General features: G+C 40.5%; 6 protein-coding genes and 4 non-coding genes across 10 annotated transcripts; 1 reads left to right on the top strand and 9 right to left on the bottom strand.

Annotated features, from left to right (window-relative positions):
* Positions 1-4146: 4146 nt before the first annotated feature.
* Positions 4147-4217, bottom strand: Trnag-gcc. Its single transcript has one exon. It is a non-coding gene; the product is annotated as a tRNA-Gly (tRNA).
* A 1336-nt stretch (positions 4218-5553) lies between these two features.
* Trnag-gcc lies at positions 5554-5624 on the bottom strand. The gene has a single exon. It is a non-coding gene; the product is annotated as a tRNA-Gly (tRNA).
* A 1947-nt stretch (positions 5625-7571) lies between these two features.
* On the bottom strand, positions 7572-7642 carry Trnag-gcc. Its single transcript has one exon. It is a non-coding gene; the product is annotated as a tRNA-Gly (tRNA).
* Positions 7643-10996: 3354 nt separating this feature from the next.
* Positions 10997-12947, bottom strand: LOC119728813 (lectin-like). The gene is made up of 2 exons (XM_038201212.1): positions 12067-12947; positions 10997-11387 (listed from the first exon to the last, which is right to left on the bottom strand). Exons 1-2 carry the CDS (start codon positions 12733-12735, stop codon positions 11265-11267), a joined length of 792 nt encoding a protein of 263 aa, XP_038057140.1. The 5' UTR covers positions 12736-12947; the 3' UTR covers positions 10997-11264.
* A 2894-nt stretch (positions 12948-15841) lies between these two features.
* Positions 15842-17176, bottom strand: LOC119729141 (C-type lectin mannose-binding isoform-like). The gene has a single exon (XM_038201665.1). It carries the CDS (start codon positions 17030-17032, stop codon positions 16241-16243), a length of 792 nt encoding a protein of 263 aa, XP_038057593.1. The 5' UTR covers positions 17033-17176; the 3' UTR covers positions 15842-16240.
* Positions 17177-21033: 3857 nt separating this feature from the next.
* Positions 21034-22368, bottom strand: LOC119727099 (C-type lectin mannose-binding isoform-like). Its single transcript, XM_038198965.1, has one exon. The coding sequence runs from the start codon at positions 22225-22227 to the stop codon at positions 21436-21438; it is 792 nt and encodes a 263-aa protein (XP_038054893.1). The 5' UTR covers positions 22228-22368; the 3' UTR covers positions 21034-21435.
* A 2329-nt stretch (positions 22369-24697) lies between these two features.
* On the top strand, positions 24698-25911 carry LOC119727990 (hepatic lectin-like). The gene is made up of 2 exons (XM_038200071.1): positions 24698-24992; positions 25727-25911. The coding sequence occupies exons 1-2, from the start codon at positions 24698-24700 to the stop codon at positions 25909-25911; spliced, it is 480 nt and encodes a 159-aa protein (XP_038055999.1).
* Positions 25912-35782: 9871 nt separating this feature from the next.
* Trnag-gcc lies at positions 35783-35853 on the bottom strand. The gene has a single exon. It is a non-coding gene; the product is annotated as a tRNA-Gly (tRNA).
* A 4282-nt stretch (positions 35854-40135) lies between these two features.
* LOC119727098 (C-type lectin 9a-like) lies at positions 40136-41097 on the bottom strand. The gene has a single exon (XM_038198964.1). It carries the CDS (start codon positions 40970-40972, stop codon positions 40178-40180), a length of 795 nt encoding a protein of 264 aa, XP_038054892.1. The 5' UTR covers positions 40973-41097; the 3' UTR covers positions 40136-40177.
* A 9022-nt stretch (positions 41098-50119) lies between these two features.
* Positions 50120-51151, bottom strand: LOC119727093 (snaclec stejaggregin-A subunit alpha-like). The gene has a single exon (XM_038198958.1). The coding sequence runs from the start codon at positions 51024-51026 to the stop codon at positions 50229-50231; it is 798 nt and encodes a 265-aa protein (XP_038054886.1). The 5' UTR covers positions 51027-51151; the 3' UTR covers positions 50120-50228.
* Between the last annotated feature and the right edge of the window lie 904 nt (positions 51152-52055).

Here is a 52055-nt window from a genome sequence, read left to right as displayed (position 1 = left end):
TATACTGCTAGGGGCGACAATAATGGTCGCCCCCAGCGGTATACCGCTAGTGGCGACAATAACGTCGGTCGCCCCCAGCGGTACGCGCGTTAATATATACCGCTAGGGGCGACAAAGGGCGCCCCCAGCGGTACAAGCGTTATACCGCTAGGGGCGGCAATAATGGTCGCCCCCAGCGGTACGCGCGTTAATATATACCGCTAGGGGCGACAATAAAGGTCGCCCCTAGCGGAAGTTCCTCTGGGGGCGATCAATATCAGTCGCCCCCAGCGCTACGCGCCTTAATATATACCGCTAGGGGCGACAAGAGGCGCCCCCAGCGGAACAAGCGTTATACCGCTAGGGGCGACAATAATGGTCGCCCCCAGCGGTACGCGCGTTAATATATACCGCTAGGGGCGACAATAACGGTCGCCCCCAGCGGTACGCGCGTTTCTATATACTGGTAGGGGCGACATAACGGTCGCCCCCAGCGGTACGCGCGTTAATGTATCCCGCTAGGGGCAACAATAATGGTCGCCCCCAGCGGTACGAGCGTTAATATATACCGCTGGGGGCGACACAACGGTCGCCCCTAGCGGTACAAGCGTTAATATATACCGCTAGGGGCGACATAACGGTCGCCCCCAGTGGTACGAGCGTTAATATATACCGCTAACGGCGACAACAGCGGTCGCCCCCAGCGGTACGCGCGTTTCTATTTACCGCTAGGGGCGACAATAACGGTCGCCCCAGCCGTACGCGCGTTTCTATATTTTTCCCCAAAATATCAACAAATTTTGCCTAATCTTCAAATTTTGGGGTGTTTGAATATTGATTGATTCTCCTCTTGCCTCTAAAGGACTTTCTGCGCTGTTTGGAGAAAAATCAATTTTTTGCAACATTTTGATAAAATTGTAAGGCTCACCCCTTGCAATTTTACAATTTTGGCCAAAAATAAATTTCCGTAGAAGTTATTGGGAAGATGCTTAATGTACACTAGCAATATATATTCCAACACGATTTGATGACAGACGTACTTTTTAAAAGAAAATTTTGCCTACAATTTGGGGCAAAATCGGTCGAAAATGTGAATTTTTTTGCTCAAAAATATCAACAAATTTTGCCTAAATCTTCCAAATTTAGGGTGTTTTAATAACGTTGATGCTCCTCTTGCCTCTTAAGGACTTTCTGTGTTGTTTGGAGAGAAGTCAATTTTCGGCCAAATTTTGATAAAATATAAGGCTAACCCCTTGCAATTGATTCAATTTTGGCCAAAAATTAATTTCCGTAAAACCTGTAGGGAAGATGCCTAATGGACGCCAGAAGACATTCCAATTCGATTTGATGACGACGTACTTTTGAAAAGAGAATTTCGCCTACAATTTGGGGCAAAATCGGTCGAAAATGTGAACATTCTTCCTCAAAAATATCAACAGATTTTGCCTAAATCTTCAAAATGTAGGGTGTTTTACTATTGATTGATGCTCCTCTTGCCCCTGAAGGACTTTCTGCGTTGTTTGGAGAAGTCAATTTGTGGCCAAGTTTTGATAAAAATGTAAGGCTAACCCCTTGCAATTTTTTCAAGTTTGGCCAAAAATTAATTTCCATAAAACTTGTAGAGATGATGCCCAATTGACACTGGAAGACATTCCAATTCGATTTAATGATAGACGTACTTCTGAAAAGAAAATTTCTCCTAAAATTTGGGGCAAAATCAGTCGAAAATGTGAACTTTTAAAAAAATCATCAACGAATTTCGCCTAAATCTTCAAACTTTGGAGTGTGTGAAGAGTGATTGATGCTCCTCTAGTCTCTGAAGGAATTTCTGCGCTCTGTGGAGAAAAGGCAATTTTCGGCCAAATATTTTGATAAAAATGTAAGGCTAACTTGCAATTTTTGCAATTTTGGCCAAAAATTAATTTCCGTAAAACTTGTAGGGAAGATGCCTAATGGACCCTAGAAGACATTCCAATTCGGTTTGATGACAGACATGCTTCTGAAAAGAAAATTTCGCCTTAAAATAATTTGGGACAAAATCAGTCCAAAATTTGCATTTTTTTCCTCAAAAATATCAATTAATTTATCCTAACCTATCTTCAAACTTTGGGGTGTTTGAAAAAGCGATTGATGCTCCTTTTGCCTCTTAAGGACTTTCTGCGTTTTTGGAGAAAAGTCAATTTTTTAGCCATATTTTGATAAAAATGTAAGGCTAACCCCTTGCATTTTTTGTTCAATTTTTGCCGAAAATAATTTCCGTAAAAAATTGAAAATGAATCACCAGTTGTTATACAACTGGTGATTTGACATGATTAAAATAACACAAATCTGTTGAATGTCAAGAGAAATTGTCAAACAATTGAAATAATATAGCCCGAACAACCCAGTGTGTTTAGTGCGAAAAATAAAAATAGCCTCGAACGAAAACTTTCATGGAACAAAAACAACATACTCGTTTTCAAGGCGATAACTCTAGAAATACCTCATGTACCGAACTGAAATAACATCTGGTGATTTGACATGATATAATAACACAAATCTGTCGAGTGACATGATATAATAACGCAAATCTGTCGAATATCAAGAGAAATTATCAACCAAATGAAATAATGTAGCCCGAACAATCCAGTGCATTCAGTGCGAAAAATACACTCTTTCGCACGAAAGTCAACTTTTGTATAACAAACACAACATTCTCGTTTTCCAGACGATAACTCTAGAAAAAACTTCATGTATCGTTGACATAATATAATAACACAAATCTGTTGAAAGTCAAGAGAAATTGTCAATCAAATGAAAAAAATATCGAACAACCCAGTGTGTTCAATGCGATAAATACACTATTCCGAACGGAAGACACTTTCATGTAACAAAAACCGTGCACACTTGTTTTCTAGACGATTACTCTAGAACTACTTGATGTATCGAACTGAAATAACATTTGGTGATTTGACATAATATAATAAGACAAATCTGTTAAATGTGAAGAGAAATTATCAATCAAATGAAATAATGTAGCCCGAACAACCCAGTGCGTTCAGTGCGAAAAATACACTATTTCGCACGAAAGTCAACTTTCATGTAACAAAAACAACATACTTGTTTTGCAGACGATAACTCTAGAAATACTTCATGTATCGAACTGAAATAACAACTGGTGATTTGACATGATATAATAAAACACATGTGTTGAATGTCAAGAGAAATTGTCAAAAAAATTGAAATAATATAGCCCGAAACAACCCAGTGTGTTCAGTGCGAAAAATAAAAAATATTCCGAACGAAAACTTTCACGGCACAAAAACAACAAACTCTTTTCATATTCCTACTACCTGCAGCATGCTATGTAGGCCTCCATCAGATTCGAACCTGCCAACCAATTCCGTAAGCTCGGTGGTCGACAATCCAAGAAATTCCAAAGAAGTCCCTTTGACCACTTTTTACAAGGGCATTTTCCCCAAATACTTTTTCCAATTTCAATTTTCTTTATGTTTTTTTTTCTCGCACGGAGACAATGTACCATGCGTTTCAATAGAGTGCGCATCACAATGCACATGTAAAAAAAGACACTCATTGTTAGGGTAATTTCTCAAGAAATACTGAATGTATTAACTCAATTTTTACTCCGGGTATTGTTTATGATATGTCACGATCGCCAATTTAATTTCAGGAGAATTTGTCAAACAACAAAAATAATATAACAGAAAGAACTTAGTGTTTAACCGTGAACAACAATCCGAATGAGTCAACGTTCATGGAAGCAAATCACTTGTTGTTTAGAGCAATAACTTGTGAAATGCCAAGGTATAATACAGAAACTTAGTCCATTAATATATTACGATGTGACATTCAGAAATTTAATATGATAAGAATTTACAAAACAGTACAAATAACGCGAGCAACTCAACTGAATGTACATTCAACCTGACAAATACATTCCGAATGAATGTCATCGTACATGTACATCACAATAACACTCATGGCTCTGGCAATACCTCAAGAAATACTGAATTATTACAAAATTCATTACAAAACATATTACAAAAGTAGGCCTACCTATTGTAAAAAGAACTGTTCTAATAGGAGATTGCATGTTGGATGTTGCAAACGTAAAATACCGAGAAGACGTTGAAATAAAATAGCTTTCATAAAAATTATTTTAAAAAATGCATCGACGGGGAATCGAACCCCGGTCTCCCGCGTGGCAGGCGAGAATTCTACCACTGAACCACCGATGCTTCATGTCTTGTAAATTATTACCAAGGCAACATATTAAGGCATAGTGAGTTGCGCAATGAACCACTCAGGCGTGTCCGTGCGGTGCGGACACTCAGGCGTGTCCGTGCGGTGCTCAGTGGACCGTAGGCCCCACTGGCTCCATAGGAAAGTGCACATGTAAACAAAGTGTGACGTCTCAAAATGTTTTCTCTCCAACTTTTACTCGGGAGGTAACACACTGAGTATACAGTGTTTATACGTCGGTAAAGGGCAAAACCTAAATTTGATATACACCACCCCGACGCAAAAATCCCATCTTATGAATAGTCTCAAATCTAATCAAGTGTGACGTCATTAGTCAAAAACAATGGAAGTGCAATAACAAATAACGAATAAGTGGAAAAGGATATGTTGTGTTTGATTGACTACCTTTTTTCTGCTACTCATTCCGTAATGATGCACGATGTTATCAATTTTATTCACAATGTAATTACAAAGGAAATAGAGCAACAACACACTAGTGGCAATAACAATAAAACAGAATTCACTGTTTGCATCGGCCGGGAATCGAACCGGGCCTCCCTGCGTGGCAAGCGAGAATTCTACCACCGAATGCGTTTTTAAATTTTATAATCAAATTCTTGTCAATAAAAAGTTAACGAGGAAGGTTTGTCTCATAAGAAATCTAGCTAATTTATAAGAACATAACTAGGGCTGTTGACCCTAAACCCCTAGGCCCTTTTTGCTAAGAGCCATGCTCAATCCTCCAAAATTGTGCAACAAAGCCTAAATCCTTCAAAATCGTCAGACAGTCCTGCCTCAAAATGCATTCGTCGTCATTCCTCCAAAATCCTCCTCATCCCAAAATTTTTCACTCATGTTCAAATGAAGGATAACCAACGCCTCAATCCTTCGTAATCATCAGACAGTCCTGCCTCCAAATGCATTCATCCTCAATTCTCCAAAATCATCCTCATCTTCAAACACCATTCATCCTCAAGTCTTTTTCAATTCATTTTTACCACCGATGGCGTCTTTGTCAAGCGGCATATGCTCATCAGACGTTAATTAATTATAAATGTCATCTTTTGTATTGGAGAAAATCTTACAAATTCAAGCTCGCGATCAAAGAGTGTGACCAGCAGTTTGATTGATGATAATCGACTGAGCCAGATAAAGGCTTACCTGCTGGGCGAGGGTATGACAAATTCAAAACATTTATAGTTATGAATGGCTATGATATATAGCATCATAACCCCAAGACAAAGACACTGATGTTCTTGTCACTAACATTAATGTCGTAAAATATCGAGAAGACGTTGCAATGAAATAGCTTTCATAAAAATAAAAAAAAATTGCATCGACGGGGAATCGAACCCCGGTCTCCCGCGTGGCAGGCGAGAATTCTACCACTGAACCACCGATGCTTCATGTCTTGTAAATTATTACCAAAGTAACCTATTAATTGCATATTATAGTGAGTTGCGCAATGAGCCACTCAGGCGTATCCGTGCGGTGCGGTTCTCTGACCATCGTTGGAAATAAGCCTCAGTCATAATGACGTAACACTCCGTTTACGTGTGTGCTTTCCTATGGTGCTCAGTGGACCGTAGGCCCCACTGGCTCCATAGGAATGTGCACATGTAAACAAAGTGTGACGTCTCAAATTTTTTTCTCTCCAACTTTCACTCGGGAGGTAACACACTGAGTATACAGTGTTTATACGTCGGTGAAGAGCAAAACCTAAATTTAATATACATCACCCCGACGCAAAAATCCCATCTTATGAATAGTCTCAAATCTAATCAAGTGTGACGTCATTAGTACAGAGGCTTATTGATACACACAATTTGATGTGCCTCGAATTCTCAGGATGCTTGGGACCATTATTCAATTGCAGTCAAGTAGGATATTTCGTTATTATTTTTAAATTTTGTTTCCTTATGTTTGCAAAAATTGTATATTGCCTTTAACGGTTTCCACAGGCAAAGCGATATAATTGCCATTATAAATAGTTGATGCCTTTGTACAATTATTTTAGCTTCTTTTCAAGCGGCAGACGCTCATTTCAAATAAATAATATATTTGTGTATAATAATGAGAGAAATAACGAAAGCCAGCTGTCAAGCGAGACCAGCGGTTGTGTGTTTCTGATAACGGCCTATAGGGTGAACGTGAATTAAAACGAAACATTGAATACGTGTATATATATATTTCATTCGTTAAAATGCTCACAAAATAAGGCAACAATAACTACACAGAAAATTCGAATTTGCACAAGTTTGTTTCTAGCGTTCGACCGCATTGAAATGCCCTAAGATACACAATAGTGTGCACACCTATTCACAAAGCTTGTATCATTTCGCCAAAAACAATGGAAGTGCAATAACAAATAACGAATAAGTGGAAAAGGATATGTTGCGTTTGATTGTCTACCTTTTTTCTGCTACTCATTCCGTAATGATGCACGATGTTATCAATTTTATTCACAATGTAATTACAAAGGAAATAGAGCAACAACACACTAGTGGCAATAACAATAAAACAGAATTCACTGTTTGCACTTTGCATCGGCCGGGAATCGAACCGGGCCTCCCTGCGTGGCAAGCGAGAATTCTACCACCGAATGCGTTTTTAAATTTTTTAATCAAATTCTTGTCACTAAAAAGTTAACGAGGAAGACTTGTCTCACAAGAAATCTGGCTAATTTATAATAAGAACATAACTAGGGCTGTTGACCCTAAACCCCTAGGCCCTTTTTGCTAAGAGCCATGCTCAATCCTCCAAAATTTTGCAACAAAGCCTAAATTCTTCCAAAATTGTCAGACAGTCCTGCCTCAAAATGCATTCATCGTCATTCCTCCAAAATCCTCCACATCCCAAAATTTTGCACTCATGTTCAAATGAAGGATAACCAACGCCTCAATCCTTCGAAATCATCAGACAGTCCTGCCTCAAAATGCATTCATCCTCAATTCTCCAAAATCATCCTCATCTTCAAACACCATTCATCCTCAAGTCTTTTTCAATTCATTGTAACCACCAATGGCGTCTTTGTCAAGCGGCATATGCTCATCAGACGTTAATTAATTATAAATGTCATCTTTTGTATTGGAGAAAACCTTACAAATTCAAGCTCGCGATCAAAGAGTGTGACCGGCAGTTTGATTGATGATAATCGACTGAGCCAGATAAAGGCTTACCTGCTGGGCGAGGGTATGACAAATTCAAAAAATGTATAGTTATGAATGGCTATGATATATAGCATCATAACCCCAAGACAAAGACACTGATGTTCTTGTCACTAAAATTAATGTCGTAAAATATCGAGAAGACGTTGCAATGAAATAGCTTTCATAAAAATAAAAAAAAATTGCATCGACGGGGAATCGAACCCCGGTCTCCCGCGTGGCAGGCGAGAATTCTACCACTGAACCACCGATGCTTCATGTCTTGTAAATTATTACCAAAGCAACCAATTAATTGCATATTATAGTGAGTTGCGCAATGAACCACTCAGGCGTGTCCGTGCGGTGCGCTTCTCTGACCATCGTTGGAAATAAGCCTCCGTCATAATGACGTAACACTCCGTTTACGTGTGTGCTTTCCTGTGGTGCTCAGTGGACCGTAGGCCCCACTGGCTCCATAGGAAAGTGCACATGTAAACAAAGTGTGACGTCTCAAACAAATTTCTCTCCAACTTTCACGCGGGAGGTAACACACTGAGTATACATTGTTTATACGTCGGTAAAGGGCAAAACCTAAATTTGATATACACCACCCCGACGCGAAAATCCCATCTTATGAATAGTCTCAAATCTAATCAAGTGTGACGTCATTAGTACAGAAGCTTATTGATACACAAAATTTGATGTGGCTCAATGTCTCTGGATGCTTGAGACTATTATTCAATTGCAGTCAAGTAGGATATTTCGTTATTATTTTCAAATTTTGTTTTCTTATGTTTGCAAATATTGTATATTGCCTTTAACGGTTTCCACAGGCAAAGCGATATAATTGCCATTATAAAAAGTTGATGCCTTTTTCAAATTAATTTTAGCTTCTTTTCAAGCGGCAGATGCTCATTTCAAATAAATAATATATTTGTGTATAATAATGAGAGAAATAACGAAAGCCAGCTATCAAGCGAGACCAGCGGTTGTGTGTCTCTGATAACGGCCTATAGGGTGAACGTGAATTAAAACGAAACATTGAATACGTGTAAATATATTTCATTCGTTAAAATGCTCACAAAATAAGGCAACAATAACTACACAGAAAATTCGAATTTGCACAAGTTTGTTTCTAGCGTTCGACCGCATTGAAATGCCCTAAGATACACAATAGTGTGCACACCTATTCACAAAGCTTGTATCATTTCGCCAAAAACAATGGAAGTGCAATAACAAATAACGAATACGTGGAAAAGGATATGTTGCGTTTGATTGTCTACCTTTTTTCTGCTACTCATTCCGTAATGATGCACGATGTTATCAATTGTATTCACAATGTAATTGCAAAGGAAATAGAGCAACAACACACTAGTAGCAAAAACAATAAAACAGAATTCACTGTTTGCATCGGCCGGGAATCGAACCGGGCCTCCCTGCGTGGCAAGCGAGAATTCTACCACCGAATGCCTTTTTAAATTTTATAATCAAATTCTTGTCAATAAAAAGTTAACGAGGAAGGTTTGTCTCATAAGAAATCTAGCTAATTTATAAGAACATAACTAGGGCTGTTGACCCTAAAACCCCTAGGCCCTTTTTGATAAGAGCCATGCTCAATCCTCCAAAATTGTGCAACAAAGCCTAAATCCTTCAAAATCGTCAGACAGTCCTGACTCAAAATGCATTCGTCGTCATTCCTCCAAAATCCTCCTCATCCCAAAATTTTGCACTCATGTTCAAATGAAGGATAACCAACGCCTCAATCCTTCGTAATCATCAGACAATCCTGCCTCCAAATGCATTCATCCTCAATTCTCCAAAATCTTCCTCATCTTCAAACACCATTCATCCTCAATTCACTTTCAATTCATTTTTACCACCGATGGCGTCTTTGTCAAGCGGCATATGCTCATCAGACGTTAATTATATATAAATGTCATCTTTTGTATTGGAGAAAACCTTACAAATGCAAGCTCGCGATCAAAGAGTGTGACCGGCAGTTTGATTTATGATAATCGACTGAGCCAGATAATGGCTTACCTGCGGGGTGAGGGTATGAAAAATTCAAAACATATTTATAGTTTAATATGAATAGCTATGATATATAGCATCATAAGCCCAAGACAAAGACACGGATGTTCTGATAAATCTTTCAACAACCTAAGTTGGATCCGGCGAGGGGTGGGGATGTGGGGGTGGGGGGGGGGGGGGTGGGGATGGGGGACAACTGGGGCCATGCACCCTCCAAGAAAGTGCCCATTTCTATTTAGTAATTAAACCAGAAAAGGAGTGAAGACCCCTGTTTCAAATCGATGCTGCCCTTTTTACAGATTTTTGAAATATGAGTAAAAGAAGAGGTCAAAGGTGGTCAAGCCACACCCGAACCCCTGCCCACCCCACCCCACCCCACCCACACTCAACCCATGATTCCCGCTTATCTAAGTTGAAACATCAGTTTCATGTCGGTGCATGTCGGTTCATTCCATCACAGTCATGTGCAGGTCACCTGACCACGCATAATTATGTAGCAAGATATGTGACAGAGGGATCCCCCCCTCTTTTGTGTTGGTTATTGTGTTATTGGGGGGGGGGGGGGTCACAGCAATAGTCTAGGGTGTGTATATTATACGGACATGGGGGTACCCCACTGTCACATATTGTGACAGGTGTATGCCCACCCCTCCCCGGTTCCTGTTATGAAGTTAGATTGCTTAAAGTTGTTATAAAATCCCAATCAATATATCACAAAGAACAATATCGTGAGAGTTATTTTTCCTTTACCTACACCACCAATAATTAATTTATTCGAAAAATGAAATTTTACAGAGCAACTAGGGTACAGATTCATCGTTGCGCAAACAAATGTGAATTCAAATGAATGGACTGTAGTCATGTTTTCATGCCAACGATTTGAAATTTTCAAAAAAATGTGATTTGAACACATTGGGCAACTTGAGAAATTCTAATTCGCTTCCAAACTGATACAATTCAGTTTTCAAAACCATTGGGGCAGCCATAATTGAAAGGACTGTTAATGATACACGTGAGTGATTTAAAATTCCTTCAGTTTGTGTAAATAAAGAAAAGGACGATGGTAATAATTTAAGAAATATTAAATCACCGATATAAGGCCAAACAAAAAAATATTCGGTCTCTGGTCAGACCAAAGTTCCGGAATTGACGCGGGGACGCGGCTTTTTTTTTTTCTTCTTCAAGCTTGGATTGAACAGACAAGGTGGGGTATTTTTTTGCTTTTTTGGTGTCCTCATGTACATTGGTGTCCTCCATAATTTGCCTTGGTGCTCTCGATCATTTGCCTTGGTGCAATTTCCCATTCCTTGGTGCTCTTTGGTATAAAAAAAAATGAGGAGGTGCGGCAATAGAGGGCGCTGTTGGAGCTACCGCGGAACATTTTGGGAAAAAAAAAGATCGACGCGCATGATTAAAATCGACGCGCGCGCTGACCAGAGACCGACTTATTTTTTTTTTGGCCTAATCGATCTTATATTTTTGTTGCTGAAAAAATGCAAACATTGCAAAAACTAGAACTACCTGCGAATGTACAATGCGTTAACGCTTCAAAGTTGTTATGTAATTTGCGGGGGGGGAAACTTCCAACGATTTTCATCAGTTCAAAACGCTTTCAATCCAATCCTTGTCGTGTTCGCAAAAAGAACAAAATATTCATCTTCTTTACTTCAAAGTATATCCCAAGCTTTTTTTCCTCTTCGGAACAAAAAAAGAAAGAAAGAAAGAAATGCCACTTGATCTTAATATTAAGAACAAGTGTCTTGCGAATATTTTGTCATCCGGTTTTCAAGAACCAAATTCGACTTGTTTTTAGTCAGTTTACAAGTTTAAGTTTGTAGAGTGCATCTTCTCGGTTCCAGTCACTGATTAACCAACGCACACCTCAGAGTACATACAGAAGTAATCGGTCTCCTGAAACTTGTCCTTATCTTCGGAGCTTGTGCTGATGTTCAGCTGGCATACTTTCTTCCCTCCTTCGGTTTTCTTGATGTTGAAGGATCGACATCCGGACTCCTTGGCGCAGGCTGAGCCACAGGCGACCACGCCCTCGGTGATAAACTCTCGGATGATACACGTGCATGAGTAATTTAAAAATTCCTTTTTTTAGTGTAAATAAAGAAAATGGCGATGGTAATAATTAAAGAAATATGAAATAAACGATAAAATTGATCTACAATATTTGTTGTCGGTTTTGACAAATACAAACATTGCAAAAACAAGAACTACTTGCGAATGTACAATGCATTAGCGATTCAAAATTGTTACGTAATCTGTGAAAATGTTTTTAACGATTTTCATCTGTTCAAAACGCTTTCAATCTAATCCTTTTCTTGTTCACAAAAGAGCAAAATATTAATCTTCTTTATTCCAAAGTGCATCCAAAGCTTTTGTTTCTCTTCAGAACGAAAGAAAATGAAATAGTTGCCACGTGATCTAAATATTAAGGACAAGTGTCTCGCGAATGTTTCATCATCTAAGACCAAATCCGAATTCACAGGTTCGTAGAGTGCATCTCTGAAATTGTTTATTATTGTAATGACTAGTCAGAGCACATTTCTTCTCCGTACATAGTACAGAAATAATCAGTCTTCTGAAACTTGTCCTTATCTTCGGAGCTTGTGCTGTTGTTCAGCTGGCATATTTTCTTCCCGTCTTCGGTTTTCTTGATGTTGAAAGAGCGGCATCCGGGTTCCTGGGCGCAGGCTGAGCCACAGGCGACCACGCCCTTGGTGATAAACTCACGGATGCTGTGATCGAGGAGGCAGGTTGAGTTGAGAATGCGGCCGTGAGTGTCGGTAGAGACGCAGTATCGATGGGGCTGGGTTGAGAGATGAGCACAAGCTGCATGACGAACACAAACAACCCTTAACAGCTCCCAACAGTGTGCATCATCCATCCTGTCATTATTATATGCGGATATTTGAGCACAATCTTGATCGCCTCCGACATTATCTGGTTGCCAATCATCCCATACCAAGAAGGGCTCACCTCCTTCCTGACCGTCACACTCCCAAGTTCCTTCAACATCTCTGTCATTGCAAGCAATCCAGGCCCTGTATTGACTGTCCACCTTTCGTGCCAGTTCTGCCATGAAGTTCAGTTCCTCGAGCGAACGAGGAGCGGCCATCTTGCCTCCCATGCCTTGGCAAGCTGTCTTGGCGTCTTCCCAATTATACTTTGAGGAAGTGAGGCGATAGCACGCGCTCCCCCACAATTGCCACTCTGGCGGGCACGAGGATTTGACAGGGGACCGAGAGGGGCAGAAATCTGACTCAGAGAGAGCCCTCATCGATAAAACGGCAACCACAATGGCAAAGAACTCGGACATAAACGCCATGATGAGCGGACAATTCGAAACGTTCGCTTTTCAGTCACTCAAGTTTACAAAGTGTCAATATTTCTGCGACCGGACTTGGCTGTGAAACGGCGAGAATCACTGGCTGGCTCGAAATGACAACTCCGCGCTGTGGAACAGCAATATGAGCAACGTGTTGCACTCGTCAACAGTGTTTCAGTCCGTTACCATGGCTACAGTAATCACCGTTGCCATAGTCACACCAAATACAAACGACGACTGAATTCAATAATACATTTTGCTGGATAGAACATTTAAGGTTGGTTTCCTTTCAACCAGATGTTTGTAATGAAATAGGATAAGTAAACAAGCCCCCCAGCTCTGTCAAATTTTTTTTTATTATACACATTCCAAAAAAATAAGTCGAAACACCCTCCCCCCGATACCCCCCCCCCCCCAAAAATATACTGGTATAACGTCCGCCTGTTCAAAATACGGTACACCATTCTGTAATCTAGTGTAAATAATCGTCGAATTTGAACAGCGCCCCCTATTGAAATATGGTACCGAATGAAAGTCAACGTTCATTGAAAAATAAAACACTCGGGCATTAAAACACTTGGGAAAAAAAATTCTCTTGCAATAACCCGAGAAAAACCAAGTGATTTCTCATGATATTTTATATTATCATCAACTAATATAAAAAAATGACCGAAACAATCAAGTCTTTCACACACGACAAATACAACCCGAATAAAAGTCGGAATAAGTGTTCCTGGAATAAAAGCAACACATTCCTTTTGCATAGGAAAAAAAAAACCCGTTTTAATGAATTTAAAGTTCGTCTGTTTTACTATTTTGTTTGGGCATCTTACCCGCACACTTTTGCCAACTAGAAATCTAGAAATCCACCCGTTTTTCGAATCATAATTCCGCAAGCTAGTGCCAATTTGTCCCCAAAATCGCGGGCAAAATTATAAAAACTCATTTTTGAACTAATTCAAAACTCCGCCAGCTATTGCTAATTTGAACCCCAAATCGCGGGCAAATCAATAAGTCCACATGCTCCAACTCAAAACTCCGCCACCTAGTGCCAATTTGCCCACCAAATCTCGGACACAATTCTAAAAATTCATGTTCAAAAAAATTCACAAAATAACACATAGAGAAACAACCGACTTCGTTCCGGAAAACATGCTCACTGCCCTAAAAAAAAAAAAAAAAAAAAAAAAAAAAAAAAAACACGATAAATAGAATCTGTTTTGTGAAGCTGCATACTCTATTCATAGAAGCCACAGGACTGCAGTCAATTACAGAATTTGCCAATAAATCATCTACCTCCTGGTTTAAAATGTTTTTTTGGCAACTGTACACAGATCGTTGTCATGGTAACTACGGTAAATACAAATTTGATTAAAAAAAATGTAAAGCTACGCATATGGATGGCGCTTTTGAATGCCAGAAATAATAGGCAACTCGGAAAAAGCTATTAAGAAATGAGCTACATTATACTCGCCGAGTACGAAATTCTTTTGTGTGATGCAGCGTTTAATAAATACCACGAGGCCATGACCATAGCGGTGAAGACAATTGAGATATTGGCATCTTAGGGGCAATTGAGGGTGTGGGAGGATGGGTCTACACTCGGAACCAGTCTGGTAACAGTTTAAATGATGTTGCCTAAACGTGACACCTGTGGCTTGATAAGCCTTTGTCTTATGATCAGATGCACTGATGGTATTGAGAGGTGTGGGGCCTCCATTAGAGGGGCGTGTCCTTCTGCTTGGAGCCAGTGGGGTGACAAATGCTACAAGCAACTCAGCGAGAATCTACCATGGGCTGAGGCAAAACAGAAGTGCTAATGTAACGCATATCCAGGCACCAGACTGTTCCTCATTTGCATACGTGTTCAAAAATCTTGCACATGCAAATGATCCAATACCAGGGTGAGAGAGCAGGTAGTGATGGGCGCGTACTGTTCGACACCCTGGGGACGAGGTTGTGAAGACCCCTGTTTTAAATCGATGCTACCCTTAACCCTCACTCGACCCATGATTCCCGCTTATCCAAGTTGAAACATTAGTTTCAGGTCGGTGCATGTCGGTTCATTCCATCACAGTCACGTGCAGGTCACCTGACCACGCACAATTATGTAGCAAGATATGTGACAGAGGGACCCCCTCCCCCCGTCTTTTGTGTTGGTCATTGTGTTACCAGAATCTCAGGAATTCTTTGGAGATATCGGGGGGGGGGTCACAGCAATAGTCTAGGGTGTGTATATTATACGGACATGGGGGTACCCCACTGTCACATATTGTGACAGGTGTATGCCCACCCCTCCCCGGTTCCTGTTATGAAGTTAGATTGCTTAAAGTTGTTATAAAATTCCAATCAATATATCACAAAGAAAAATATTGTGAGAGTTATTTTTCCTTTACCTACAACACCAATAATTAATTTATTCGAAAAATGAAATTTTACAAAGCAACTAGGGTACAGATTCATCGTTGCGCAAACAAATGTGAATTCAAATGAATGGACTGTAGACATGTTTTCATGCCATCGTTTTGAAATTTTCAAATAAATGTGATTTGAACACATTTGGCAACTTGAGAAATTCTAATTCGCTTCCAAACTGATACAATTCAGTTTTCAAAACCATTGGGGCAGCCATAATTGAAAGGACTGTTAATGATACACGTGAGTGATTTAAAATTCCTTCAGTTTGTGTAAATAAAGAAAAGGACGATGGTAATAATTTAAGAAATATTAAATCACCGATATAAGGCCAAAAAAAAGCCATTCGGTCTCTAGTCAGACCAAAGTTCCGGAATTGACGCGGGGACGCCGCTTTTTTTTTTCAAGCTTGGATTGAACAGACAAGGTGGGGTATTTTTTTGCTTTGTTGGTGTCCTCATGTACATTGGTTTCCTCCATAATTTGCCTTGGTGCTCTCGATCATTTGCCTTGGTGCAATTTCCCATTCCTTGGTGCTCTTTGGTAAAAAAAAAAAATGAGGAGGTGCGGCAATAGAGGGCGCTGTTGGAGCTACCGCGGAACATTTTGGGGGAAAAAAAGATCGACGCACATGATTAAAATCGACGCGCGCGCTGACCAGAGACCGACTTATTTTTTTTTTGCCTAATCGATCTTATATTTTTGTTGCTGAAAAAATGCAAACATTGCAAAAACTAGAACTACCTGCGAATGTACAATGCATTAACGCTTCAAAGTTGTTATGTAATTTGCGGGGGAAAAACCTTCCAACGATTTTCATCAGTTCAAAACGCTTTCAATCCAATCCTTGTCGTGTTCGCAAAAAGAACAAAATATTCATCTTCTTTACCTCAAAGTATATCCCAAGCTTTTTTTCCTCTTCAGAACAAAAAAAGGAAAGAAAGAAAGAAATGCCACGTGATCTTAATATTAAGAACAAATGTCTTGCGAATATTTTGTAATCCGGTTTTCAAGAACCAAATTCGAATTGTTTTTAGTCAGTTTGCAAGTTTAAGTTTGTAGAGTGCATCTTTTCGGTTCCAGTCACTGATTAACCAACGCACACCTCAGAGTACATACAGAAGTAATCGGTCTTCTGAAACTTGTCCTTAACTTCGGAGCTTGTGCTGTTGTTCAGCTGGCATACTTTCTTCCCTTCTTTTGTTTTCTTGATGTTGAAGGAGCGACATCCTGACTCATTGGCGCAGGCCGAGCCACAGGCAACCAAACCCTCAGTGATAAACTCCCGGATGTTGTGGTCGAGGAGGCAGGTTGAGTTGAGAATGCGGCCGTGAGTGTCGGTAGAGAGGCAGTATCGACGGGGTTGGGTTGGGAGATGAGTGCAAGCTGCATGACGAACACAAAAAGCCCTCCATGGACTCTCACATCGTGCATCATCCATCGTGTCATTAAAACGTGCGGCTAACTTAGCACAATCTTGATTGCCGCCCCAACTATTTGGTTGCCCATCAGCCCATACCAAGAAGGGCTCGCCTCCTTCCTGACCGTCACACTCCCAAGCTCCTTCAACCTCTTTGTCATTGCAAGCAATCCAGGCCCTGTATTGACTGTCCACCTTTCGTGCCAGTTCTGCCATGAAGTTCAGTTCCTCGAGCGAGCGAGGAGCGGCCATCTTGCCTCCCACGTCTTGACAAGCTGTCTTGGCGTCATCCCAATTGTACGTTGAGGAAGTGAGGCGATAGCACGCGCTCCCCCACAGTTGCCACTCTGGCGGGCAAGAGCATTTGACAGGGGACCGAGAGGGGCAGAAATTTGACTCAGAGAGGGCCCTCATCGATAAAACGGCAACCACAATGGCAAAGAATTCGGACATGAACGCCATGATGAGCGAACAATTCGAAACCTTCGCTTTTCAGTCACTCAAGTTTACAAAGTGTCAATATTTCTGCGACCGGACTTGGCTGTGAAACGGCGAGAATCACTGGCTGGCTCGAAATGACAACTCCGCGCTATGGAACAGCAATATGAGCAACGTGTCGCACTCGTCAACAGTGTTTCAGTGCGTTACCATGGCTACAGTAATCATCGTTGCCATAGCCACACCAAATACAAACGACGACTGAATGCAATAATACATTTTGCAGGATAGAACATTTTAGGTTGGTTTCCTTTCAACCAGATGTTTGCAATGAAATAGGATAAGTAAACAATTCATAACAAGAAATTGTCGGGGATTTCAGGACTTAGCGGCCCTTTAATACGTCTTTATTGTTTAACATCGTACTGAGTGGCAGCGCATACCGATTAGCAACACCAGCACATCATTTACACTGAAATATTCACGAGAAACCGTCGAACAAAATACAAACAAAATTTGGAATTAAAGCCGTCTGCCAGCCTGATTGGATCTCACCGCAAAAGCGCACTGCATACACATTACGCTGCTTGCGCAACAGTGCGAGAACGCAATCGTCAAGTCGTTAGATTTGTCGCAACCGGCGGCCGATTATGTTCGACTGAAGTTCGCGGACAAAATACCACTATCAAACGACTTGTCATCAAGTCTACACTAATGCAAGGTTAAACAGTTTCCCATCGAAAGGAATTAGCCACCATTTTATTATAAATGATAAACGCCTCGCCGAGCACGTACCAAATTACTTGACAAAGAGTGAAACCTTTGAGTAATTGCATACTTTGCTCATAATTGCTACTTTATTATCCCACCAATCATTAACTAATTGGATTCCTGTCTATGGCCTTCTGTGTCTTTTTGGTAATCATTAGCACAAACCCTCGGTTTTATTGGTGACAAAATTCCTACACATACATGTATAACGTGTGACATTATCGGCTGTTGATACGTTATCCGTTGGTTATTACATTATCAGTTTTAACAGACGGGCGTCCCGAAGGCCCGTATCGTTTTTTCACGTAAACGAGTCGGGGTACAGTGCACCACCGCCGAGAAATGTCTGCATGGAGGAGCCTTTTTTCATGTTCGTATCGGGCTCCAATTCCTCTTTTATTTATGGGAAAAGACAGGTCCGGTGCATGCGAATGGCAATTCACGGATAGCGTTATAATGTAATAATTCCTCCCAAATAGATGCAAATTCAGCTCAGAAAACGCCACGGATGGAAAAGTGAAAATAGAAAGTCTGACATTGATTGCGATGCTGGGGCGTCTAGTGAGTACTGCATGGAAAAACTTTAGTTCGGCAACTGTTTTAAAATCCTTCATTGAAATGCAATGCAACATGACCTACTTGGAATACACATTGATAGTTTGGGGGAATTTGAGCTATTTATCCATTTATAGATTGTCAATCTGCTGTAACTTTGGGAGATACGAAGTTACGCCGAAAAATACAATCCGAATGAAAGTCAACGTTCATTGAAAAATAAAACACTCGGGCATTAAAACACTTGGGAATCAACTAATATAAAAAAAATTGACCGAAACAATAAAGTCTTTTACACGCGATAAATACAATCCGAATGAAAGTCAATGTTCCTGGAATAAAAGCAACACATTCCTTTTGCATAGAAAGAAATACCCGTTTTAATGAATTTGAAGCTCGTCTGTTTTACTTTTTGTTTGGGCATCTTACCCGCACACTTTTGCCAACTAGAAATCTAGAAATCCACCCGTTTTTCGAATCATAACTCGGCCAGCTAGTGCCAATTTGTGCCCCAAAATCGCGGACAAAATTATAAAAACTCATTTTTGAACTAATTCAAAACTCCGCCAGCTACAGCCAATTTGAACCCCAAATCGCGGGCAAATCAATAAGTCCACATGCTCCAACTCACAACTCCGCCAGCTAGTGCCAATTTGCCCACCAAATCGCAGACAAAATTCTTAAATTCATGTTCAACAAAATTCACAAAATAACACATAGAGAAACAACCGACTTCGTTCCGGAAAACATGCTCACTGCCCTAAAAAAAAAAAAAAAAAAAAAAAAAAAAAAACACACACGATAAACAGAATCTGTTTTGTGAAGCTGCGTACTCTATTCATAGAAGCCACAGGACTGCAGTCAATTACAGAATTTGCCAATAAATCATCTACCTCCTGGTTTAAAATGTTTTTTTTTGGCAACTGTACACAGATCGTTGTCATGGTAACTACGGTAAATACAAATTTGATGAAAATGTAAAGCTTCGGATGGATGGCGCTTGTGAAGGCCAGAAATAATAGGCAACTCAGGAAAAGCTATTAAGAAATGAGCTACATTATACTCGCTGAGTACGAAATTCTTTTGTGTGATGCAACGTTTAATAAGTACCACGAGGCCATGACCATAGCGGTGAAGACAATTGGGATATTGGCATCTTAGGGGCAATTGAGGGAGTGGGAGGATGGGTCTACACTCGGAACCAGTCTGGTAACTGTTTAAATGATGTTGCCTAAACGTCTCATCGTTGGCTTGATAAGCCTTTGTCTTATAATCAGATGCACTGGTGGTAATGAGAGGTGTGGGGCCTCCATTAGAGGGGCGTGTCCTCCTGCTTGGAGCCAGTGGGGTGACAAATGCTACAAGAAACTCAGCGGAAAACTGCCATGGGCTGAGGCAAAACAGGAGTGCTTATGTAACGCATATCCAGGCACCAGACTGTTCCTCATTTGCATACGTGTTCAAAAATCTTGCACATGCAAATGATCCAATACCAGGGTGAGAGAGCAGGTAGTGATGGGCGCGTTCTGTTCGACACCCTGGGGACGAGGTTGTGAAGACCCCTGTTTTAAATCGATGCTACCCTTAACCCTCACTCGACCCATGATTCCCGCTTATCCAAGTTGAAACATTAGTTTCAGGTCGGTGCATGTCGGTTCATTCCATCACAGTCACGTGCAGGTCACCTGACCACGCACAATTATGTAGCAAGATATGTGACAGAGGGACCCCCTCCCCCCGTCTTTTGTGTTGGTCATTGTGTTACCAGAATCTCAGGAATTCTTTGGAGATATCGGGGGGGGGGGGTCACAGCAATAGTCTAGGGTGTGTATATTATACGGACATGGGGGTACCCCACTGTCACATATTGTGACAGGTGTATGCCCACCCCTCCCCGGTTCCTGTTATGAAGTTAGATTGCTTAAAGTTGTTATAAAATCCCAATCAATATATCACAAAGAAAAATATTGTGAGAGTTATTTTTCCTTTACCTACAACACCAATAATTAATTTATTCGAAAAATGAAATTTTACAAAGCAACTAGGGTACAGATTCATCGTTGCGCAAACAAATGTGAATTCAAATGAATGGACTGTAGACATGTTTTCATGCCATCGTTTTGAAATTTTCAAATAAATGTGATTTGAACACATTGGGCAACTTGAGAAATTCTAATTCGCTTCCAAACTGATACAATTCAGTTTTCAAAACCATTGGGGCAGCCATAATTGAAAGGACTGTTAATGATACACGTGAGTGATTTAAAATTCCTTCAGTTTGTGTAAATAAAGAAAAGGACGATGGTAATAATTTAAGAAATATTAAATCACCGATATAAGGCCAAAAAAAAAGCCATTCGGTCTCTAGTCAGACCAAAGTTCCGGAATTGACGCGGGGACGCCGCTTTTTTTTTTCAAGCTTGGATTGAACAGACAAGGTGGGGTATTTTTTTGCTTTTTTGGTGTCCTCATGTACATTGGTTTCCTCCATAATTTGCCTTGGTGCTCTCGATCATTTGCCTTGGTGCAATTTCCCATTCCTTGGTGCTCTTTGGTAAAAAAAAAAATGAGGAGGTGCGGCAATAGAGGGCGCTGTTGGAGCTACCGCGGAACATTTTGGGGGAAAAAAAGATCGACGCGCATGATTAAAATCGACGCGCGCGCTGACCAGAGACCGACTTATTTTTTTTTTGGCCTAATCGATCTTATATTTTTGTTGCTGAAAAAATGCAAACATTGCAAAAACTAGAACTACCTGCGAATGTACAATGCATTAACGCTTCAAAGTTGTTATGTAATTTGCGGGGGAAAAACCTTCCAACGATTTTCATCAGTTCAAAACGCTTTCAATCCAATCCTTGTCGTGTTCGCAAAAAGAACAAAATATTCATCTTCTTTACCTCAAAGTATATCCCAAGCTTTTTTTCCTCTTCAGAACAAAAAAAGGAAAGAAAGAAAGAAATGCCACGTGATCTTAATATTAAGAACAAATGTCTTGCGAATATTTTGTAATCCGGTTTTCAAGAACCAAATTCGAATTGTTTTTAGTCAGTTTGCAAGTTTAAGTTTGTAGAGTGCATCTTTTCGGTTCCAGTCACTGATTAACCAACGCACACCTCAGAGTACATACAGAAGTAATCGGTCTTCTGAAACTTGTCCTTAACTTCGGAGCTTGTGCTGTTGTTCAGCTGGCATACTTTCTTCCCTTCTTTTGTTTTCTTGATGTTGAAGGAGCGACATCCTGACTCATTGGCGCAGGCCGAGCCACAGGCAACCAAACCCTCAGTGATAAACTCCCGGATGTTGTGGTCGAGGAGGCAGGTTGAGTTGAGAATGCGGCCGTGAGTGTCGGTAGAGAGGCAGTATCGACGGGGTTGGGTTGGGAGATGAGTGCAAGCTGCATGACGAACACAAAAAGCCCTCCATGGACTCTCACATCGTGCATCATCCATCGTGTCATTAAAACGTGCGGCTAACTTAGCACAATCTTGATTGCCGCCCCAACTATTTGGTTGCCCATCAGCCCATACCAAGAAGGGCTCGCCTCCTTCCTGACCGTCACACTCCCAAGCTCCTTCAACCTCTTTGTCATTGCAAGCAATCCAGGCCCTGTATTGACTGTCCACCTTTCGTGCCAGTTCTGCCATGAAGTTCAGTTCCTCGAGCGAGCGAGGAGCGGCCATCTTGCCTCCCACGTCTTGACAAGCTGTCTTGGCGTCATCCCAATTGTACGTTGAGGAAGTGAGGCGATAGCACGCGCTCCCCCACAGTTGCCACTCTGGCGGGCAAGAGGATTTGACAGGGGACCGAGACGGGCAGAAATTTGACTCAGAGAGGGCCCTCATCGATAAAACGGCAACCACAATGGCAAAGAATTCGGACATGAACGCCATGATGAGCGAACAATTCGAAACCTTCGCTTTTCAGTCACTCAAGTTTACAAAGTGTCAATATTTCTGCGACCGGACTTGGCTGTGAAACGGCGAGAATCACTGGCTGGCTCGAAATGACAACTCCGCGCTATGGAACAGCAATATGAGCAACGTGTCACACTCGTCAACAGTGTTTCAGTGCGTTACCATGGCTACAGTAATCATCGTTGCCATAGCCACACCAAATACAAACGACGACTGAATGCAATAATACATTTTGCAGGATAGAACATTTTAGGTTGGTTTCCTTTCAACCAGATGTTTGCAATGAAATAGGATAAGTAAACAATTCATAACAAGAAATTGTCGGGGATTTCAGGACTTAGCGGCCCTTTAATACGTCTTTATTGTTTAACATCGTACTGAGTGGCAGCGCATACCGATTAGCAACACCAGCACATCATTTACACTGAAATATTCACGAGAAACCGTCGAACAAAATACAAACAAAATTTGGAATTAAAGCCGTCTGCCAGCCTGATTGGATCTCACCGCAAAAGCGCACTGCATACGCATTACGCTGCTTGCGCAACAGTGCGAGAACGTAATCGTCAAGTCGTTAGATTTGTCGCAACCGGCGGCCGATTATGTTCGACTGAAGTTCGCGGACAAAATACCACTATCAAACGACTTGTCATCAAGTCTACACTAATGCAAGGTTAAACAGTTTCCCATCGAAAGGAATTAGCCACCATTTTATTATAAATGATAAACGCCTCGCCGAGCACGTACCAAATTACTTGACAAAGAGTGAAACCTTTGAGTAATTGCATACTTTGCTCATAATTGCTACTTTATTATCCCACCAATCATTAACTAATTGGATTCCTGTCTATGGCCTTCTGTGTCTTTTTTGTAATCATTAGCACAAACCCTCGGTTTTATTGGTGACAAAATTCCTACACATACATGTATAACGTGTGACATTATCGGCTGTTGGTTATTACATTATCAGTTTTAACAGACGGGCGTCCCGAAGGCCCGTATCGTTTTTTCACGTAAACGAGTCGGGGTACAGTGCACCACCGCCGAGAAATGTCTGCATGGAGGAGCCTTTTTTTCATGTTCGTATCGGACTCCAATTCCTCTTTTATTTATGGGAAAAGACAGGTCCGGTGCATGCGAATGGCAATTCACGGATAGCGTTATAATGTAATAATTCCTCCCAAATAGATGCAAATTCAGCTCAGAAAACGCCACGGATGGAAAAGTGAAAATAGAAAGTCTGACATTGATTGCGATGCTGGGGCGTCTAGTGAGTACTGCATGGAAAAACTTTAGTTCGGCAACTGTTTTAAAATCCTTCATTGAAATGCAATGCAACATGACCTACTTGGAATACACATTGATAGTTTGGGGGAATTTGAGCTATTTATCCATTTATAGATTGTCAATCTGCTGTAACTTTGGGAGATACGATGTTTACGCCGAAAAATACAATCCGAATGAAAGTCAACGTTCATTGAAAAATAAAACACTCGGGCATTAAAACACTTGGGAAAAAATTCTCTAGCAATAACCCGAGAAATACCAGGTGATTTCTCATGATATTTTATATTTTGAAATTTAATTTCATGAGAAATCATCAACTAATATAAAAAAAAATTGACAGAAACAATAAAGTCTTTTACACGCGACAAATACAATCCAAATGAAAGTCAATGTTCCTGGAATAAAAGCAACACATTCCTTTTGCATAGGAAGAAATACCCGTTTTAATGAATTTGAAGTTCGTCTGTTTTACTTTTTGTTTTGGTATCTTACCCGCACACTTTTGCCAACTAGAAATCTAGAAATCTGCCCGTTTTCCGAATCATAACTCCGCCAGCTAGTGCCAATTTGTCCCCCAAAATCGCGGACAAAATTATAAAAACACATTCTTGAACTAATTCAAAACTCTGAAAGCTACTGCCAATTTGAAAATAACAAAATAACACATAGAGAAACAACCGACTTCGTTCCGGAAAACATGCTCACTGCCCTAAAAAAAACCAAAAAAAACAACAACCACACTATAAACAGAATCTGTTTTGTAAAGCTGCGTACTCATAGAAGCCACAGGACTGCAGTCAATTACAGAATTTGCCAATAAATCATCTCCCTCCTGATTAAAAATGTGTTTTTTTGGCAACTGTACACAGATCGTTGTCATGGTAACTACGGTAAATACAAATTTGATGAAAATGTAAAGCTTCGGATGGATGGCGCTTGTGAAGGCCAGAAATAATATGCAACTCAGGAAAAGCTATTAAAACAAATGAGCTACATTATACTCGCCGAGTACGAAATTCTTTTTTGTGATGCAGCGTTTAATATAAACCACGAGGCCATGACCATAGCGGTGAAGACAATTGGGATATTGGCATCTTAGGGGCAATTGAGGGTGTGGGAGAAAGGGTCTACACTCGGAACGAGTCTGGTAACAGTTTAAATGATGTTGCCTAAACGTTACACCTGTGGCTTGATAAGCCTTTGTCTTATGATCAGATGCACTGGTGGTAATGAGAGGTGTGGGGCCTCCATTAGAGGGGCGTGTCCTCCTGCTTGGAGCCAGTGGGGTGACAAATGCTACAAGCAACTCAGCGAGAATCTACCATGGGCTGAGGCAAAACAGGAGTGCATCAAGATAGGAAGTGTCTTGGTCATGCCACAGTCTCAGGAGGAAACTGAATTCCTTCGGGAGAACCTAAGCATCTGGTTTTGGATCGACTGTAACGATCTGGAAGGTTTGTCATAAAAGATGCCCAGTGGCGCACCCAAGGGGGGGGGGGGCGCTCGGGGGCTTGAGCCCCCCTAGAGGTTGTCAATTTTTTTCTGGTAATTTTTTTGTGTTAGTTCCTCGATTTGACCTTGGTGATATGTATGTGGCCTATTTTCGAGTAGTATAATAGGGGTGTAAGTGGCGCCACCAACGTCAAAATAGTCAGCCCCCACAAAAAAACACCAATTTTTTTCTGCGGCCCAAAATTTTGGCCAAATTTTTTTGACAAAATTTAACTTCTAAAAAACCCAAAAAACTGTGAGCCCCCCAAAACCAAATCCTGGGTGCGCCACTGTATATGCCTTGTTTACTCATTATCACTTAGGCTGGCTCAAAGAAAACGAAAATGATCATGTTTAGAAATTAATCACATATTTAAATGAAGTCGTTGAAAATGTTACAGCAAAAACTAAGATGAAGATAAAATATCTATTTAAAAAACTGTTTTCGTAACTGAGACGTTTATTAATTCTGACTGATTTACTTCAAAAGTTTATGGAAAGAGACATTGTTTTAAAGATATTCAGAGTATTTTGAAGACTCCAACAGTAAGTTTCGCAGTGCTCATTTTTTTGTGAGTAGTTTTCTGTAATTTCACGAAAAACAAATCTGAAATTCGAACAATCATTCGAAAAAATAATCTTCACTTTCTTCAATAAGCGATATTGATTGGATTATTCTCCGTGTTGTGCATACTAGGTTCGTGGGAGTGTCGGGATGGTACTACCGATGTGGTGTACACCGACTGGGGGCGGGGTGAACCTAACAACGGCCACAGAGAAGACTGTGCGGTGGTGACAGATAGTGGCGTTTGGAATGATGTCAAATGTGAGGATCGCGCTCCCGTTATCTGCAAACGCCCAGCACCACAGCTGCAATTTTAAATACAAATCTACCGACGACAACGAGATTTGATTAAAATTGATCAACAACGAGGTTTAGTACATTTTAGCATTTAAATATTTACTTCTAAATTAGAATCACCAAAGTATGGTAACGAGTTCATCTGCGTGCTATTATAATTGGCTTCAACAAAAGAAACAGCACCATTAATGACAGCTTCAGAAAGCATATCAATTAAGCAAGCAAGATGTATAAACATGACAGACAGAACTCAAGCAAGCAGAATCAAAGAACTAAGAAGTCAAGAAGATTGAACAACGTAGGTTCGCATTCGCACTTAGAGTAGACAAGGCGAAGCATCGGTTCAGCCAAATCCCCAAAGCGTGAAGTGATTTCTAGGTGTCGAACTAGCTCCAGAAGAGTGTCATGAAAATAGTGCTCCAACGTTGAGGGCTGAACTACTGCATCTCACCGGGGTCTTTAACTAGTGTTACTGCAATCAATCAGATGGGGGGGCCTCGTACTATACTTTCAATGGGGGCGCTGTTCAAATCCGACCATCATTAACACTATATCATAGAATAGTGTACAAATACCCCCGTAATAAAACACAGCTGGCTCTCTCCGAATTTTGGGCACAGGCGGACTTTATTACCAGTATAATTATTTTCGGGTGTCGGAGCGGGGGTGGGGGGTTCACATGATTGTTTTTATGTATTTTTATGAAACAAATCGAGTCCAAGCTGTGGGGGGGGGGGGGGTGACCCCCTAACCACTTGAACCCCCCCCCCCCCCCTCTGGATCCGCGCCTGCGCATTATTGTTTATCGAGATCACACACGCGACATTTACAGCAAAGAAAATACTACGTCCGGATCGTTCTCGGCGCATACACATTGATTAGGTATCAAAACAAAACTGCATTTATGTTTTTGACAGATGATTTCAGCTATTCACATCAGCTTATCTTTGCCAGAAATCGGACAGTAAACATAGCTGAATACTTCACAAACATGACGTATTGGCTTATCTGCGATACAATTGTGTTAAAGCAATAAAACCCACAGACCCCCCACCACCCCCAATAATAATAGCTTCTCATTAAGTGTTTCTATTTTTCTTTCAATTTTTAATGTTTAAATCAATTCATAAACAGCTGACAGACGGAAACAAATAGGATACAATTTAGATCTTGAAGGTAGAGTAGATCATTATTTTGTCATTTGTGCACATTTCTTCGTTTGAAGCAACAAAAGTTCTCAAAATCTATAGACGGGTGCTGAACAACTAACCTGAAGAAGTCTTAGCTCTGTGAATGCTGTATATTCCGAGAAAACAATATTCTAGGACCTCGATTTCAATTCGAAAGTTGCAAAGTCATGTTTTGAATTGCTTCCAAAATCTGCATTCGGGACACGTTCTCATTCAGCCGATTGTAGCTATGTGATGTCACGCACTGAACATACGAGTAACAGCAACCGCGCGCGCGTGTGCGTCGTGTCAACGCTTGCGAGCATCAAAGTACCCATTCACGGATTCGCCCAATTACAAACCAACTACTAACGGACATTTCCAAAAATGTGTCACTTGGCGCATTATTATGACATGATGAACAAAAGCTACCAAAATGAGACGTTAATTATATTCTCAATTTGCTGTATTTATATACAATTCTGATTCATCTTCCCTTTTTCTTTGTGAAAAAAAGCAGATATTTTTTTCTGATACCAACTAAAAGGCAATTTTGGATGTGGTAGTTTCAAGATAAATTTGAGAGCTTTGTTTTTTATTTCAAGGGCAGACAATAATTCTAACTTACAAACCATTATGCAAAGCGTCTGTATGCAATCCGTTATACATGCAGGCCCCAGGCCCAAACAGCAAGACGGTACGAATGGTAACCATTACAATGTCGTTTATAAAGCGGGCTTGGTTCTGATGTCAGCTCATTTTAAAAATCTCTCTGAATGCCGTACGTGAACAAAATTAAAGACATGTCGACAATCCCAATGATGTTAACGATAACAGGCTTATTAGCACCAGACTAATCTTCCAAGTAAAAATATATATAGAACTTGTGTCTATTTTTTAAACTTTTAAACTTTTCTTCCAAAAAAACCCCCCGATGGTTGAATAATTATAGACAATTAATTAACAATTTCTGTAAGAAGTAGATTCAAAGTATTTTTCAAAGCACCTGTTTTATTTCACTATTGTAAGTGTTTGTCGTCTTATTTAAGGATGGATGTTGTTCAGTTCTGATTGTAAATTGATGTAGCATATGTAACTGTATTCCCATTATCCAATGTTCAGTCTTGAATAAAGTCTGGTCTGACAGCCTATAACACTTCAACATCTGAATTAAGACTACGATTCCATCAATCTCTTTATTACGTCCTTAGGGTAGAAAAAAATCCAGGAAAAAGTGCTGTTAAACACAAGAAGCGTGAAACTATTGGGTCTATTTTTTTGTTGTCAGAATAAGACTGAGATGAAATCTCTTGAAGGAAATTACGTTGCGTGTCATCAGTTAGTGGTTAGCTTTTCTCATCATCGATCGATCCGCTGTGTGAATGGCGGACTGAAAGTCAAAGAAAATATTAAAGGCAACTCTAAGCGCTATCTGCATCAATACAGGGGAGGAGCTGATTTGAGACAGTGTCTTCACTTCTACACTCAGCACCAGTGGGGTGACATCTGAAAATGATGTCGCCAAAACGTCTCATCATAGGCTTGATAAGCCTTTGTCTTATGATCAGATGCACTGGTGGTAATGAGAGGTGTGTGGCCTCCATTAGAGGGGCGTGTCCTCCTTCTTGGAGCCAGTGGGGTGACAAATGCTACAAGCAACTCAGCGAGAATCTACCATGGGCTGAGGCAAAACAGGAGTGCATCAAGATGGGAAGTGTCTTGGTCATGCCACAGTCTCAGGAGGAAACTGAGTACCTTCAGAGCCGTTTCAGTCGTCGGTTTTGGATCGACTGCAATGATCTTCAAGTTGAAGGTTTGCATACCATACAGTTCAGTCCAAGTTTTCAATACTTTAATTTTTTTTGGATATTTTGGTGTTAAATCTGTTGAGAACGAACAGCACAAACAGTGAAACGAACCGTCTTGCTGTATTAGAAGCGTGTTGTTTGCATACAAGATGAACATTTGTATCATAAATAATACCCCTAGTGCCTAGTGGTGTCCACCCCCATGAAGTAATTAAGAATGATTGCATTAATTAAAATAATATCATTAAGAATGCTTGCAATATTTAAGTGCTTGCAATAATTAGAAATACTTGAATTAAGAATGTTGGCATGAATAAGAGGGCGTGCATTAAATAAGAGTGCTTGCAATAATTACGAATGCTTGCATGAATTACGAATGCTTGCATGAATTACGAATGCTTGCATGAATTACGAATGCTTGCATAAGTGAAGAATGTTTGCATTAATTAAGAATGCTTGCATTAATTAAGATTGGTTGCATTAATTAACAATAATGTCATTAAGGATGCTTGCATTAAGAACGCTTGCAATATTTAAGAGTGCTTGCAATAATTAAAAATACTCGAATTAAAAGTGTTTGCATGAATTAAGAGTGCTTGCATTAATTAAGAGTGCTTGCAAAAATTAAGAATGCTTGCATGAATTACGAATGCTTGCATAAATGAAGAATGTTAATTTAGAATGCTTGCATTAATAAAGAATGCTTGCATTAATTAAGAGTGCTTGTAATATTACAGAATGCTTGCATTTTGAAGCATGCTTGCATTAATTCAGAATGATTGCTATAATTCAGAATGTTTGCACGAATTAGAATGTTTGCACGAATTAGAATGCTTGCATGAATTAGAATGCTTGCATGTACAAGAATGCTTGCATGGATTAGAATGTTTGCATGAATTAGAATGCTTGCATGAATTAAAATGCTTGCATGTACAAGAATGCTTGCATGAATTAGAATACTTGCATGAATTAGAATGCTTGCATGAATTAGAATACTTGCATGAATTAGAATGCTTGCATATACAAGAATGCTTGCATGAATTAGAATGCTTGCATGAATTAGAATACTTGCATGAATTAGAATACTTGCATGAATTAGAATAATTGCATGAATTAGAATGCTTGAATGCTTGTATTAATTCAGTATGCTTCTAACTTACCAAATAATAAATTGCATCAAAACGACTATTACTTTTCTTTGATATATGCTCTAGGTACATGGGTGTGTCGAGATGGCACTACTGATGTGCAGTACAGAAACTGGAGGGTGGAGCCTGCTGAACCTAATAATTACTTCGTCGGAGAAGATTGTGCACGAACAGAAACATTGGGATGGAATGACGTAACATGTGAGATACCCCATGCCGTCATCTGCAAACGACCAGCACCACAGCTGCACTTCTAAGTGGCAAGCTATCTCACTGGCAATTGAATCCCCAATAACTGAGTTAAATACTACGAATATCCACTTTTCCCTCCAACTTGTGAAGACAAAAGGACCTAGATGAATCATCGACCAAGAGCCAAGGAGAATGATTATGAACTTTCAAATGACACCAGGATCGTGTCTCTACGACCCATAATTAGGAGAGCTATCAACTTTAGAAAAATGTTAATTGAGGGTAATTTGGGCCATTTATAATGTAAATACATTGAAGCACGAGTAACCTTTTTAAATACCTATTCAACTGTCAAACCATAAAACATGGTTAGCGAAGAAAAAATCACACAATCTCAATGAAACTTGATTAGTTTGGGGTTAAAGTATAATTTACCCTCGCATCACTATGGATATGAATCAGGAAAGTCGAATTATAATCTACAAAATCACATGGCATCACTGTGTAAATTGTAAACATCATTTCCAGCCAATGGAATGACCTGAAATAGTCATGTGACTTGATTGACATGTGTGGCTGCAGACTGAGCTAAACAAAACTGTCAATAAAATCCACAGTTATCATCAAGATTCAAGCAGGTATCACACGTACGTCCTAAAAATATCAGAGTAGCTCACCCGGATCGACTCGGGTAAAAGCAGATGGGTTAGCAACGACAGCCGGGCTAATCGAACGCTCAACCGCGGGCCATCACGATCCTCACGTGACACCCGTAGGAACGGCCGTCATGGCCGTAGCCGCAGACAAAAACGGCCATTTCGGATTGGGTTTTAGTTTGAGATTTTCTGCTTTTCAGTCAATTGCACAAATCAAAAAGTTGGGCTGGAATAATGGCCTCTAAAGTTGCACTAAGCTTAATAAATGATTACCTTTAGACTTCAAATTAAGGTGATTTTGGGGTCCACCTGACATTCCCGCTGTCCGGCTGCCATATTTGTCCGTTTCTAGGGATGAACAACGCATGCGTGTGACGTATTTTCACCAGTGACTTTGCTCACGAGGCTGACTCGTGTCGACCCGGGCGAGCTAATACGAACACACCCTATATGAAACTGTTAATTGTTCACTTTTCAGGCAGTTTTGGTGAAAACAGTGAACTAGATTGTGGTTTGCAAATGCATTTTATAACACGAAAATCTGATGAAATTCTTATGCTTTGACAATGAAATGCTCCATTTATAATGAATTCTGGGCATCAAAAGAGATGTTTCGGCATTATTAAAAAAGCTTCATATTTCGCACCAAGGACTTCACAGTAATCCATTTACTCGTAAAAAATATCTCAAGAATACGCTTTTTGCTCCATCATATACATGCCGGCTTTACAATAAAGAAGGTACGAACGGTAACAACGACAACGAAGCTTGCTTCTGGTGAAGGTAAATGGTAAATTGGAATTTTCTTTGATGTCGTCTTTGATGCGTGCACCAAATTTAAATAATATTCCGAGTGATGGCAGGCCAGTGTGTATTTGACACCACTTGGCACCAACTTGGTGCCATGTGACTAATTTGCATTCAGGGAAGGTAGATATGAAAGTCGGGCAATCCTTACTATTTGATGCTGTACACGTTTCTGAATTCCCGTCAACTACATGTTATGTTTCAGTGTTTAATAAAGTCTGGTCTGATAGCTTTTTTTCACTTTGTCAATCTCTTCATTGTGTTCTTGTGGTAGAAAAAAAATCCAGGGAAGAAAAAAAAAGCACGATTAAATACTAGAAGCGTCATTTTTTTTTTCGCAATTAGACGAAATCTCTTTTATTACTGGCATGTCGCATTTAGGCCAACGTTGCGTGCCATCAATTAGTGATTAGTTTAATACTGTGCATAACATTGATCGTTGTAAATGGAGGGCAAGCTTTGTATTAAAATAAATTAGATATAGCAACTCTAATCGCTATTTGTTACCAAAACTGGGAGCTTCTTCATCATAAATTTATGCTCGAGTCAATTCAAGTCACCGATATTTGAACACCATGTTATAAATTACAGAATGGAAGAAGGACCACAAGACACCAGTTTATTATGAAGATATAAACGAAGTTTATGCTGCATTGGTACCCAATATAGGCAATTTCTGCTGGACATTTAAAACAAAGATCACAAGTTTAAGATCCACACAGCAACAGTGGGCAAGACGTAAAATTCGGTTTTATCTCTGGTTTGACTTCAGGTCTGGAATCTTTCTTATGCTGACAGCATCAAAACCAAATTGAAACATACGAAACTGGTGTGATTTTGTACAAACGTATATAAAAAAAAAAATCAAAGCAGAACATAAATTTAGTCTAGTTCCATCAAGGGCTTAAGAAATCGCCCAACCGATGATGAAACCAAGAATTGGGAAATGCGTGCATTGTCTGCTTCCGGGAAACACGTGGTAGTTTGTTTGCTACATTATAAGACTACGGGGTAGGCGTCTGTGATATTATTACTATGACAGTAACGCGAAGTACGCGAACATAAGTAACTTTGCACCGTACGTCACTGCATGTATATTTAGTACAGTTTTGAGATCAATTTAGTTTTAGGCTCTGACTTGAGTCGAGTCAAGTCTTCTAATGAGGGACTCGAGTCGATAACCCGTTGGGACTCGAGTCGACTCATTGACTCGAGTCATTACAACTCTGAAAAAGGACCTCCATTGCCAAGTTCACCCCTCCTTTGCTAACTAACCTTCACAGCTGTATGTGACTTCTACATATTTGGTCTTGATGGTGCTGCATGGATCGTCTGATGTTAAATCTTCCTGGTCAGTCTGCAATCCGATTCATGCATTATTTTCGCTATGCTCACTGTACCATTACTCTCAGTACCGCGCGGAGCCGCCCTGTCTGTTACTCCCTGTACCGCCTCAAACCACCCTGCCTGTTACTCCCTGTACTGCCCCAAACCGCTCTGCCTGTTACTCCCTGTACTGCCTCAAACCACCCTGCCTGTTACTCCCTGTACTGCCCCAAACCGTCCTGCCTGTTACTCCCTGTACTGCCCCAAACCGCCCTGCCTGTTACTCCCTGTACTGCCCCAAACCACCCTGCCTGCTACTCCCTCTTTTGCCCCAAACCGCCCTGCCTGTTACTCCCTGTACTGCCCCAAGCCACCCGTCTGTTACTCCCTATGCCCAAGCCACCCTGCCTGTTGCTCCCTGTACTGTCCCAAACCGCCCTGCCTGTTACTCCCTGTACTGCCCCAAACCACCCTGCCTGCTACTCCCTCTCCTGCCCCAAACCACCCTGCCTGTTACTCCCTGTACTGCCCCAAACCACCCTGCCTGCTACTCCCTCTCCTGCCCCAAACCACCCTGCCTGTTACTCCCTGTACTGCCCCAAGCCACCCGTCTGTTACTCCCTATGCCCAAACCACCCTGCCTGTTACTCCTGTACCGCTCCAAACTGCCCTGCCTGCTACTCCCTGTACTGCCCCAAACCACCCTGCCTGTTACTCCCTGTACTATCCCAAACTGCCCAAGTTCTGTATGGTTTCATGGATTCGTCAGGGAATAGATACAATGTAATACCATAGAGCAAGGACAACATTTTCTATGGTAATACAATGTAGTACAGGTGTAAACAGTTAAAGAACATTAAGAGCATAACAGCTTAGCTGTGTGTTCAAGGTGCGATCTACTTACGGAAAGACTGCAAGAACGTTGGTCTTGGCAATAAGCCTTGACAATGTCCAGGGTGTCTGTTGAGCGACAGGTTGTTGTGTCGTCGTATCCGTTTGAATGTGGGCAAACGAGGGACGAACTGCCAACCTGTATCAAATAGAACGTGGGTGTTATAAATTATAATAATAATAATAGCTTGGGAGGCTAATCATTCTTACTCGCAGCTGAGAAGCCATGTCTATGGAGCACACAGTTCTGTGGTTTAGGACTGCTAATGTAAATAGGGAGTGGCACGTGTATGTGTTTAGATTGAAGCTAAATCACTTCACGCTTGCGAGTAGCAACGAACACACTCCACTTTTAACACCTGCAGTTGTCAAGTTTTGTTATTATTGTATAGTCAATGTTGTTCAAAGTCTTAAACAGTTAATTCTAAGAGATGGACATTGCTAGCGCCAGCCTGAACGCGTTTCCGTTTTTCCATATATAGCTTTGTGGTTTTTCGTATCTGGCAGTCGACACAGCAGTGGGATTAAATGTGATACAAAACGTGGTAACAACATCCAGAAATGGTTCTCATTTAATTATGTATAAAGAATTTCTTACTCAAATAAAGGAAAGGCTCTGACGATGTAATGATAGTTCTGTAAAGCTTGTTTATATCATATCTTTAAGGTTCAAATTATTGATTGAATGTAATTAAATCATTGCTGCTGCTGCATGCAGAAATACCAAACTCAGTCTGGTTTGATCAAAATGACAATTGCACTTTTTTTTAAATCTAATTCACCTGGGTTCGACCATAGTCGGAAGGTATCTTGTATCTTGATGTATTTCCCGTCCGGGCAGGTCAGACTCAACTCATACTCCAGATTCTCGCAGGCGAATAAAGTATAATATCGCCAGATGGGACGTCCTCTGGATTGTTGGAAGAAGAAAAAAGAAACAACATTCAGTAACACGATATTCCGGTGAGATTTTGAAATTATGCAAAAAACAGCCTAATGCGTGCCATCTGCAAGTGATGTACAGTAAACTCCGGCCAAGTCGACATCGTACAACTCATCAAATCACTCAAGTCGGCCGTCGGACTAAAGTCCCGATTGTCCGTAATTCATTTCCATTGAATTTTTTTTTATTTCTTAGTCGGCTTTTACAAGTCGCCATTTCGCTCAAGTCGTCGTGTTACTCTCGGTCCCTTTCCATAAAGAGCATTACATTTCGTATGCTGATTAAACTAAAAAGATAACATAAATCTGTAGAATTTGAAGAGAAATGATTCATAAATAAAAATGTCATGCCCAAAACAATGTAGCGTGTTAAGCACGAAAAATACAAGGCGAATTGGAGTCAACTTTCATGGATCAAAAACAACACACTCGTTGTGGAAACGATAAATCCAGGAATATTTGTTGTATTGAGGTGAAATTACATCTAGTGATTGGTCGTTAAAGGTAACACAAATCTCTTGAATTTGGGGGGGGGGAATCATTAATCAATAAAAATATTATAACCAAAAGAATGTAGCATGTTAGGCGCGAACACAAGGCGAATTTGAGTCAACTTTCATGGAACAAAAACAACACAAAGTGCTTTAAATTGAAGATGAATGGTCAAACAATAAAATTAATATAACCAAAGCAATGCAGCGTGTTAAGTAGTTAACCCAGAACGAAGCCGAGGTATGGGAAATTGCCCAAATAATGCTACAATCGTGAAAATTATTGTCATGTCCACTTGTTTTGAATAAATCACGAGGCGATCAGCAAGGAAATGTTCAAAGTTACGTCCAGCCAACTCCTGTTATCAGACATCGCAACTCCGATGTTGTAAAATTCAAGTTAAATTATTAAGAAAGGGGTGGTAATAAAATAGCTTTAATGAAAAGGGAAAAAAAATATTTGCATCGGCCGGGAATTGAACCCGGGTCTCCCGCGTGGCAGGCGAGAATTCTACCACTGAACCACCGATGCTTCTTGTTTAATATCTCCCCAAGTCAGGGTTTTAAGCATTAACAAGCGTTAATTGTTATCGTTATCTATCAAGCAACTGTTGAATTCTCATCAGCCATACGATAGGAGTGTTTGTTAAACGGAATTAATCTTTTAATATTCGCCTTGCACTCGGGTTTGAATGACAAATAAACCATACAAATTTGATAATCTTTTCACACATTGCATTGGTAATTTGAAATCTAATTTATTAAAAAAAAAATCATGTTTCAAAGCTTATCAGAATGAAGAACATTTCTGGGAATCCCTCTGGGAATATCATGACCTTGCCAATATTGGCCAATCAGAATCGAGATTTCAAGCCAACGCCTCCAAACACTGACCAATCACAATCGTTCCTCTGTGACTGCTGACTGGTAGCCTACCCTGAAAGAAATTCCAACATTACTTCTTCTTTTTTTTCTAAAGTTTTAAAACTTAAGTTTATTTACAAAAATAATCTTATTATTACGAACATTCATATGCGAATCGATGGTCAGATAATTCGGATAAATACCGAAGAAAACAGATGATTTAAAGTTGACTGGTTGACCACACCCACAGGCTTGTGCATAAACTGCCTGGATTGTTTGTTATCCATATTCAAGATGTATTGTGAATATCGAAACGATGACGATGGTAAATTAATGTTGAAGCAATGTATTGTTCTAAGTTTCACCCTGTGCTCTACAATTACAAGTTAGTTGAGAAGTTGGAATTTTTACTAAAAAAAACAACCATGAACAGTACAACTTTATAGGGCCATGCAATGTAATTTGTTTAATGCAATCCTTGAAAATAAACCTTTGTGTCCTATTCAACCTTATTTCAATTTTTATTTTGCCATTTTCAAGGGTATTTTGGTGCTTTTTCATTTTCATGCCAATTTGCATATTCATGAGCAAAAGTGTGATGTCATTTCAGGCAGAAACCTCAATGTTACAGCTATTTCAGCACCAAAAATTGCCAGAATATTGAACATTTTGCTGGTACCATATTTCAATAGGGGGCGCTGTTCAAATTCAACGATTATTAACACTAGATTACAGGTAGCATAAAATGGGACGACAGTAGAGCGCGTAATGAATATGCATGACTATGACGTCACTAGAAGCTCATGAGTAATATATCACGCACGGTACTGATAGACATACATGTACATGTAGATGCACACTGTATGTGCTGCATCCCAATACCGATGATATCACATTTAACAAGTCCTCTTTCTACTGTCGCGCCGCCACCCTCTACTGTTGCCCCACTTACCGATGATCATCAAGTGGGGCGACACTAGAGGGTGGCGGCGCGACAGTAGAAAGAGGACTTGTTAAATGTGATATCATCGGTAAGTGGGACGACACTAGAGGGTGGCGGCGCGACAGTAGAAAGAGGACTTGTTAAATGTGATATCATCGGTATTGGGATGCAGCACATACAGTGTGCAGTCTACATGTATATCTATCAGTACCGTGCGTGATATATTACTCATGAGCTTCTAGTGACGTCATAGTCATGCATATTCATTACGCGCTCTACTGTCGTCCCATTTTATGCTACCTAGATGACAGAATGGTGTACCGTATTTTGAACAGGCGGACATTATACCAGTATAATTTTTTGGGGGGTGTCACGCGGGGGGGGGGGGGGGGGGGGTTCGACTTATTTTTTTGGCATTTGTATGATAATTTTGTTTTTTTGACAGAGCTGGGGGGGTTGACCCCCCCCCCCCCACGTCTTGATCCGCGCCTGATCCAATAATAAGGCGGTTGCTGATATTTCAATAACCAAGGCCTCGGGTGCAAAAACTCCATTAAGTTATCATGCCAAATCCATTAACCTTTAACTCACCACGGTGACCTTGACCTTGGACCCCAAAACCAATTCCAACTTGCCTGTACCCAAGGGCAACCCCCTACCGAAATGTGACACCAAAATCTTATTTCTAACTCAAGTTATCACCTGGAAACCATTAACCTTTAACTCGCCACGGTGACCTTGACCTTCAACCTTTTGACTTCAAAACCAATCCCAACTTGCCTTCTCCCAAGGGCAACCCCCTACCGAAGTTTCAAATCCATACGACATTGCTAACTCAAGATGTCATCCGGAAACTGAGCTGCCCGGACGTCCGCCCTGACGGCATATACGGACGAACGGACGCCGTAGGCGATGACATTACCCCTCGACCCTCTCGGCTGAGGGGTAAACAAATATTTTAAAAAAAGAGAGAAGAAGTGGGATTTTTCAAGCTAACGCATTTTTTAAATTTCATGTAGCCTTTTCAAAATCTTTAAACAGACAACAGGTGCAGGCCATTATATTTCCATTGTAATATCTTCAATTCATTTTACCGCTATTGTCTACTTTGTCAAGCGCCGGATGCGATAAGCAGTAAATAATAAATGTCGCAGTTAAAAATATGCATAGAATAACACTTAATGAATAATAATAAAATAACAAATGAACATAAAAAAAGAGAAGTCCACACTCTGCGAGGGTCATAATTTTGAAACTGACTAGCCAGACTTGTATTCGACCAACAATGGGAGCAATGCCCCCCCCCCATTTTTTTGTCAGTAATTAAACCAAAGGACGAGTGGACTACTGTTTTGAAATCGCTGCAACCCCTACGGATTTGTGAAATATAACAATATGAGAGATAAGAAAAGGGGTCAATAGCGCCCCCTAGAGTCAAAGGGGCACCCAGTGGTTCTAGCTCCGCCCTTGTCAACACTGTAAGTGTCCATACTGCATGGTTTTACATTGTTAGGTGCAATTAGTAGTCAGTTATAATAAAACTGACCCTTAAACTTAATTTATTGGCGAATATTTTCTTGGTTTCAAAATTTTCCATCTGTCGTCGAAGTTCATCATTCGTGCACGATGTATGAGGTAATTTTGCCGTGTAAAAGCCAATGTCTTTTCAATACCAGTTACCAGGACTTCGTTGTTTATGTTTTACTCGGCCCACTGTAACAGAAGGTTAATCCCATACAGCAGTTTGCTGAACCACAGGTGGCCGCTCGAGGCCATCGTCTCTAGACACACACGTATACAGCCACATTATATACATGTACAGCCCAATAATTCATGATTTCCAGTTTATGTGGGACAATTTCAATGATCAAAAAATGAAGGGGAAAAAGTTTCATTTCTGGACATAAGCAAATGTGACACTCAATAATATATTTATTGGAAATAGGCGGCTAGGTCCTTTTGCCAAGGGTTATTGACCTATAAACACATGTGGTGATAAAACTCTCCACATTGTTCTACCGTGTAAGTTTTTTTAATAAGCTGCTCCGAGGATTAAGGCAAAAGTTAAGTCATTCAGTCAAGTGATGCTAATTGCTTCCTGCTGGTTGAGGGCATTCAACCGGTAATAAACTCCCCCAGGGGCTTTAAATTATGAGAAAAGAAAGAGTTGAAATCCTGCTACAAACTTCGGCAAAAACCCGAACATTATGCTCTGTACTCGGGTATCGCATTCTCCAGACAGGTCACCTGACCACGTCCATTTTAAAACTTACTATAAAGTTCCAATAAGTTCATCACAAACAATAACAAGTTATGACAGCTATGATGTCCTTTACCTACAACACCAATATTACATTTATTCGAAAATAGGTTCTTACAAAGCAACAGGATGCAGATTCACCGCTGTATGTAAAATATAATGTTCATGTTATCGTGCCAACGATTTGAAATTTTCAAAAAAATTGATTTGTACATGACTGTCGAACAACTTAAGAAATTGTAGCTGCCTTCAAAATCGATAAAAATCAGTCTTCAAAACCATTACTGAAAAGAATGTTGCTGTTTATGATACACGTGCATGAGTGATTTAAAAATTCCTTTTTTTTAGTGTAAATAAAGAAAATGGCGATGGTAATAATTTAAGAAACATGAAATAAACGATAAAATTGATCTACAATATTTTGTTGTCGGTTTTGACAAATGCAAACATTGCAAAAACAAGAACTACTTGCGAATGTACAATGCATTAGCGCTTTAAATCTGTTATGCAATCTATGGAAAGAAATCCAACGATTTTCATCAGTTCAAAATGCTTTCAATCCAATCATTTTTCATGTTCGCAAAAAGAGCAAAGTATTTACATGTATATTCTTTACTTCAAAGTATCTCCGAAGCTGTGTTTTCGTTTCAGAACGAACGAACAAAAACAAATGAAATAGTTGCTACGTGATGTAAAGACAAGAACAAGTGTCTCGCGAATTTTATCATCGGAATCTGAATTCACAAGTTCGCAGAGTGCATCTTTGAAATTGTTCCATTATTGTCATGACTAGCCAAGGCACACCTCTGAGTACATGCAGAAATAATCAGTCTTCTGAAACTTATCCTTATCTTCGGAGCTTGTGCTGTTGTTCAGCTGGCATATCTTCTTCCCTCCTTCGGTTTTCTTGATGTTGAAGGAGCGGCATCCGGGCTCCTTGGCGCAGGCTGAGCCACAGGCGACCACGCCCTCGGTGATAAACTCCCGAAAGTTGTGGTCGAGGAGGCAGGTTGAGTTGAAAATGCGGCCGTGGGTGTCGGTAGAGAGGCAGTATTGACGGGGTTGGGTTGGGAGATGAGTGCAAGCTGCCTGACGAACACAAAATGCCCATTTATAGTTATCACAGCGATCATCATCCATCTTGTGATTGTGCCATGCGGTTATTTGAGCACAATCTTGTTGTTCGCCTTGCCAACTATCTGGTTGCCCATCATCCCATACCAAGAAGGGCTCGCCTCCTTCCTGACCGTCACACTCCCAAGTTCCTTCAACATCTCTGTCATTGCAAGCAATCCAGGCCCTGTATTGACTGTCCACCTTTCGTGCCAGTTCTGCCATGAAGTTCAGTTCCTCGAGCGAGCGAGGAGCGGCCATCTTGCCTCCCACGTCTTGGCAAGCTGTCTTGGCGTCATCCCAATTATACTTTGAGGAAGTGAGGCGATAGCACGCGCTCCCCCACAGTTGCCACTCTGGCGGACAAGAGCATTTGACAGGGGACCGAGAGGGGCAGAAATCTGAATCAGAGAGGGCCCTCATCGATAAAACGGCAACCACAATGGCAAAGAACTCGGACATAAACGCCATGATGAGCGGACAATTCGAAACGTTCGCTTTTCAGTCACTCAAGTTTACAAAGTGTCAATATTTCTGCGACCGGACTTGGCTGTGAAACGGCGAGAATCACTGGCTGGCTCGAAATGACAACTCCGCGCTATGGAACAGCAATATGAGCAACGTGTCGCACTCGTCAGTAGTGTTTCAGTTCGTTACCATGGCTACAGTAATCATCGTTGCCATAGCCACACCAAATACAAACGACGACTGAATTCAATAATACATTTTGCTGGATAGAACATTTTAGGTTGGTTTCCTTTCAACCAGATGTTTGCAATGAAATAGGATAAGTAAACAATTCATAACAAGAAATGTTCGGGGATTTCAGGACTTAGTGGCCCTTTAATACGTCTTCATTGTTTAACACCGTACTGAGTGGCAGCGCATACCGATTAGCAACACCAGCACATCATTTACACTGAAGTATTCACGAGAAACCGTCGAACAAAATACAAACAAAATTTGGAATTAAAGCCGTCTGCAAGCCTGATTGGATCTCACCGCAAAAACGCACTGCATACGCATTACGCTGCTTGCACAACATTGCGAGAACGCAATCGTCAAGTCGTTATATTTGTCGCAACCCAGCCGATTACGTTCGACTGAAGTTCACGGACAAAATACCACTATCAAACGACTTGTCATCAAGTCTACACTAATGCAAGGTTAAACAGTTTCCCATCGAAAGGAATTAGCCACCATTGTATTGTAAAAATATTAAACGCCTCGCCAAGGACATACCAAATTACTTGACAAAGAGTGGAACCTTTGTGTAACTGCATACTTTGCTCGTAATTGCTACTTTATTATCCCACCAATCATTAACTAATTGGATTCCTGTCTATGGCCTTCTTTGTCTTTTTGGTAATCATTAGCACAAACCTTCGGTTTTATTGGTGACAAAATTCCTCATCATACATGTATAACGTGTGACATTATCGGCTGTTGATACGTTATCCGTTGGTTATTACATTATCAGTTGTAACAGACGGGCGTCCCGAAGGCCCGTATCGTTTTTTTTTCACGTAAACGAGTCGGGGTACAGTGCACAACCGCCGAGAAATGTCTGCATGGAGCAGCCTTTTTTCATGTTCGTATCGGACTCCAGTTCCTCTTTTTTTTTTATGGGAAAAGACAGGTCCCGTGCATGCGAATGACAATTCACGGATAGCGTTATAATGTAATAATTCCTCCAAATAGATGCAAATTCAGCTCAGAAAACGCCACGGATGGAAAAGTGAAAATAGAAAGTCTAACGTTGCTTGCGGTGCTGGGGCGTCTAGTGAGTACTGCATGGAAAAACTTTAGTTCGGCAACTGTTTTAGGATCCTTCATTGAAATGCAATGCAACATGACCTACTTGGAATACACATTGATAGTTTGGGGGAATTTGAGCTATTTATCCATTTATAGATTGTCAATCTGCTGTAACTTTGGGAGATACGATGTTTACGCCGAAAAATACAATCCGAATGAAAGTCAACGTTCATTGAAAAATAAAACACTCGGGCATTAAAACACTTGGGAAAAAAATTTCTAGCAATAACCCGAGAAATACCAGGTGATTTCTCATGATATTTTATATTTTGAAATTTAATTTCATGAGAAATCATCAACTAATATAAAAAAAATTTGACCGAAACAATAAAGTCTTTTACACGCGACAAATACAATCCGAATGAAAGTCAATGTTCCTGGAATAAAAGCAACACATTCCTTTTGCATAGGAAGAAATACCCGTTTTAATGAATTTGAAGTTCGTCTGTTTTACTTTTTTGTTTGGGCATCTTACCCGCACACTTTTGCCAACTAGAAATCTAGAAATCTGCCCGTTTTCCGAATCATAACTCCGCCAGCTAGTGCCAATTTGTCCCCAAAATCGCTGACAAAATTATAAAAACACATTCTTGAACTAATTCAAAACTCTGAAAGCTACTGCCAATTTGAAAATAACAAAATAACACATAGAGAAACAACCGACTTCGTTCCGGAAAACATGCTCACTGCCCTAAAAAAAAACCCAAAACCAAATCCTGGGTGCGCCACTGTATATGCCTTGTTTACTCATCATCACTTTATTGCTGGCTCCAAGAAAACGAAAATGATCATGTTTAGAAATTAATCACATATTTAAATGAATTCGTTGAAAATGTTACAGCAAAAACTAAGATGAAAATAAAATATCTATTTAAAAAACTGTTTTCGTAACTGAGACGTTTATTAATCCTGACTGATTTACTTCAAAAGTTTATGGAAAAAGACATTGTTTTAAAGATGTTCAGAGTATTTTGAAGGCTCCAACAGTAATTTTCGCAGTGCTCATTTTTTGTGAGTAGTTTTCTGTAATTTCACGAAAAACAAATCTGAAATTCGAACAATCATTCGAATAAAAAAATCTTCACCTTTCTTCAATAAGCGATATTGATTGGATTATTCTCCGTGTTGTGCATAATAGGTTCGTGGGAGTGTCGGGATGGTACTACCGATGTGGTGTACACCGACTGGGGGCGGGGTGAACCTAACAACGGCCACAGAGAAGACTGTGCGGTGGTGACAGATAGTGGCATTTGGAATGATGTAAAATGTGAGGATCGCGCTCCCGTTATCTGCAAACGCCCAGCACCACAGCTGCAATTTTAAATACAAATATACCGACGACAACGAGATTTGATTAAAATTGATCAACAACGAGGTTTAGTACATTTTAGCATTTAAATGTTTACTTCTAAATTAGAATCACCAAAGTATGGTAACGAGTTCATCTGTGTGCCATTAATTGGCTTCAACAAAAGAAACAGCACCAATAATGACAGCTTCAGAAAGCATATCAATTAAGCAAGCAAAATGTATAAACATGAGAGACAGAACTCAAGCAAGCAGAATCAAAGAAGTCAAGAAGATTGAACAACGTAGGTTCGCATTCGCACTTAGAGTAGACAAGGCGAAGCATCGGTTCAGCCAAATCCCCATAGCGTGAAGTGATTTCTAGGTGTCGAACTAGCTCCAGAAGAGCGTCATGGAAATAGTGCTCCCAACGTTGAGTGCTGAACTACTGCATCTCACCGGGGTCTTTAACTAGTGTTACTGCAATCAATCAGATGGGGGCCTCGTACTATACTTTCAATGGGGGCGCTGTTCAAATCCGACCATCATTAAAACTATATCATAGAATAGAGTACAAATACCCCCGTATTAAACACAGCTGGCTCTTTCCGAATTTTGGGCACAGGCGGACATTATTACCAGTATAATCATTTTAGGGTGTGGGGGGGGGGGGGGGTTCACATGATTATTTTTATGTATATCTATGAAACAAATTGAGTCAAAGCTGGGGGGGGGGGTGTTTTACCCCCTAACCACTTGAACCCCTCCCCCCCGGATCCGCGCCTGCGCATTATTGTTTATCGAGATCACACACGCGACATTTACAGCAAAGAAAATACTACGTCCGGATCGTTCTCGGCGCATACACCATGATTAGGTATCAAAACGAAACTGCATTTATCTTTTTGACAGATGATTTCAGCTATTCACATCAGCTTATCTTTGCCAGAAATCGGACAGTAAACATAGCTGAATACTACACAAACATGACGTATTGGCTTATCTGCGATACAATCATTTTAAAGCAATAAAACCCACAGACCCCCAACCACCCTCAATAATAATAGCTTCTCATTAAGTGTTTCTATTTTTCTTTCAATTGTTAATGTTAAAATCAATTCATAAACAGCTGACAGACGGAAACAAATAGGATACAACTTAGATCTTGAAGGTAGAGTAGATCATTATTTTGTCATTTGTGCCCATTTCTTCGTTTGAAGCAACAAAAGTTCTCAAAATCTAAAGATGGGTGCTTAACAACTAACCTGATGAAGTTTTAGGTCTGTGAATGCTGTATATTCCGAGAAAACAATATTCTAGGATCTCGATTTCAATTCGAAAGTTGCAAAGTCATGTTTTAAATTGCGCCCAAAATCTGCATTCGGGACACGTTCTCATTCAGCCGATTGTAGCTATGTGATGTCACGCACTGAACCTACGAGTAACAGCAACCGCGCGCGCGTGTGCGTCGTGTCAACGCTTGCGCGCATCACTTATCCATTCACGGATTCGCCCAATTACAAACCAACTAGCCTACTAACGGACATTTCCAAAAATGTGTCACTTGGCGCATCTTTGCAAATTGCCTTATTTCATTGTTATCTTCAAAATGACAGCATTCCACTCACAGGGAGTTTGGTGCCATTGCTATCTCTAAAACAAAGTAAGCTTTTCAACAAAATTTGGTCTGTTTCTTTTCGGATAGCTGCAAATGACCTACTCTCTACCTTCAGGCAATTAGTTCCAAAATACTCACACGTATGTACCCGCACGACTGAATTTGGTACAAGTTGAGTGAGGACGCAAATTGAAATGAAAACTGTTGATTCTTCCATTGCCTCCCTGCGGTTTGCTACTGAAACGTTCTGCAAAAAAAACGTACGAAAAATGCTTGAGTTTGTGTGCCAACCATAATGATAGAAGAACTGTTGGGAAGGGATTTTTGGTCAAACATCTGGACAATTTCCACGGCTTCAATTTGCTTCATAACTACGGAATAAAAACTCAGTCAGTTGCAGGATTCAGCTTTATATACCTTCGCCAGTTACCACCAAAAACTGCAGGACATTTTAGTAGTCATGGTTGGGTGGAAGGCTAAATATAATGTCGAAATGATGAAACGTTCATATGTCGAATTTAAACAAGTAAGCGAGGAATACTACGTGGTAGCACAACCAAGTAGGGAATCAGAATTGAACTCGTTAAACACTTCAAGAGAACGATTGATACCAAATCTACATTTATTTTTCCTTTCATGTACATATTTTGTTCTTGGTTGGATATGAATAAATGTTATATTGAATTGAATTGAAAAACTGATTATAATCGTTTTATCGTACGATTTCATAAACACTTATATTACTGTATAGTGGTCTTTACTTGTGTAGTTTGCAGTAAAATTTAACAGCCGTTGTGTGGTACTGCCTAAATCTGTCACTCTTGCCAGAACGACAAAAAAAGTATTGAAAATAGCAACAAAGAATGCCAACTGCATGAAAACAAAGCGGAACTTAGACGGTGGAAATAAGCCTCCGTCATAATCACGTAACACTCCGTTTACGTGTGTGCTTTTCTATGGTGCTCAGTGGACCGTAGGCCCCACTGGCTCCATAGGAAAGTGCACATGTAAACAAAGTGTGACGTCTCAAAAAAAAATCTCTCCAACTTTCACTCGGGAGGTAACACACTGAGTATACAGTGTTTATACGTCGGTGAAGGGCAAAACCTAAATTTGATATACATCACCCCGACGCAAAAATCCCATCTTATGATGATAGTCTCAAATCTAATAAAGTGTGACGTCATTAGTACCAGAGTTGTAATGACTCGAGTCAATGACTCGACTCGAGTCCGACTCGAGTCACATTTTTTGGCGACTCGAGTCGACTCGAGTCCCGACGGGTAAATGACTCGACTCGACTCGAGTCACTGCGAGCAAATGACTCGACTCGACTCGAGTCCCTCATCAGAATGACTCGACTCGACTCGAGGAAGGCTAATAAGACTCGAGTCCCAAAATAAAAGCAAAACTTACTTGCGAAAAATATTTGCAATGACTTACGCTGCGCCGTTCGCGTTGCCAGTTTTTGTTCACGTCACGTTAATGTTCGCGAATAATGTACGTTTATATACAGCGGCAGTCTGTTTCCTTCCTCCATAATGAAACAACAAACATACACCGTGTCGCGGACTCCCACCTTGTGGTTCTATAGCATGTAATGCTAAACCCGGAACCAGACTTAAAACGCATTTCTCAATCCGTGGTTTCATCATTGGTTTCGGGCGATTTTGAAGTTCTTGGTGGAACGCTGGCTAAATTCATGTCCCGATTTCACACAAAAAAAATGGATACGGACGGGCCCACCTTTAAATAATCAGAAACAGTTTTGTATAATGCAATTAGGTTTTAACGTTGTCAGCGATCAGCGAACAACAAAATCTAGACCCGAAGCCAAACCAGTTATAAGACCGAAGTTTCACATCTTCTTATCTGTGACGTGAGCTAGCAATGGAAACTGTTGGTTGGGTACCATACAGCATACTTTATGTCTTTGGATTTCCGTAATAGACTGGTGCCTTCTATTCTTTCTCTCTTGTGTTTGTTGCTTTTTATTGTAATTTAGTGTTCAAATATTTGTGACTCGAATTGACTCGAGCTAAATACTTGACTCGACTCGACTCGACTTGACCACACTCTGTGACTCGACTCGACTCGACTCGACCTTGTTGACCTAATGACTCGACTCGACTCGAGTCACTTCTTTAAAATGACTCGACTCGACTCGAGTCACAAAAATCAGTGACTCGTTACTCGCTTTCAGTTATATTCAGTTTTTATTGCACTTCCGGTAACACCGGAAGTGAAGGTCATGCGGTTTTGTGTCTGGGAACACAAAATGTTCAATATAAGGCAATTATTATTCATTGCCGCTATAAAAAGTGCAGCACCAGCCCAGGAATGAGGCGATCGGGGGGCTAAATTTGCAAAAACAATCATGAATGGGTATACTGCAGTAATTGGGAGATTTGCTGTGTTCTTTGAGACACCGGAATTTAATGTTCCAGGCTAATTTGTGCGGGGGTCGGTTATTGCTCCAAGTTAATTGAAATTTACTGGTGGCATCATTTGGCATTGTCACGCATGTGGTAATGGGGCGTCATACATATAGTGGTGACAATGTCCAATTACATGTATTACTTTTATGTGACATCCGTGAAGGCTCTCAGGCATGACTTCACGCTGTTGTGTGCCTTTACTTTGTAGAGAGCATTGTGATAACTTAATTGGCAGGCAGTGGGCAGTGAAATGTTTTAAACAAAGACGAAGGAGCTTCCTTAGTTTTCAGGGGTTTTTCTCCAATATAATAGTTCATGTTAAGAGCCCGTAGACATAAATTTTTCTGTTTAGAGATCATGACGACTCCACAGGGGGAAAAAAAAGGGGGGGGGGGGCATGGAGGATATGACCCCCCCCCCCCCCCTTAATCGTTTTTGTCGGCAAAATCGTTGTCTTGTCGGCAACATCAGCCCCGTCGGCAAATTTGCCGGATTGAAGAGCACCAATTTTGTCCGATACTGTCCATGATAGTCCGATTTGAACGGCAGCCCCATGGGAAGACTGAAAACACAATCCACATGTGGACCTGGTCAGGAATTGAACTCGGGCCATGGAGGTGAAAGGCCAGGAAGAACTTCTGCGCCAACCCGATTAAAACAGATGAATTGTGATCTGCAGTCTGTCAGGGAATAAAATTACAGTCAGGCTGCGACTGACATCTGCACTTTTCCCGTCAATTTATGTATCTGATCTTCCAATCTCCAAGGAGATGGCAACATAACAGAAGAAATAGTTGAATGGCTATGCTATATAGCATCACAACCCCAAGACAAAGACACTGATGTTCTGATAAATCATTCAACAACCTAAGATGGATCCGGCGAGGGGTGGGGACGTGGGGGGAGTGGGGATGGGCGATGGGCGACAACTATCGGGGGGGGGGGGGGGGGAGTCACAGCAATAGTCTAGGGTGTGTGTATTATACGGACATGGGGGTGCCCCACTGTCACATATTGTGACAGGTGTATGCCCACCCCTCCCCGGTTCCTGTTATGAAGTTAGATTGCTTAAAGTTGTTATAAAATCCCAATCAATATATCACAAAGAAAAATATTGTGAGAGTTATTTTTCCTTTAGCTACAACACCAATAATTAATTTATTCGAAAAATGAAATTTTACAGAGCAACTAGGGTACAGATTCATCGTTGCGCAAACAAATGTGAATTCAAATGAATGGACTGTAGTCATGTTTTCATGCCAACGATTTGAAATTTTCAAAAAAATGTGATTTGAACACATTGGGCAACTTGAGAAATTCCTATTCGCTTCCAAACTGATACGATTCAGTTTTCAAAACCATTGGGGCAGCCATAATTGAACGGACTGTGAATGATACACGTGAGTGATTTAAAATTCCTTCAGTTTGTGTAAATAAAAAAAAGGACGATGGTAATAATTTCAGAAATATTAAATCACCGATATAGTCGATCTTATATTTTTGTTGCTGAAAAAATGCAAACATTGCAAAAACTAGAACTACCTGCAAATATACAATGCATTAACGCTTCAAAGTTGTTAAGTAATTTGCGGGGGAAAAAACTTCCAACGATTTTCATCAGTTCAAAACGCTTTCAATCCAATCCTTGTCGTGTTCACAAAAAGAACAAAATATTCATCTTCTTTACTTCAAAGTATATTCCAAGCTTTTTTTCCTCTTCAGAACAAAAAAAAGAAAGAAAGAAAGAAAGAAATGCCACGTAATCTTAATATTAAGAACAAGTGTCTTGCGAATATTTTGTCATCCGGTTTTCAAGAACCAAATTCGAATTGTTTTTAGTCAGTGTACAAGTTTAAGTTTGTAGAGTGCATCTTCTCGGTTCCAGTCACTGATTAACCAACGCACACTTCTGAGTACATACAGAAGTAATCGGTCGTCTGAAACTTGTCATTATCTTCGGAGCTTGTGCTGTTGTTCAGCTGGCATATTTTCTTCCCTTCTTTTGTTTTCTTGATGTTGAAGGAGCGACATCCTGACTCCTTGGCGCAGGCTGAGCCACAGGCGACCACGCCCTCGGTGATAAACTCCCGGATGATACACGTGCATGAGTGATTTAAAAATTCCTTTTTTTAGTGTAAATAAAGAAAATGGCGATGGTAATAATTAAAGAAACATGAAATAAACGATAAAATTGATCTACAATATTTGTTGTCGGTTTTGACAAATACAAACATTGCAAAAACAAGAACTACTTGCGAATGTACAATGCATTAGCGATTCAAAATTGTTATGTAATCTGTGAAAATGTTTTTAACGATTTTCATCAGTTCAAAACGCTTTCAATCTAATCCTTTTCTTGTTCACAAAAGAGCAAAATATTAATCTTCTTTATTCCAAAGTGCATCCAAAGCTTTTGTTTCTCTTCAGAACGAAAGAAAACTGAATAGTTGCCACGTGATCTAAATATTAAGGACAAGTGTCTCGCGAATGTTTCATCATCTAAGACCAAATCCGAATTCACAAGTTCGTAGAGTGCATCTCTGAAATTGTTCTATTATTGTAATGACTAGTCAGAGCACATTTCTTCTGAGTACATAGTACAGAAATAATCAGTCTTCTGAAACTTTTCTTTATCTTCGGAGCTTGTGCTGTTGTTCAGCTGGCATATTCTCTTCCCGTCTTCGGTTTTCTTGATGTTGAAGGAGCGGCATCGGGGCTCTTGGGCGCAGGCTGAGCCACAAGCAACCACGCCCTTTGTGATAAACTCCCGGATGCTGTGGTCGAGGAGGCAGGTTGAGTTGAGAATGCGGCCGTGAGTGTCGGTAGAGACGCAGTATTGACGGGGTTGGGTTGAGAGATGAGCACAAGCTGCATGGCGAACACAAAAAGCCCTGTTTGAACCATCACAGTGACCATCATCCATCCTGTGATTGTGCCATGCGGCTATTGCAACACAATCTTGATTGCCTTCCCAATTATCTGGTTGCTCATCAGCCCATTCCAGGAAGGGCTCGACTCCTTCCTGACCATCACACTCCCAAGCTCCTTCAACATCTCTGTCATTGCAAGCAATCCAGACCCTGTACTGACTGTCATCCTTTCGGGCCAAGTCCACCATGAAGTTCAGTTCCTCGGGCGAGCGAGGAGCGGCCATCTTGCCTCCCACGTCATGGCAAGCTGTCTTGGCGTCTTCCCAATTATACTTTGAGGAAGTGAGGCGATAGCACGCGCTCCCCCACAATTGCCACTCTGGCGGGCACGAGGATTTGACAGGGGACCGAGAGGGGCAGAAATCTGACTCAGAGAGGGCCCTCATCGATAAAACGGCAACCACAATGGCAAAAAACTCGGACATAAACGCCATGATGAGCGGACAATTCAAAACGTTCGTTTTTCAGTCACTCAAGTTTACAAAGTGTCAATATTTCTGTGACCGGACTTGGCTGTGAAACGGCGAGAATCACTGGCTGGCTCGAAATGACAACTCCGCGCTATGGAACAGCAATATGAGCAACGTGTCGCACTCGTCAACAGTGTTTCAGTCCGTTACCATGGCTACAGTAATCATCGTTGCCATAGCCACACCAAATACAAACGACGACTGAATTCAATAATACATTTTGCTGGATAGAACATTTAAGGTTGGTTTCCTTTCAACCAGATGTTTGTAATGAAATAGAATAAGTAAACAAAAAACCCCAGCTCTGTCAAAAAAAAAAATTATTATACACATTCCAAAAAAATCAGTCGAAACACCCCCCCCCGACACCCCCCCCCAAAAAAAAAATATGCTGGTATAACGTCCGCCTGTTCAAAATACGGTATACCATTCTGTTATCTAGTGTAAATAATCGTCGGATTTGAACAGCGCCCCCTATTGAAATATGGTACCGAATGAAAGTCAACGTTCATTGAAAAATAAAACACTCGGGATTTAAAACACTTGGGAAAAAATTCTCTTGCAATAACCCGAGAAAAACCAGGTGATTTCTCATGATATTTTATATTATCATCAACTAATATAAAAAAAAATGACCGAAACAATCAAGTCTTTCACACACGACAAATACAACCCGAATAAAAGTCGGAATAAGTGTTCCTGGAATAAAAGCAACACATTCCTTTTGCATAGGAAAAAAAAAACCGTTTTAATGAATTTAAAGTTCGTCTGTTTTACTATTTTGTTTGGGCATCTTACCCGCACACTTTTGCCAACTAGAAATCTAGAAATCCACCCGTTTTTCGAATCATAATTCCGCAAGCTAGTGCCAATTTGTCCCCCAAATCGCGGGCAAAATTATAAAAACTCATTTTTGAACTAATTCAAAACTCCGCCAGCTATTGCTAATTTGAACCCCAAATCGCGGGCAAATCAATAAGTCCACATGCTCCA

This window comes from Patiria miniata, unplaced genomic scaffold, assembly GCF_015706575.1.
Source record: "Patiria miniata isolate m_02_andy unplaced genomic scaffold, ASM1570657v1 HiC_scaffold_20, whole genome shotgun sequence".
Lineage (NCBI taxonomy): Eukaryota > Metazoa > Echinodermata > Asteroidea > Valvatida > Asterinidae > Patiria > Patiria miniata.
The sequence above is the reverse complement of the archived record's forward strand: the minus strand, read 5'-3'. Positions and strand labels throughout refer to the sequence as shown.

Excerpts from the sequence above, each read along its gene's own strand:
- LOC119728813 (XM_038201212.1), bottom strand. The coding sequence starts at position 12,735 with ATGGCGTTTATGTCCGAGTTCTTTGCCATTGTGGTTGCCGTTTTATCG. Across the intron at positions 11,388-12,066 it reads CCGGATGCCGCTCTTTCAAC|ATCAAGAAAACCGAAGGAGG; the intron begins ATCAAGAAAACC and ends CGATCCTTCAAC.
- LOC119727099 (XM_038198965.1), bottom strand. The coding sequence starts at position 22,227 with ATGGCGTTCATGTCCGAATTCTTTGCCATTGTGGTTGCCGTTTTATCG.
- LOC119727093 (XM_038198958.1), bottom strand. The coding sequence starts at position 51,026 with ATGGCGTTTATGTCCGAGTTTTTTGCCATTGTGGTTGCCGTTTTATCG.
- LOC119729141 (XM_038201665.1), bottom strand. The coding sequence starts at position 17,032 with ATGGCGTTCATGTCCGAATTCTTTGCCATTGTGGTTGCCGTTTTATCG.
- LOC119727098 (XM_038198964.1), bottom strand. The coding sequence starts at position 40,972 with ATGGCGTTTATGTCCGAGTTCTTTGCCATTGTGGTTGCCGTTTTATCG.
- LOC119727990 (XM_038200071.1), top strand. The coding sequence starts at position 24,698 with ATGATGTTGCCTAAACGTTACACCTGTGGCTTGATAAGCCTTTGTCTT. Across the intron at positions 24,993-25,726 it reads CGACTGTAACGATCTGGAAG|GTTCGTGGGAGTGTCGGGAT; the intron begins GTTTGTCATAAA and ends TGTGCATACTAG.